Source organism: Chenopodium quinoa, unplaced genomic scaffold (assembly GCF_001683475.1).
Source record: "Chenopodium quinoa cultivar QQ74 unplaced genomic scaffold, ASM168347v1, whole genome shotgun sequence".
NCBI classification, from domain to species: Eukaryota; Viridiplantae; Streptophyta; class Magnoliopsida; order Caryophyllales; family Amaranthaceae; genus Chenopodium; species Chenopodium quinoa.
In genome coordinates, this window is record NW_018742441.1 from 78,652 (window position 1) to 146,425 (window position 67,774).

Below are 67,774 nucleotides of genomic sequence, written 5' to 3' on the forward strand. Positions count from 1 at the left end.
AGAGGAGAGAGAAAGAGATGGCGAGAGATAGCTGCTTGGCTAGAGTTGGCGCTGGTGTTGCCGTCGGCGGTGCTGTCGGAGGCGCCGTCGGTAAGCCTTCCTTCTCTATCTTTCTTCCACTTCGTTAAACCCTAGGCTTTACTCTGCATTTTTTTTTTCTGTTTAATTTATGTTTCCTGTTTAATGTCTGATTTTTGAAGTTTAATTGGATGTAATCAGGTGGTTGATTGATGAATGAATTAACCTTGAGTGTAGAAAATCTGATTTTGGGGTGATTTTTATTGGTCAATTTTTTCAACATGGGTTCGTTTTTTATGTGTATTTGTTAAATTCAATTTGTATTTTAGATGTCGTATTTATAAATTAATTAATTTTAGTTTGAAAAAAAAAAAAATACAATTAGTGCAACATGGGTTAATTTATTGAAAAGGGTTTAAATTTTCTTTTATTTGAGATGTTTATTTATCTGTAGTTTTTGGATTAGTTAGAGGAAGGATGTATGGGTGCATTGTCGCTAAGATTATGAAGGTTTTTGGAATTGTTTTGTAGCACAGTGTGAAATTGTGAATTAGACTTTTCTTGGCCTAAGTATTGTCTTTTGGAAACCACCTTTGATGGTTGCTAGCAAGAAATAATTGTTCTATGACTTTATTTGATTTCTCGGTTATTATTGGTATCTGAGCATGTTGAAACGGATATTGTATTGTGTGAAGGTGAAGAGGAAGGCACGCCTTCTAAACTGTGCAGATTTTAGGGTGGTTGAGGATTCTTCTAGTATTGGTTTGCTATCAATAGTGTTTAGAAACTTAGGCCTAAACATACCTGAAAATGACATCTGGTTGCCACACTCTTGGATTGTAGGATCATGCATTAAATTAGTTGAAATGCAAAGAATTATCATTGCTGGTATGTAACTGATTTTTTTTAGAAGGGCTCAAAGATTTGAAGGGCATTATATGTATTTGTAATCCATTCATGAATTTGGAGTCATTCAATCATTTTCACTAAGTAGAATGTATTATGTGCAGGTGCTGTTTATGGAACATTTGATGCCGTCCGAAACAAGGTATATTCTGATTTCTGGCTCTATGCTTTAACGTGTTTTGTTATGAGAGAGGACTATTGCATATTATAAAAACTTAGTATGGCTAATTTGAGTCGGATGCTTCATTGAATAGAAGTTCTCTTTCTGCTAACAATATACTGCACATGCAAAATCACATAATTTTGGATCTTTATACAATTTTGTTATGGTTGTTTCATTACTCTGTACTTAAGAAATACTGTCAAGTATTGGATTTTTTTTTCTATGGATCATCCTTTGACTAGATTTCATGATTTGTTTTATGATAAAGGGCTGTTTTATTCTTTTGTTACATTCTTCTTGATAATTTTTTGTTTAGTTTCCTCTGAAATTTTATGACTGCCCTTGATTCCCCTCTAGTATTGGTATAATCAATTTGCCCTTAGTTCTTGAGTGTTTCCTGTTTGGTTGGTTGGGTTTTTCATTGTTGCCACCTGTTATATGGTGGTTAGACTTGTGACCTTATTTCAACTCTCCACTCTTCGTGTAACTTATATTATCATTGTTAGTCACCATAGTCTTGTCACCTGTTTAATAAGTTAGGCACGTAACTATCCATGGTAATTTTCTTTACATCATATCCTTCTAACCATTGTATTTGATTTTTATTTTTGATTATTGATAAGATTGTATGCTTTTAAGGAAATAGTTGACAGACGGTGTTTTAGGTCGTTACTAAGACACCTCTATCAAATGATATTTGTAGTCCTAAACATGCAACTAAAAGAGCATAAAGGCAAGTTAAGGGTCGAACACAGGGAAACGATTAAGCACCGCTATTTATCTCCTAATGTTAATCTAATTCGATCAAGAAGTATGGTGGGTAAAGTAATGACTAAAGGGGATAGAATAACATTTAAAACAAGCACTAGGGGGAAGGATCAAACATGCTATGAATTCAACGGAATTAGGCATCGGAAAATAGGTTTACATGTAACCCAAGCAACTCATACAAGGCAATATCAAGAATACTCTCTAATCACCTATCGGGATCAAGAACTTTCCTAGCTAGCATACACTCACACTATCGTCGTAAGGCATACAAGCTAAGGTCATGCAATAATCAATCACCTAATGACTATTCCTAAGTCGCACTATCGTCACGATTTAGTTCACGTCATTCAACCACAACATGCATATGACCATAAACATGGAGTGGCTAATAAGTATAAGCACAAGGAAGATTTAATCACAAATATTCCAAATTAACCTAGCCTAGCATACATCAAATTCAAAGCATATCTTCACCAAACCCCTAGCAACAAGAAACTACTCACTAGTCATAACTACAACTACAATCATACTAAGCAACATTATAACCAATGGAATAGTAAGAAAGACAAAGTTTTTATCAACTAAACTAACAAAGGTAGAAACTTTAATCATAAAAACAAGAGAAAATAGAGAAATGTACCAAAACCTTCATTGAAATCCAAATAAAGAGCCATACATCATTCAATCTCCAAGCTTGACCATACATCAATGTTGCAAAATTACTTCTTCAAAAACTAAGAGTAAAACTAATGTTGATAGGCAATGAAAATTACACTAAAAACTATCAAGATTGTTCAATACAAAAGTGGCTAAAACAAAAAACCTAGAAAAATTCCTTAAAAGCTCTCCTCTAAGGTTTCTATGCTCAAATAATATCTCTATGATAGAATGTTGTCCCTAGTTAGCCGTTTTGCCTCCCCTTTTGTTAATTTGGGCTGAAACCGGGATTTGAATCAGCAGCAGACAGGCGCGCCCGCGCCTAACAATGGCGCGCCCGCGCTTTAAATGATGGCGCGGCCGCTCCTAGAAATGCGCGCCCGCTCCAAAGTGGGTATTTAATGGTTGGTCCAGCTCATCAACGCGCCCGCGCTCAAGGGATGCGCGCCCGCGCCTAAAGGTGGCGCGCCCGCTCCTCTGGTGGCGCGCCCGCGCCATTTGCCTGGTCTGGATTTCTTCCTGTTTTGCCCTTGTTCCTTCCATCTCCGAATCAACGGCATACACCTGCAATCATGGAACAGGAAATCAAGGCGTAATACAACGAAAGGGGAGGGGAGCATAGACTACCTAAACCATATGAGTACACATTACGCGCCACAAAGGTAGAATACTCGAACTAGGCGGATCATAGCAAAAACATACTAAAATGGACCGAATTATTACTAAAACTACTAGAAAAGACTGTCCTAAGAGCGACATAAATGTCACTCATCAATAGTTAGCAATTGAAGAATGATGGTCTGACTTAGACTCTTTTGGTTTATCTGTTTCGGTGCAATTTAGCTTTTAAACATAAAAAAAAGTTGGTTTAAGTCATCTAATTTGCCATACGGGAAGTCTCTGACCTTTGGAGGTTGGGGCCACTCTTCACGTGTTATTTACCTTGCTTATTACAATTTGCTGTATAGATCCCAAACTAAGGAGATAAAGCCACTATTTGTGTAACTATTAACCAATTGACTAGGATATATATATTGTCCCATGAAATAATAAAAAGATAAATAGATGGTGGACAGATTGCTTGTCTACCCTCTCTTTTTGTGAATTGGACTACATTTGTCTGGTGTAGCTCAAGTAGTGTTCAAAAGTTTCCTCTTTTTTTGCTAATGTGCTGTCAGCTGTGTAAATGAAGAAGCCGGGGAGGAGCAAGAAGAAAAGATTGTACCTGAGGACTGAGGAGTGATATTATTGGAGATTCATGAAGAGAACTTTTGTTGAGGGTATAATTGTCCATTAGATTTTAATTGCAAGATACGATGTATATCATTAGTAAAATTAATCAGAAACCTAACTTGCTGGCTTGCTCAACTCCTCAACATATATCTTAACAATTTACTTCCATGGCAAATTGGCAATTTAACTTCCCATAAAACCAAACTGGACCTCGGTGGATTTATAAAGGTGGAGTTGTTGATATCTATAGAGAGAGAGAGAGAGAGAGAGAGAGAGAGAGAGAGAGAGAGAGAGAGAGAGAGAGTGTTCTAATATTTTTTTTTTTGTGTCCAGTTGAGATTATTGGTGGGAATCTGAGTCTATGTCTTGGAACAAATAGGAGTAGTTCTAATGAGGTCTTGTTGTGAGGGTTGAATTCTGATTGAATTGTGTGATTGTCCACTGTAAATAACTAATTACTAACTTAAGAAATTAGTCAATTATGTTATGAAACAAGACAACTGAAAATTTGTTGCAGTGAGTTGATAGCCTTTTTTTAGGATTTTGGTTGTTAATTACAATGGTAAAGAATTCATAGTGATTATTATGAAACAGGCCAAACGTTATAATGGTCGATTGCTACTTGTAAATCCCTGGTGAAAGCATTATGTCTGGATCCTGGTTTTGTTTAATGTCAGAATTCATAGCCTATATTTCATATTGACGAAGAAACATAATCAGACTTTGGCTCGTCTTGTTATCTATAATTTGCAGTATTGCTTATTTCTAAGCCAGACTGATATCGAGTATTGATTTTGCTGTGAAGTTTTTCGCTTTGAAGTTTTTTTTTTTTACTGTTTATTGAATTCTTGATCTTGTTTCACAAGCTCAGTTAGAATTGATTGAATTATGCAGATTCCAGGACTACTAAAGATCAGGCACATTGGCCAAACAACTGTTGGTAGTGCTGCAATATTCGGCCTCTTCCTTGGTTGTGGAAGCTTAATACATTGTGGGAAGTCATATTGATCGTCTATCTAGTAATCTTCTAGATTTTGTTCCCATATGGAATTTCCTGTAACTTTCAAGGACAGTGTCATGACTGATACTGCACCAAGAATGTGGTTTTGTTTTGTGACCTATGGCTACGGTGATGTCTGTTGAATCGATGAATTAAGTTAAGGGGTAGTACAAAGTTGCGTTCTGAATAATGTCAGTTATATTCCAATTTTTACATTGTGGGAAAATATGAGGCATCTTTTTTCATGTTATCAGATTCCAGATTAGATTTGTCATTCGTAAATACATGTCAAAATATGTTGAAGAGTAGTATAGTACCAAACAAATATTTTTACCCTTGTCAAATCTTGAGATGACCATATATATGAAAAAAGGGAATCAAAACCTGAAGTCGCTCACTAAAAACTCAATTTGTCTTGACAAAATCTTAGGCCTTGTTTGGATACACTTTACTAATGGTGGAAATAGAAATTCATGGAAAGTATATGGGAATTTAATTCCCCCATTATACAAAAAGTAGTTAAGGTAGTTATTAATTTATTATATACTTGTATGAGAAATATATAAGGTTATAACCAAACAAAACATAGGAATTAATTTCCCATGAATTATAATTTTTCATGTATTTCTATTTGTCAAATGCAACCAAACGAGGCCTTAGATGACCGACAGTATGGATAAAACTTGAACTCAAAATAAATTACTATTCTTTTTTAGGTATTCCAAAAATTTATGCTAATTTGCAAATCTTTCTATTAATTTTCATGTGATTTAGGATAGTATTGGCCTCATCAGTATATTATAATACTGAAATCTATGCCATAATTATAAGAGGTGTTGAGTTGTTCACGGCAAAACCGCTACTTGAGATAATGGTTTTACCCCCTCCAAGCCGCTGCCTAAAGTGGCGGTTTTGGGGCAAGTAACGGGTTCACATGGAATATTACGATTTTTTCCTTTGATAAAAAATTATGTTCATTAAGAAGATAAACTAGAATCCCTCCTAAAAATCAAAAATACTAAATTTTACTACTTTAGAAAAAAATAAAAGGCACCTGATAAAGACATAAGGGTATATGTGTTGACTTGAATGAACAATACAAGAGGGGGGGGGGGGGGAATTGTATTGTAGAGGAACTAGGGTAATTTTCGCGGAATTTATAAAGGAACTCGAATAAAAACTAAAAGTGCAAAGAGAGATTTTACGTGGAAAACTTCTTGGCCCTAATCAAGAAGAAAAACCACGTCCACAAGAGATTTTAAACTCAATTCTTAATAATAATAGGGCAAACAACCTATTACAAATTAAGACTCTAAACTCAAGTTCCTCTATGAACTTAAGCTCCCTTCAACTGATCCCTCAACCAGTCGAACTCTCAAACACTCTCTCTTTCTCCTTGCTTCACTCAAAGCAATCAAACACTCTTAGAGTTTCCCCAAACTCTAACCCAATACAACTCAAAGATTAAACTCTAAATTGCTAAGTACAAATACACTCAAGGACTTAAGTGGATTATAACTCTTTTTAAAAGCTAAAAGACTGTAATGCTCAAGTGTGTTTTTCCAACTGAAAAACCAAGGCTATTTATAAAAGAGTTTGGCAGTTAAATCGTAGTTTCCTTCATCACCACTTAACCACAACTCCCTTAAAACAAGGAAGTGTAATTCGTGGGTGGGTGCTTAGGCAGAGCACTTTACAAGGAAGTGGTTTACTGCTTCCTATTTTCTCTCAACTTCCTTGACCAAGTAAAACAACCATTTATAAAGAATATTTTCCAAATCAGATTTTCCAAAATAATAGGATAGAATTAAAAAAAAAAAAAATCTTTTTAACTAACAAGATATTTTAACTCAAAAGATACTTTTCAAAATAAAATTGAAACAAGTTAAAATATGGAAAATAAAATCTTTATCAAATAAAATTAAATCCACTTAAATCCTATCAATTGTACTTAACACAAATACAAGTTGCCTAAAGTAAAGATAAAATACATTAGACTCCTTGATACTCTGAGAAGCTTCGACTCTGAAGCTGCAGTTCCTCACTCAAGGAACTTTCCTTTGAAGCTTCAACTCTTGAGCTTCAGTTCCCTCCAAGGAACACGACTTGATTGATTTCTTTATTCTTCCATAGCTAGCTCTGATCTTCTTCCATGCTCCCTTCTCACTCAAGAATTTCCTAGCACAAACCTGTCATAAATCAAAGCTAAAACCGAAAGTTAAACTTGTTATAGGTTTTCTTAGGTTCCTTGAGTCATCATCAAAACATATAAGGTCAACAATATTCCCCCTTTTTGATGAATGACAAACCTAAGCAAACTCAGTAAAATAAAGAAGTAACAATCAAGTAAATCAGAACTAAAAATATTTAACTAGAATATATCAATGACGAGGAACTGTATTGAAATTATATACCTTATATACCTTGGCATACAGATGGATGGAGAAGCTTGTCAACAATTGAGTTTGCCTCAGCTGATTCTTCTTCAACAACAATATCTTCTAGCTTCTTCAACAAATCAGCCTGGCCTTGAGAGAGAGTTGAAGTGCTTTCCTTCATTACTGAGGTGAGTTCCTTAGAAGCATGCACCAGGTCTCCTACCAGTTTCTCAAGAGCCCCAATCCTCAGGAGTAATGCTAGTTGAGCATCAGACAGCAGCTTGACAACATCTTTGAGTGCCTTCAGTTCCAAAGTGGAACTCACATAACTAAAGGCAGCAAGTCCTGAACCTGCACTTACTGGAGCAGAACGAGCGACAATTTCTTGCATAAACATGCCCTGTTCCCCCTGAACAAAAGCTTTCTCCTCACTGAGATCCACGAAAGCAGCTGGAGCCTCAACTTTCATTTTTGGCTTAACAGCCAACCGAATGCTCTTCCTTTTCCCAGTACCAGAAGTACTACCTTTCCTGCCCTTCTTTTCAGAACTTTCTTCTTTGTCTTTCATTTTTTTTTCTTTTCTTCCTCTCCCTCATTATCCTCTCCTTCCAGCCAATTGTCCAACTCCTCTTCCTCAGTCAAAACCTTAACTCCTTCCTTAGCCTTAGGAGTTTGTTTTGGAAGAAATTGGGTAACACCATCAACAACATGCAAGTTTCTTCTTTCAAGGGTTTTGGGTTGTACAAAATGATTGGTTTGTAGTTTGATATGTTCACAGTTCTCCACTGAAATACCAAAACTCTCAATGAGAGTAATGATCAGATTTGCATATCCTACTTTCAAATGGTTTGCAAGACAGTGGGTGAGGTGTTTTATCATGATGGAAGGGAAATTGATTTGTATTTTGTTTTCAAGGTAGTACATCAGCATAGCATCAAGGTGGTTAGCCTCATTCCTGTGCTAAGTTCTTGGAACTATGGCTAAGTGCACAAAGATAAACAACAATTTCTGAATGGGAGAAAGCAGGTTATGATTAGTTTGGACTTTAGACACCTTTCCACCAATTGATTCCACAATTTCTTTTATAGGCACATTTCCTACACTTTTATCAGTAGCTCCTTTAAAATACTCATCAAACCCCTCACTTGGAGTTCCAAAGATAGCACATAGATAATCAGCATCAAAACTAATTTTCTTATTTTTAACTCTTGACACACAAACACCATCATAATTCTTAAAATTTGCACAGAATTCTTTCAAAGGAGCATGAGCAAGCACATTATTGTAACTTTCACTAAACAATTGCACCCAATTTTGAGCCTCTAAGATTTCAAGTAATTCGGAATACTTACTTACTTCACACCACGGTAAGTTGATGCAGAAACCATGAATGAAGCGTTCAGAGCCTGCTTCGGTTTTCTTGAGAGATGGAGACTTTTCCAACTGAATCTTTTCTCCTAATTCCTCCCAGCCCTGATCCTCAAGTTCCTCCAGTTTTCGTTTCTTGACTCAGCAGGCAAGTTCTTTGGTTTTTCAATAGAGGGTTTTGTTTGATTCTCTTGCTCGTTATCCATGGGTGAATCTTTTTGAGGGGTAACTTGAGGTTTTGGTGAAACATCCATGGGTGAATTCGCTGAATCGGTAAAATGTAGGGTGTACTTTACGGAGTGAGGAGGTGAGGAACAGTGTGTAGGGTTTGGTGTCATTTTATAGGGATGATATTTCAAGGGGTAAAAGTGTCGGTGGAAGAGTGTGGAAGTTTAATTGAATAGTGCAGGTGTCGATTGATGAATGATAGAGAAATTACTTTTAACTTGGTCAGTTTGAAATTTAATGTGATTTGACATGAAGGGTCTAGGTTAATTGAAGATAATCTTTGATCAGAAACTCTGAATTGAATTCGAAGAATCTTGGGTATTTAAATAAAATTTTGATTTGAATTCTAAGGATAAATACTCGAAAATAATTCAAAATCGGAATAGAAGGATAAGATTTTCAAAAGGATAAAATTAATTAACTGACTAGCTAATTAATTCATAAACGGATAAAAAAAATCTGATAGAATATTTGGGAGGAACTTGGAACAAATCAACATAGTTTGTTATAACATGGACATGCCTAATGCAATTTGATTTCATCACATACATCCACAATCCCATATGCAATGCCATACATTCTAATGCTTAGGACTATGTTTATACATATTCAGATTGTGTAAGACATACATTGCATACATAGTTGACTTATACCTTTGCGGGAACTTGAGGTCTTCTTAACTCAATTGTATCATACCAAGTTCCATGCGCATCTTTTCAAATTTATCCCTGCTCAAAGGCTTTTTAAGAATGTCATCAATTTTGATTTTCAGTATCACAAAAATCCAATTTAATTAAGCCTTTTCCAACATTATCCTTGAGAAAATGATGCCTTATGTGAATATGCTTCACTCAAGAATGATGAACTGGATCTTTTGAAATTCATATGGCACTTGTATTGTCACAATAAATGGGAATACAGTTATATTTCATACCATAATCTCTTAATTGTTGTTTAATCCAAAGAACTTGTGAACAACAAGCTGCAACATCCACATACTCAGCTTCAGCAGTTAATAGGGCCACTGTATTTTGTTTCTTGGAGCCCCAAGAAACTAGACATGGTCCGAGGAGCTGGACCATTCCAGAAGTGTTTTTCCTGTTCACCAAATCTCTTGCATAATCAGCATCTGCAAAACCTTTTAAATCAAAAGTATCAATTCTAGGATAGAAGAGACAGAGATTGTCAGTTCCTTTGAGGTATCTTAGAATCCTTTTAACTGTCGTAAGATGAGATTCTTTAGGATTTGATTGAAATCTAGCACATAAACCAACACTAAACGCAATGTCAGGTCTACTAGCAGTTAAATAAAGAAGGGATCCGATCATACCTCTATATTTGGTTTGATCTACACTAGCTCCTTGTAGATCTTCATCCAATCTTGTGCCAGTTCCCATTGGTGTATGATTAGTTTTTGCTTGATCAAGGTTATACTTTTTCAGAAGTTCCTTGACATATTTTTGTTGGTGAATTGCAATTCCTTCTTCAATTTGTTTGATTTGAAGACCAAGGAAGAAGTTGAGTTCTCCCATCATACTCATTTCAAATTCTCCACTCATTAAATCAGCAAAATACTTGCACAAGGTTTCATTAGTTGCACCAAAGATAATATCATCAACATATATTTGAACAACTAATAAGTCAATTCCTTCAGATTTCAAAAACAAAGTTTTATCAATTTTTCCTCTTTTAAAATTATTTTGAAGAAGGAACTTGGAGAGCCTTTCATACCAGGCTCTTGGTGCCTGCTTCAGCCCATAAAGAGCTTTATCAAGCTTAAAGACATGATTAGGAAATTGGGGATTTTCAAAACCAGGAGGCTGTTCCACAAAAACATTTTCTTCAAGAAAACCATTCAAGAAAGCACACTTAACATCCATTTGGTATAATTTAAAACCCATAAATGAAACAAAAGCAATTAATATTCTTATAGCTTCTAACCTTGCAACAGGAGCAAAAGTTTCTTCAAAGTCAATACCTTCTTGTTTGTTATACCCTTTCACAACAAGTCTAGCCTTGTTCCTCACTATAGTTCCATACTCATCCAGCTTGTTTCTGAAAACCCATTTGAGCCTTATAACTTTTTTATTTTTGGGTTTATCTTCTAGATGTCAGACCTTGTTTCTTTCAAATTCATTGAGTTCATCTTGCATGGCAATTATCCAGTCAGCATCTTTGAGAGCTTCTTCATGATTTCTTGGCTCAATTATGGATAGAAAGGCTTGGAAGGCACATAAGTTCCTCATCTGTGATCTGGTTGGAGTTCCTCTGACAATGTCACTTATGATGAGGTCATTAGGTTGAGAGCCTTGATATTTGAAGGGCTTTGGATGAAACTCTCTGGAAGGAACTCCTATTTGAGGCACTTCTTCTTCTACTTCCTCAGGTTCCTCTATGTTGCATGTTTCTTCATGATCTTGTTTCTCCTGAACTTCAGGTGGAGGAACTTCAGCATTTTCCTGATGACCTTGTTCAGGTTCAACTTGTTTTTCCTTGGGATGACTGGTTTCCTCTTCATCATCCTCCCTGTCTCTAACCATACCAATTTCATAATCATTAGAGTCTTGTTCATGCACATTCATAAACATATTAGATTCATCAAATATCACATGAATGCTTTCTTCGACACACATAGTATTTTTATTGTAAACTTTGTAAGCCTTGCTATTTGATGCATAGCCAAGAAACGCAGCTTCATCACTTCTTTCATCAAATTTTCCTATGTTCCTTTTTCCATTATTATGGACAAAGCACCTGCATACAAAAGCTCTAAAGTGAGAAATATTGGGTTTTCTGCCCTTAAACAGTTCATATGGAGTTTTATTGATGATTGGTCTCATCATAACCCGATTTATAATATAGCAAGCAGTGTTGATAGCTTCAGCCCAGAAGTTCCTTGGAAGTCCAATAGCTATGAGCATTGTTCTTGCCATGTCTTCTAGGGTCCCGTTCTTCCTTTCCACAACTCCATTTTGTTGAGGAGTTCTTGGGGCTGAGAAGTTATGATCCATGCCATTTTCTTTGCAGAACTCATCAGATCTTGAATTTTCTTCAGTTCCATGATCTGACCGAATGTGGATAATTTGATTTCCACTAGTCTTCTGCACTTTCTTGGCAAATGACACAAATTCATCAAAGGTTTCATCCTTTATAGACAGAAAAATCACCCAGGTAAATCTAGAAAAATCATCAATAATAACTAGAACATATTTCTTTCCACTTCTACTTTGAACACGCATGGGGCCACACAAATCCATGTGTATGAGTTCCAAAGGCTTGGTGGTGCTTACCATGTTTTTACTTTTAAAAGATGACCTGACTTTCTTGCCTCTCATACATGCATCACAGATATGTTGTACGAGGAACTTGACTGAGGAAGCCCTATGGCCAAGTTCCTTGCTCTAAGTTTATCTATGAGTGAGAAACTAGCATATCCAAAACGTTTATGCCATAATAAAGGATCATCATTAATGGCACTCAGGCATGTAAGGTTGTTCCTTGGGACAGAATTGAGATGCACAATATAAGTGTTCCCTTTCCTAGTTCCTTCAAGAACAACCCTTCCTGTTTTGTCATTAATGATGTTGCATGAATTAGAAGTAAAACTTACAGAGTTTCCTTTGTCACAAAATTGTGATATGCTCAGCAAATTGTGCATCAAACCCTCGACCAAAAGTACATTTTCAATTGAATGGGAACTTGACCTTCCAACTTTTCCTTTTCCAATAACTTCTCCTTTCTTGTTGTCTCCAAAGGTCACAGTTCCTCCAGAATAGGTCTCAAGTGAGAGGGATTTTGATTTGTCTCCTGTCATATGCTTTGAACAACCGCTGTCGAGGTACCAAGTGTTGTTCCCCCTCACTAGGACCTGCAAAAGAACTCATTGATTAGTTCAGGAACCCAGGTTTCCTTGGGTTCCTTGGACGTTGAAGCAATATCAGATTTTTTAACCCAAACTTGCTTAACATTATTACTAACGGATTGTTCCTTCTTATAACAAGTATTCACTAAGTGACCTGTTTTCCCACAAAAGGAACAAACTTTATAGCTAGGTAAATCAACATATTTCTTTTTACCTTTATGCTTAGATCGAATGTATCCTAGTCCTTCAGTTCTTTTGGTTTGAGCATTCTCAATCCATTTAGGTACACCAAGCAGACTAGTGCTTCTTTCTTTTCTGATTGCAAGTTCCTTTTCTAAATTAGCCTTTTCAATTCTTAACTCATCAAGATTGTGTTTTAATTTTTCAAAATCTTCATTAAACTTAGGCAATGATTTAGAAGAGGAACTTGACGATTTGAAGTCAGTACTGGCAAGCTTGTATTGAGTCAGTTCTACATTAACCATAATATTTTCATACTTGAGTTTTTCATTCATTTCTTTTAGAAGAAGATTCTTATAAAAAAGATCAAAGAATCTGCCTTGAACATCAGTACGCTGGTTCTCAATCCAGGTAGCGTGTTCCTTGCAGACTTTAAGAGCTTTTTCACATTCATTAAGATTTTTAATATCTATTATCCAATCATCTTCCATTTCTAAAATGTAATCAATAAGTACTTCTTTAGGAAGTGTTCTAAGATAATTAGGATCAGCACGTACCTCTTTAGCCAGTTCATCATTGTAGGCCTTTTCATCACGTTTGGCCATTAGACATAAATTGGTTGTTTCTTCTTCAGGTTGTTCCTCCTCATCATCACTCTCAAAATCTCCCCAAGCAGCAATCATAGCCTTCCTAATGTCTGTTTTGTTGTAAGGAGTTTTGTTGCTCTTGTTCTGTTCCTTGGCCTTCCCTTTACCTTTCTCAGTCTCCCACAAGGGACATTCACGAATAAAGTGATCTAGGGATCTACATTTGTGACATCAAGAATCGGCCTTTGAGTTAGAGGACTTTTTGGTGAAGTTCCTTGTTCTATTATTTCGATTGAACATTCTTTTGAACCTTCTCACCAACATAGCCGCTTCTTTTTCATCTACCTTAGATTCTTCTTGATCACCAGCTTTGAGAGCTAAGCCTTTTCCTTTGTTCCCTTCACTATTGCTTGTTCCTAAGTGAAACTCATGAGTCATGAGGGAACCGACAAGTTTCTCAATGTTGAATTTCGTGAAGTCCTTAGTTTCTTGTAGGGCAGTCACCTTGGCTCTCCATCTTTGATCTTGAGGGAGGCTCCTTAGAACTTTCCTGACCTGCTCATCAATAGGTATTTGATTTCCAAGAGAAACAAGCTCATTAATAATGTTAGTGAACCTTGTTAACATTTCCTGGATAGTTTCTTTAGATTGCATTTCAAAACGTTCATATTTAGACATAAACATATCAATTTTAGAGCATTTCACTTCATTAGTTCCTTCATGTGTTACTTGTAGTAAATCCCAAATTTCTTTAGCATTTTTACATCCCATAACACGATTGTGTTCATGGGGACCAAGACCACAATGAAATAATTTAACAGCAAGTGCATTAATTTTCATTTTTTCAAAATCTTCCTTATGTAACTCAGACATGGGTTTAGGTACTACCTCATTTTCACCAACTGTTTTGGTGATTTCGAAATCACCAACTTCAATAACTCTCCAAACTTGGTAGTTGTCAGCTTTGATAAAAATTTCTATCCTGTTCTTCCAATAGGTGTAGAACTTCCCATTGAACATAGGAGGACGCTGCGTAGAGTAACCTTCTTCCAGTTTCTCGTGATTGTTCATGTTGCTTCCAGGAACTTAACTCGTCAGGGTTTCCTGATTTCTTCGAGGAACAGGCTCTGATACCAATTGTTGACTCGAATGAACAATACAAGAGGGGGGTGAATTGTATTGTAGAGGAACTAGGGTAATTTTCGCGGAATTTATAAAGGAACTCGAATAAAAACTAAAAGTGCAAAGAGAGATTTTACGTGGAAAACTTCTTGGCCCTAACCAAGAAGAAAAACCACGTCCACAAGAGATTTTAAACTCAATTCTTAATAATAATAGGGCAAACAACCTATTACAAATTAAGACTCTAAACTCAAGTTCCTCTATGAACTTAAGCTCCCTTCAACTGATCCCTCAACCAGTCGAACTCTCAAACACTCTCTCTTTCTCCTTGCTTCACTCAAAGCAATCAAACACTCTTAGAGTTTCCCCAAACTCTAACCCAATACAACTCAAAGATTAAACTCTAAATTTCTAAGTACAAAGACACTCAAGGACTTAAGTGGATTATGACTCTTTTTAAAAGCTAAAAGACTGTAATGCTCAAGTGTGTTTTTCCAACTGAAAAACCAAGGCTATTTATAAAAGAGTTTGGCAGTTAAATCGTAGTTGCCTTCATAACCACTTAACCACAACTCCCTTAAAACAAGGAAGTGTAATTCGTGCGTGGGTGCTTGGGCAGCAAGCTGAGCACTTTACAAGGAGGTGGTTTACTGCTTCCTATTTTCTCTCAACTTCCTTGACCAAGTAAAATAGTCGTTTATAAAGAATATTTTCCAAATCAGATTTTCCAAAATAATAGGATAGAATTAAAATAGAAAATCTTTTTAACTAACAAGATATTTTAACTCAAAAGATATTTTTCAAAATAAAATTGAAACAAGTTAAAATATGGAAAATAAAATCTTTATCAAATAAAATTGAATCCACTTAAATCCTATCAATTGTACTTAACACAAATACAAGTTGCCTAAAGTAAAGATAAAATACATTAGACTCCTTGATACTCTGAGAAGCTTCGACTCTGAAGCTGCAGTTCCTCACTCAAGGAACTTTCCTTTGAAGCTTCAACTCTTGAGCTTCAGTTCCCTCCAAGGAACACGACTTGATTGATTTCTTTATTCTTCCATAGCTAGCTCTGATCTTCTTCCATGCTCCCTTCTCACTCAAGAATTTCCTAGCACAAACCTGTCATAAATCAAAGCTAAAACCGAAAGTTAAACTTGTTATAGGTTTGCTTAGGTTCCTTGAGTCATCATCAAAACATATAAGGTCAATAATATGACTTTGAGAATCTTCTCATTCCTTAATCAAAGCGTTTAGCGTGAGACTGGACTCACGTGAGTCCGGGCTCCTTAATTAAAAAGGTGCGGGCCTGATCAACCCGACCAAAGCCCGCGCGCCATTTTATACAGTGTCTGAATATTTCGTTTTCATCATTTTCATAAAATATCGTGCGCCGTCATTCACTGAAAATTTCGAACGCTTTCATTTCATCAAATTTCAACCACTTCATTTCCTCAAGTTTCAGAGAATTCTAATCTTCAAATTCCATAAAAAAATGGAGAAATCAAACAATAGAATGATGATTGAAGGAGATTCTGATTCACCTATAGAATTAATTTCTAGCTCAATTATTGCTGGAAAAGGTACAATTTAGTTCATACTTTTGATTGTATGTAATTTCGAATCATATATAATTAATTTCAAATTACATATAATTTAGTTCATGATTTCAGATTGTATCATAGTGAATTTGAAATATGAATTTCGACTTATAATTCGCATGCAAGCCAAATTGAATTTCAGATCGTATTAAATTTCGATTTAATATCAAATCGTATTTAAATTCAAGTTAATTTCAACTTATTATTTGCAATCAACGCCAATCGAATTTCAGATCGTAGTTAATTTCGACTTATAATTTGAAATCTGGCTTAATTTATATTCCAATCGAATTTGAAATCAGGCTTAATTTATATTTCACGAATTGTATATATTACATGTAGTAGAAAATTAATTTTAATTTGAATCCATTTTTTTTGATAATTTTAGAGTGAAATTCAAATATACTAACACTAATGATGAATGCAGCAGATAATGTAATTTTAGGAGACAATATCAATGAAGAAAGAGATGATGAAGAAAGAGATGAAGATGCTGCAAGTATAATAGGTATACTGATAATTAAATGTTCTGTAAAATTATTAAATGCTCTGTAATTTATTGATGTAGTTGCAGACAATATAATTCCTGACTAATATTATCTTAAACCTGACTGAATTAATTTTATTCCTATGGAAACCTATTTCCTAAAAAAAATTATATGGAAATTAGTGAAAATAATGTAATTCCTGACAATTTCAAAATATTTCTGACTGGATTAAAAATTCTAGTATTCCTGTCTGAATATTATTTTAAACTTGACTATTATTATTTTAAAACTGACTATCATTATTTTAAACCTGACTATCATTATCTATTTCCTGACTAATATTATTTATTTTCTTTCCATTCCTATAATTTCTAATCATCATTATCTATTTCCTGAGTAAGATAATATATTTCCTAACTAATATATTGTAATTTCTGATCAGAAAAATATTTCTGACTTGATAAAAAAATCTTATTTCTGTATGCTATAATATATCTTACTATTATTATCTTAAAATTGACTATCATTATCTGTTTTCTGACCAGCATTATCTAATTCCTGACTAAGATATGCTAATTCCTGAGTATTATAAATTTTAAAAACATTTAATTACTGTATATAATATTGATAATACAATTCCTGACTATTATTATTTGTTTCGTGACTAATATTATCTTAAACCTGACTGAGTTAATTTTATTCCTGACTAGTATATTGTAATACCTGATCTAAAAAATCTAATTCCTGACTAAGATATACTAATTCCTGAGTATTATAAATTTCAAAAAACATTTAATTACTTTATAACGTCTTACAAAACAAAAAATAAAATTCCCCTCAAAAAAAAAAAATAACATCAACTAAATTTACAAAAAAATACATATTACTGAAATGTTATGTTTTTAATTATAATAAATTGCAAAACATTGAAGATAAGCTACTAATAACATCCTCTATTTTAATTCTTTTTGCCTCTTTACCTAGTTGGCTTGCCTATTCTCTTTTTCTCTTTCTCTTCTTAGCTTCTTCTTCCGCAAAAATTAAACGTAATCCATCAAGAAATTCAGCCCAGTCTGACACCATGCCATTGTGAAAACCATAACCATTATGCCTCATAATGTCATATGCAACCCACCATTCATTTGAATTATGATTTCTTCATACTATTTCTGGAATCCAAAATTTATAATACCATAATTCATTATAATATTTACATGTACAATTAATCATCGTCTGGGATTTGAAGGTGCACCTAGGGAAAATATGCATGCATAATATCTCTTCAATTGCTAGTGCTGGATGTGCATCTTCTAAGGCATCAATTGGGTGTGCAATTTGATTAGCCATCTAAACAAAACAAAATAAACACATAAATCATAATAAAACAAAATAAAATAAACTAACAAATGTATGATCATAATAGGAAAAAAAAATATACTTTTTGTAGTAGCAGTAGTTATATTCTTATAAAATTAATTAAAATTCAAACTGAAGCAATTTATAGTTTTATATGTCTTTTTTTTTTTTTCTGAATATAGTTTCTTATATATAATGTTTAGAACGTGAATTGGTGCAGTGTTTTGGAAGAAGGAAGGTCATGCCTTTTCAAATATGTCTTTTTCATTTATAATTAACCTCTATTCTAGTAAATTCAATTCATTTTATTCAATTAATTTTATGTCTGGTAAATGATTTTACGTGTTTTTTGAGTGTTTATGTTTTGGAAGAGGGAAGGTCATGACTTTTCAAATTCTAATTCTTGTATGCAATAATTTTTTTTTTTCTGAATATAGTTTCTTGTACACTGTGGTTTCTTATATATAATGTTTAGAACGTGAATTGGTGCAGTGTTTTGGAAGAGGGATGGTCATGCCTTTCCAAATATGTGTTTTTCATTTATAATTAACCTCTGTTCTAGTAAATTCATTTCATTTTATTCAATTAATTTTATGTCTGGTAAATGATTTTACGTGTTTTTTGAGTGTTTATGTTTTGGAAGAGGGAAAGTCATGACTTTTCAAATTCTAATTCTTGTATGCAATAATCTAACTGACTATTTTTATCTTAAACCTGACTATATCATTTATGTCCTAAGTAATTTGTTATCTATTTTCCTGACTGAGATAATTTTATTCCTGACTATTATAATCTAATTTCTAATTCAAACCATTTTTTGACTATTTTTTGAGTAATATTTTGACTATTTTTTGTGACTGAAATTAGATTAATAAAATTGTTTCAATTTAATTTCTGATTGAAACAATTTTATTCCTGAAATATACAATCTAATTCTTGATATATTCAAATTAATTCCTAATCAAAATATTTTAATACCTGACATACAGAATTTAATTCCTGACAAAACAAATCTAATAAATGACAAAAATAATCTAATTCCTGAAAATAATGAACAATGAACAACATATTATAATAAGATACAAATATTATTATTTCTGAATGATATAATTTTATTACTAACCAATATTACCTATTTCCCGATTAATATAATCCTAAACCAGACTGAGATGATTTATTTCCTGACTAGTATTTAGTAATTCCTGATTTAAATAATCTAATTCCTGACTAAGACATGGTAATTCTTAAGTATTATAAATTTTAAAAAAATTTATTTACTGTGTATAATATTGTAATTCCTGACAAAAATAAATTATGATATGTTTCATATGTATACTTTTGTTGCAGATTATTACAAATATGACAAGGATGAAAACATAAGAAGATGTCTAGCAAGTTATACATCATCAAACTACAATGAGGGATATGTGTTATACAAAGCTCATTCAAGATCTGTTGGTTTCAGTGTCAGAAAATCAACAAAGAGAAGAGATACCAATGATAAATTGTATGAGTTTTATTTTAGATGTTCTAAGGAAGGACATACAAAGGGTAAAATGAAGATAGCAGGTGAACAAAATTCAGTGAAAATACCCATATTGGGTAAAACTGGAGAAAAAAAGAGAAAAGATAGGGAGGTAAATGAGACAAGAACTAGATGCAAAGCCCATATTCGTTTCAAGAAAAACAAAGAAGGAAATTTTGAAGCTGTTACACATGAGTTAAAGCATAATCATGAATTGGTTATAGCAGTTCAACGACATCATCTAAGATCAGAAAGGCAAATATCAGCTCCAATGGGTGAACTAATTGAGAGCATGATTGAGAGTGGTATTAAACCAATGGATGCTTATAATTATATAAGCAATGAAGCTAGAGGAGAAGAATGTGTAGGTCATACTAAGAGAGATCACCTTAATTATGTATCAAGGGTGAAAATGAGTATGGTTGAAGGTGGAGACATGCAAAATGTATTAGACACCCTTCAAGAAAGAGCAGATCAAGATCCTTCATTCTTTTATAGATTGAAATTTGGAGAAGAAAATAATGTTGTGAGCTATTTTTGGCGTGAATCCCAAATGCTTGAAGATTTCAAATCTTATGGTGATGTTTTAATCTTCGATACAACATACAGAACAAACAAATATGGGTTGATATGTGCTCCATTTGTTGGTATAAACAATCACTGAAAAACAACAATGTTTGGATGTGCATTCATAACTGATCAATCTTCAAAAAGTCAATGTGTGGAATTGAACTAAAATCAATCTTCCCTGATCAAGATCTTGCAATGAACAACGCCATACCAGAGGTAAGCAGTTTCAACTTAATATTTGTATTTGTATTTTATATTGGGATATGTTTTGTATCAAATAAAATAATCTTGAATTTTTTATTTAATTCTTAATAATTATAAACTAACTATATAATGTATTACCTGAAAAAAGTATTAAGCCTGACTTAAATCAATCAATGCCTAAGATAAAACACATTATATCTGACTAATATTTTCTAATTCCTGTCTAAGTTAAATGTATTTATGAGTTAAAAATATCAAATAATAAACAAAAATTAAACTCTGAAATATTTAAATCCTGACTGAAATATTGTTATATCTGACTAGAATTATTTTATATCTGACTATAATATACGAATAGATGAATAAAATTTTATATCTAATTTAAACATTTAAATACCTGACTAATAAACTGTTATGCCTCACAAAAATAAATTAAAAACTAATGGAGTTATCTAATATCTGACATTAACTCTTTAATACCTGACAAAAATATGTCAATTACTGCCATAATTTATATAATAGCTGACTGTAAAATGAAATTATTTGATTTCTGTCTAAGTAATGACTATAACTTTACTAATGCCTAATGAATATCATGTAATATCTGATGAAAATAATATAAAAATTGATGAAGAAAATAAATTTTATAATTGACATTATATATTTAATATGTAATTAAAACACTTTAATTCCTGGCTAACAAATTGTTATGCCTGACAAAAATAGATTAATAACTGACATGAGTTATATAATATCTTATTTTGACTTTAAAATACCTGACAAAAATTTATTAATTACTGCAATTACTTATCTAATATCTGACTATAAAATGAAACTATTTGAATATCATGTAATTCCTTATGAATTTCATGTAATTTTTGATCAAAATAATCTAAAAACTGACTAATATATTATTATGCCTGACAAAAATAGATTAATAACTGACGTAAATCAAATAACACTAATTAAAGTCTGAAAATATTTAATTCCTGGCTAAAATATAGTAATATCTGTCTAGAATCATTTTATATTTGACTTTAATATAAGAATAGCTGAATAAAATTTTATCGTTCCTTAGAAAAACACAACAAAAAAAATTTTCTGAGAGATATGATTTATTTCCTGCCCTAAATAATATAATACCTGACTAAAAATATATTAATCATGAAAGAAATAATATTATTTCTGATTTTTAATACAATGGAATAACTTAAATCACCTTAATTCCTATTAAATGATTTTAATCTATTATCTGACTATAATACTTTAAATGCCGACTAATATATTATTATGCCTGACAAAAATAGAAAAATAACTGACGTTAATTATATAATATCTGACTGTTACTCTTTAATTCCTGACTAAAATATTATTATTCTTGAGTAAAATATTATTATGCCTGACATAAATCAACCAATCCAAAAATGAAACAAATGACTAATAAAATCTAATTCCTGTCTAAGTTAAGCTTATTTCTGAGTTAAAAATATTAATTCCAAAACAGTAATTAAAATCTGAATATATTGAAATACTGATTAAAATATAATATTATCTGTCAAAAATTATCTAATTCTGACTATAAAATATGAAAACTGAATTAAATTTTACAATTCCTTACACAAATACAACAAAAATAATTTCTAAGAAATATGATTTGATTCGTGCCATAAATAATATAATAACTGAGTAAAAGAATAATAATCCTGAAAGAAAAAATATTATTCCTGATTAAAAAAGCATGTTAATTCCTGCATAAATTATTATAATTTCAGACTAAAATAAAACTGTTCCTGATGAAATTAATCTAATTTCTTAACGAAAGAATTATATTCCTTATTGAGGTAACATAGTGCAATTATTCAGAAGTGTTTTTTCATTCACAAACATTATGCACATAAAAGAAAATTAACATCTGACTAATAAAATGAAACAACTGGCTAATAAAATCTAATTCCTGTCTAAGTTAAGCTTATTTCTAAGTTAAAAATATTAATTCCAAAACAGTAATTAAAATCTGAATATATTGAAATACTGATTAAAATATAGTATTATCTCTCAAAAATTATCTAATATCTGACTATAAAATATGAAAACTGAATTAAATTTTACAATTCATTACACAAATACAACAAAAATAATTTCTAAGAAATATGATTTGATTCTTGCCATAAATAATATAATAACTGAGTAAAAGAATAATAATCCTGAAAGAAAAAATATTATTCCTGATTAAAAAAGCATGTTAATTCCTGCATAAATTATTATAATTCCAAACTAAAATAAACTGTTCCTGATGAAATTAATCTAATTTTTGAACGAAAAAATTATATTCCTTATTGAGGTAACAATTTAATTATGACAAACATAATTTTATACCTGCTATAAATTATTATTTTTTATTAATATAAACTTATTTATTACAAACTTTATAAACTTATTAATATAATATTTACAAATAAACTTATACATTAATACCATTTTCTGCTTCAGTAGGAACCCTCTCATTACCATCAGGACGAAAAACGCTAATGTAAAAATTTGAATCATTATCATAATAAATATCCAGTCTTTCTCCTTCAACAATATTAATTGATGATACAAAGCTTGTCCAACCATCATCAATTAAACAACCACCACAAGTTCCTGTATTTTGTGGAACGCTTAACACTCTAACCTTCCAAAATCTTCCATTATTTCCACGATAGACTCTAACGGGACCTGTGAATCTTAACAGAAAACTTTTCCAATCTACAGGAAGTGGCTGAAAAAAAAACACAAAACAGAATTAAAACATTAAATATTTACTAAGATACAAAACAAAAAAAAATATAAAGCTAAATATTTTTACCAAACTAAACCGATAAATTGATCTGAACTTAAACATTTTGCCAAATTTTCATTGAAATCAGCCATTGTCTTCAAAAATGTACAAAAAAAAAGTACTCAACCTTATATAGAAACAATAGAGGTTGTTAATTTAAGGTTTTTAATAGAAAAACTTGATTTAAACAACCTTTAAATAGAAAATATGTTATGTATGAACAAAAATAATTGTCATGTAATTTAACAGAAGAAATTATGACTTTTCTCTGTTTTTTATGACTTCTTCATGATGGAATAAATTACTTTAAAATTATATGACTTCTTCAGTTTTATCTGATTAGTATGACTTTTTGATAATGCAATTAAATACTTTTCAGTTTTTTAAAGATATTTTATGACTTTTTGAAGTTGCAATTAAATACTTTTTCAGTTTTATATAACTTTATTTTGACTTTAGTCAAATTTGTATAACTTTTTTATCATAAAATATATTATATTTTGATATTTTATAACTTTTTATGATATATGAACACTTATGATTCAAGGGGAAAACAAAATTGTTTTTACTGAAAACTTTAACATTATTCCTGATATTTAGATTCTTATTTATGATTATACATATCTTATTCATACTTATACGTACCTTATTTCTGATATTTTAATCTTATTCCTGATATTTTAATCTTATTCCTGATATAGATATATTGTTATGACTGACAATAAAGATATTATTCCTGATATAGATATATTTATTCCCGACCTTTATTATTTTATGACAAATGTAATAATTCTTTTTTTAGGAAATGCAACTACGGATCATTCATTAATAAACACTCCTTGGAGGCAATCAATAACAAAGAATTTCTACAACCTTGTAAGTATATGTCAAGGGAATGAAGAAGCAACAAAATTATGTGATGATGCTTTGGAAAAAATGTACAAATCTGTAAAAAAAAGTGTTCCAAACAAATGAAGAAAAAATTTGTGAGCTTGATGAAGAACAAGAGAGAAGGGATGCTGTAAAAGATCCAAAACAACCAAAAACAAAAGGAAGGCCAAAGAAAAACAAAAGAATTAGAGGGCATTTTGAAAGAAGAAGAACAACAACTAGAGATCCAAATGAGTTTGGTACCAAAACTCCAAATCCACAGCTCATTTAATATTGAGACATTCATCAAATAATTTTTATTCATTAAAAATATTTGTAAAAAATATTATTTATAATTCTAGTATATTTTGATTTGATATTTTAGATTTATAATCAAAATTAAGTTTTGATAATTTTAATTATTCCTGACATAATTAATCAAATTTCTGAAGAAAATAATTCTATTCCTGACTAACATGTTTTATTTCCTGATAAACATCACTCATTTCATAAATCTAATTTCTGAATATAGTAATGATATTACTGACTAATATGATTTATTCTTTGATAATATTCACTCATTCCTTGAATATTATCTCCTAACTAAGTTTTGTTTTTCTTGATAAAAATAAACTAACTTATGCAAAAACACACATGTACACCTGATTGATAATATTAAGAAAAAGCAAAATATATACATATATAAATAACTGTATAAAAAAAGTTTATCAACCAAAACAAACCTAATATTTAACTACAAAAAGGTAATATATATACAAAATAAAACTATCTAACTTTGGTTTATATTCTGCTGTTTTTCCATTTCCTGTAGTTTCTTCTGCTCCAACTTGTATCTCCTATCTTTTTCTTTCTGTATAGCTTCTACATCCTTTTTATATTGAGCCTCCAGCTTCTTCCTTGCAGGTTGAGCTTTTAAAATTTTGTCTTTGTTAATAGAAAATTCAATGCAAGAATTCCATAATTGCTTGCGCAAAAAATTGTCTTCTCTATTAACCAAATTATATACTATTCTGCATCTATACAACTTCCAATTTTGTTTCTGCAAATTTATACAAAAATAAAGAAATAAAAACACTAAAAAATAATTAGTTTAAATAACAAAAAATATCAAGACAGAAAAACACTTACACTTTTTAAATCAACTAGTCCTCCATCAAATCCATTGTATTTTTGCATACACATTAATGCAAAAAGCCCACAATCATAATTTTCATTGCTAATCTTCCAACTAAAAACTGGAGTATTCCATTCCAAGTCAGGAACTATTTCCGCTAAAGGATGTTCTTTATTTCGCAAAAAACGATGAACAACTCTGATCTGTAAATATAAATATATATATATATATATATATATATATATATATATATATATATATATATATATATATATTAGGATCCAAAAGTGTAATATTTAAGAAACAAAATGAAATAGTTACTAGACAAAAAACTTACCAAATACTTATCAATTAAATCCAAGTGAGATCGATCAATGTCAGTCCTGTTATTTATCCAATCTATACGTGGATTGTATCAGGAATAAAATTGAAAACCATAAGAGTATAGTGATTTTTGTACCAAATGGAAAAGATTAACTACAACAATAAAACAAAAAAAAAAGTTAAATTATTATAAGTTATAAGACAATACCAGACTTAAATTTTTATATTTTTATCTGTTAATTTTATAAATCATAAGAGTCTAGTTTTATCTGAGTTTTACCATGTCTGACTGAATGATAAATGACATAAATAATCTAATACTTGATAATTCCTGACAAATAATATCTAATTACTGATTATAATAATATAATTTCTGACAAAATATTAAAATCTTTGATAATTCCTGACTAAATATATCTAATTACTAATTATAATAATATAATTTCTGACTAAACATAATAATAATATATTATCTTAAACTTGACAATGTTAAATCCAAAACTTGAACTCTTAGACTATAAATTATTAATATCTGACTAAAATTTAATTTCTAATCAATATATCTTAATTCCTGAATAGAATAACAATATTTAAGACTTAAATTGTTAAATCTGACAAAATACAACAATACATGATCTAAATCATCTAATATCTGACTAAGCATAGTAATTCCTGACTAATAAAATCTTATTCCTGATTATTATAATCAAATTCATGATTAAATATTGTAATGTTAATCCAACACTCTAAAACCTAAAATTGTCTAATTACTACATTAAATATCTTTATACATGAAAAAATTAGATTAATACCTAATTATAAAAGCTAGTATTTGAATTTAAAAATATATTACCTGAGTAAAAACAACAAAATAAATTTAATAACTTACCAACTCTGCTTCTGCTATGTTTAACTTTGAAAAACGATCAACCCATTTTTCAATGGAAGCATAAACATCATTAGCATCATGTTTTTTCAATTCCAGATTGAGCTCTAATTTTTTCAACTTCTCCTTAAAAGTTGCATATTCTTCTAGATTATTTTCCAAAGAATTCAAAATTTTTCCTGTTCTTTTATCATCTTGACATCTTTTTTGTAATTATCTCTCTTTATTAAATATCTCTGTACAGAATCCTACAAAAAAAAAAAATTTGAAACATATATTATGTTATATACATTAAAATTCTAAACATTATAAGTAAAGATAAAAAAAAAAAAAAAAACTTATAGCAACTCCAGTAAAAAAAAAACAAATCTTTTGTACTGAAATATTCCTTTGTTAGCTATTTGGCTATCTTCAAGATTCAAAGCAGAAGCACAAGTATCATGAATAGCACTATTAATCCAGACAGAGGGGCGCACCGAACAAAACTCCTCTTTCACCAAAATAATATCGCTTTGGGAAAGATCTTCAGTTTTAAACTGATTGATAACATCACCTGTATCTTGCACATACAAACTGTTGTTAGGCGCCTTAACTCCCTCATCTTCTTTTGTAGGATCTAACTCATACAACTCATCGTATTTTCTAAAAAAGAGGAAGTCACACATATATCTTTCATGCTCAGTTAAATTTTTCAGATACAAAGGCTTATTTTCTTGCAAACTCCTAGAGACAATCATTTCTCGATTTTGAATCGGAATCTTATCAATAGGGGGGTCTACCCAATCTGAATCCAAACTAGATGCTTCCAAATTAGCCTTCAATTCCAACAGCTGTTTATCTCTTAGATATTGCAATCTCTCAACCTTTTTTTTCAGCATATGCATCAGCAGCAATAAATTTAATTTCAGGAGGGACATTTTTATCAGTAGGAAATTTGTCCACATCAATTAACTGAATGTGAGTTTTAGGAGTCTGAGGTCAAACTCATCTTGAGATAATTCAGCAGCAGTAGGAGTATGACTTTTATCTGTAACAATAAGGGTAGGATGAGGAGCACTAGGAGATTTTACAACTTCAGTTGGAACAGATTCATTGGCAACCGTTTCCGTTTCAACATATTTATTTCTCAATAAATCTAAAACTTCAGTTGTATCTCTAGGCTGAGCTTCCTATAGAAAAAATAATATGTATTAAAATAAAAAACAAATAACTTAAATGCAAACAATAATAACCTATATTAATTAATGAACTCAAATTTCTAATTCCTGATAGGAATATTCTTATTACTGACAAAATTAATCTAATAGCTGATTGAATAAATCTTTTTCTTGATTAAGAATGTATTATTTTGAAAAAAATAAGTAAATTTCTGATCAAAAAATTATTATTCCTGATTAAAATATTCTTACTACAGATAAAGGTAATCTAATAACTGAAAATGACAGCTTTATTCCTGATGAACAACTAGAGTTATAATTTACATCTGAACAAAATTTTATCATTTCCTACACAAATCATCTAATAACTGACTGAAATATAATTATTCCTGATACAGTAAATCTAATTAAAAACCTAACAACTATATTTTAAATCCTGACAAAAATATTTCAATTACTGACAAAACTTATATAATATCTGACAAAATAAATCTAATTCGTGACCAGAATAATTTAATTTGTGAAAAAAATAACAAAAAAAATTACCTTATTCACAACATCAATAGGTGATTGATGTTCTACTGTAACTTTACTCTGACCAACATCATCAGATTTAGTAAAAACCTGAAAACATATGTATAACATAAATAAAAAATAAATAAATTTATTTGTATAAAATATTCAATTTTAATACAATAATTACTAGTATTTTAATAAATTATTCAAATAAAATACAAATATTAGACCTTAGATGTGCTGTCATCATCTTTATCATCTTTTGTTTCTTCTTCAACAGTTATCGGAATTTCTTTTTCAGTAACTTCTGCAATTTGCTCCTTTGATGGTTGAGGAGAAGGAGGAGTTGGGGTAATTAAATCAAATTTTGGCATAGACTGATCTCCCATTTAAAAACTCCTACCTTCTTGCACAATCCTAGCCTGATTATCATTCAAACCACCAGAATAAACTTCATTGAGTCCCCTAGCTTTCCTTGGTGTCCTAGGAGGTGATGTTGAAGAACCAAGAACACCCTCCTTACCAACTGAACTAACCACATTTTCACCTGGTGCTGTGACAGGTTCAGATTTTACAGCAGTAGTTTCAACATCTGAAACAACAACATCAGTTACTTTGTCAACAGCAGCAACTTCTGCACCAAGTGAAACATCGGCGACAGGTCCTTGGTGAACAGCAGCAGCTTTTGAACCAAGTGAAACATCAGCTTCATCTTCATTTTTCTCTGGTATCTATTCAGGGATACCAGTTAATTCTTTTTCTTCTTCAGATTCTTTTTCTTCATTTCTATCTTCTAATTTATCACTCTTAGGTATATCTTGACTAAAGAATTTTGACAAATCAAGATCACCAATAACATTATTCACCTGTATAAAATAAACATTAATATCAAAAATAAAAATTGAGTTAAATTTCATATAAAAAATAAAGATAAAGGTAATAAAACTTACAATTTCATCAGACTTAAGTTTAAGATCAAAGTTATCCAATTCAGTGGCTAACTCTTTGCTCTTCAAAGCAGCTAACACTGTACTATTTCATCAATTTTAGCTAAGAACTGTGGATTGGAATATATATCATCACCTCCTTGAGATTGAGATTCTTGTGAACTTTTTATTGCCTCATCCTTCAAGTTAGTAGCAAAGTGAATTTGGTTCTCTGATACAATCTTCAAGTCACGACCAAATTTCATCATTTTCTTTTTCACATCCTGATAAAAAAAATTGAGTTTAAAAAATGAATGAGTTAAATATAATAACATATCCAACATAAAATTCACTCAATATTCTAATTCCTGATAAAAATTAAATAATTTCTGAATAAAACAACATTATTCCTGAAACTGATACCTTATTTCCTGACTATAAAAAATTAAATCCTGACAAAAAATAACACATTCCTGACAAAAATAATGTTATTCCTGTTAAAAGTAATATAATTTCTAATTTAAACAATGTTTTACCTAATTGAGATATATTTTTTAACCATTCTAATTCCTGACTAATAATATATAATTCCTGATCATACTAATCTTATTTCTGACTTGAACTTGCTAATTCCTGAAATTTAGAATGTTAAAATAAACCAAGAACTTAATTAAATTATCTAATATATGAAGAAAACAAACTAAATCCTGATTATAATAATCTTATTTCTGGACTAAAATTGTTAAATAGAAAATAGTTACTATTGACATCATCAATTGGGTATTTAATTTTTTTATTACTGATAAACATATATCAGTTCCTGATATAAATATTCTTATATCTGACTTTATAATTTCTAACTTTTAGAATTATATGTAAGACTTGAATGCAATTGAGATATAAGTTATTTTCTGACTAAAATTATTCCATTCCTGAAAAAAAACTATGATATTCCTGATCAACATCTCATATTAATATTGATATCAAATTTCTTACTCCTAATAAAACTAAACCAAACTAAACTAAATGACAGGTTATAATAAAAAAAGCTTTCAGAATTTAGTGCATAATAACAGATAATAAATAATGAACTCTTGAATTAAAAGCTTTAATAAATTAATATATATATAAAAAAAAGATTTTAAACTTACATCAATATCCATTTTATCAATCTCATCATCAGTTGGGTATTCTTTAGGAATTTTGTACATGACATATCTAGCTTTGTCATCATCAGCTTTGAACTCAATTGGGGCAGATTAAAAACCCTGACCATCCTTATTTTTACCAGAATCAATTAGGGCAGATGGTACACATTGACCTTCCATATTTCCACCAGAATCTTCATCATCATCAGTATATTCAAGTTTAAACTCAATGTTATCCAGCTGAAAAGATTTAAGAATCTCATGTTCACTTTTGCCAGCATACTGTAATGGTAATGTCTAAGGATACAATTTCACAAAACCATAATCAATATTTTCAGCAACCGCTTTAATCCGCTCATTCAGAGATTCACATGACCAATTCATTACAAATGGCTTCCTATCTAAAGTGGTCACAAACTCAAACTTTTGCAAAAAAGCAATTATAAAGGCAACCAAACAGTCATTTACTTGTTTTGATTTACTTTTCAATTCTTGTCCTTCCTTCTTCTTCAAAACAAAGGACTGAAACTCTGCTATAGATGTACATAACCAATCCATCACATAACCAGCCGAGTTGTAAGTCTTTATGAAACGTACATCTTCTAAAGACTTAATGATGTTAAAATTAGGGGACTTATCACCAATTTGAGCCAAAAAATTAGAAACAGCAAACATAACAAAGAGTCTCTTAAATTCATAACCTCCACCCCTATATTTCTCAAGCAATGATTGATAAGTAAGAAAATTAACATACGTCTTTTTCTTCTTACTTTGAACTGGTCTTTTAGATTCCTTCTTCTTGCTTTCAATACCTTTTTCAAATTCATCTGCAATTTTCCTCTTCTTTTTTTTGTTACTTTCAAATTCATTTTATTTTTCCAAATCTTCTTCTCCATCCAAACCTAAAAATTTTCTCCACTCTGATTTCAAATAATCATTAGGATTAAAACCTTTTTTTGTTTTTAATCTTTTTTACAGGTATATCAGTAAAAGGAATGCCCAAAACATCAGCAATATCAGAACTGTCAATATGAATGGCATGTTCTTTTTTTTACCAACAATCAGATTTCTCGCCTTAGGATTATAATGAGTTACCATATAACCATACAACTGGTGACTAATATTATCCTTCAAGTTCATATTAAACAACCCACCAAACCCAATATCTTTCACATCCTTTTTTTCCTGATCACTTAAATCTTCCATGATTTGACAAAGATGATTAGGACCAGATTTATTACCAAGATCTAAGTCTTCAATATCATCTTCACTAAGAATGATGAAAGTTTGAAAAGTAAAAAATCACATTAAAATTGAGAGAATTTTGAAACATATATTTAAGATAAAAATCTTTAAGCAAATCACAAAGTACTGAGAACCACTCTGAGTAAAATAAAAGACTAATAACTGACAAAATTAATTTAATATCTGACTAAAATGTGCTAAATGCTAACGTTTAAATTGTTATTCCTGAATAAAATTAACCAAAGCATGAGATTTATTTTCTTACCATTCTAATTCCTGACTACTAATATTTAGTTCCTGATTATATTAATCTTATTTCTGTCTTGAACTTGCTAATTCCTGAAATTTAGAATGTTATGCTAGACCAGAATAGACAAAGAACTTAATTAAATTATCTAATATATGAAGAAAGCAAACTAATTCCTGATTATAATAATCTTATTTATGGCTTCAAATTTTTAAATACAAAACTGTAACTATTGACATCATCAATTGAGTATTTTATTTTTTTATTACTGATAAACCTAGATCAATTCCTGATATAAATTTACTAATATCTAACTAAAACATAATAATTTCTAACTTTTAGAAATATATGTCTGACATGAATACACCAATTCTTTAAACACACTATCTAATATCTGACTACACAATCCTAATTCTTGGCTAATAAAATATAATTCTTGAAAATAATAATCTTATTCCTGTCTTAAAAATGCAAAAATCATAAACATTCACATCATAATATAACAATATGACTAATGAAATAACCATTTCCATAACAAAGGGCAAAACAACAAAAGATAATCCTGACAAATATAATCTATTACCAAAATACAATATAATAACCACATATGTGTGTTTATTTCCCAAGAAAATATACAAGTATTCAACATGAAACAACAAATACAAAATGCTATGTCTTTTTCCGAAATAAATAGGATACAATTTCACACCTAACAGGTCGACTTCGTTTAGAGCCAGGTTTAGGACCACGCTTCTTCAATGGTGGTTCTGAATCGACCCTACAAAACGGAATAGTAAATTATAAAAATGATTGTTAAAAAAAAATAACTGAAGTAAAACCTAAAAAATAATTGAAGTATAATAAACCTTTCAGCCATTGCAACTGTATTCTCTTTTTTTCGAGCTTGTTTATTACTTCGTTTATGATAAACTTTTAAGGGAGAAGAATCTTTAATCGACGAAATGGTAGACATTAATTGAGTCAAAAATGAAGAATGTTAGGGTTTATAAAGAAGTAAAAATTAAGTCGATAGTAATGGAGTGAAATTAAAGGTAGAAAATGAAGTAGTTATGCGAATTATACGGAAACGTGAAATTAAGTCGATAGTAATGGAGTGTAACTGTTAAAAATGGAGTGGAAATGCAGAAAACGTGGGTGAGAAGAAGAAGGAAGAAGGCGAAACGATGAAAAAAAAAGAGTTATTTAAGGTTCGGGCCGCGCGCGGGCTAATCTATAATAAACGGGCCGAGCGCGGGCTAGTAAATAGAACGGACTCACATGAGTCCGTTCTACACAATATTTTTCGTTCCTTAATTGCTTAACACAATTTTATGGGATTAAGGGAGCAAACACATTTTTGTAATTCCATATTAATATTATCTAGATTACTACTCAATTTGAACTTGATTTGACTGAATGTGTTAACATATATGAATCAACTAGATTAAACCCCGTGCAATGCACGGTTGTTAAATAATTCTAATGACAATAAATTTTACCAAAAATAATGGATATAAATATTATAAATAGACTTAGTAGTAAAAAGTATGAAGTATTTAAGGACATTTATTTTAGATTTTATACAAGCTAAAAGTCATAATTTAATTACAATAAGCTTTTTTTAGTAAGTGGTTTTGGAGGGAAAACTTTTTATAATATTTTGCCAAGTATTCTCTAAGTTTTGCCTTTAGTATAATGTAATTGATGATTTGAACTTGATCTAAAACTCAACATGAACTAACCCAATCTAAATCTAAATGTGAAACAGGCCACCCTATCAAGTTTTTCAACTTGGCTCAACCGAATGGAAACTCCAAAAATTTGACATAACATCCTTCTTCTTTCTACCAATTATAATTTTCCATATTTCATACTATCACCAAATTTTCACACTTACAAATCAACATATAATAATCCAAGATTTGAATAAACGCATTATTTGATTTGATTGTTATACAAAGGGGACCCAATTTTTGGATAACTCTTAAACATTGAACAAAGTCTTAGCTCAATAAATCCTCCAAATATTATTTTTTTTTTTTAAAAAAAAAGTAAAAAGGGAAAAAATCCCGAAAATTACTCCTCGAAAAAAACGTTCAAATAAGAAAATAATCATTACATTCCCATATTTAAAACCCGACAACCTTTAAAATTAAAATTTTTGCCTTTTTTTACATTGCTCGAAATTTCTTTCCTTCTTTGCATTTCAATATTACCATTAATAATTTAATATATATCTTCAAACAATTAAACCCTAATTTCTTTTACTCGTATTACATTCATCTTTTTTCGTAATCTAGAGTTTTAAGCCAGGTACATACTGAAAATACCCATTAATCTTCATAATTTTTCCTCTAATTATTGTGAAAATACCCATTAATCTTCAGATTTAAATCGTTTTTTAATAATTATTAATATTATTAATTACTTTTTTTTTTCTTAAATTTACTTGTATAGCTGTATCACTTTTATTTTATATTTATTTTAAAGTTTTGTTGATTAATTATTTGTAATAAACAGGGTAAGAAGAATTAATTAGCAGCATCAATGGCGATGAGGTGGGGCATGTCTTTGAGAGTAGCGACATTGGTGTGGGTAGCTTTATGCACTTGTATTTCTGTAATGTTTGCATTTGCGCAAGATATTTCTAGTTCTTTAGATTCATAGAATTATTAAGTTCTTGGAGTTTTCGTCGTGTTGATGGTGTAATTTGAACTAGTATTGTAACGATTTAATCCTTCTAAATCATGTGAATTATTGAATTAATAGGGTAAATTTATTCCAAATAGAGATATATATGTTTAGGTAGAATGAAATTGCATGATTAAACAATAGAAGTACAATGATGTAAATAGTGCTCCAAATTCTTAATTGATTGTTAAAAAATTACAGTACAAGTACTTTTTATTTTCTACCGCTTCCTTTTCATCATTTATGAAAGCTTTCACAATAAAGAATGCTAAATAGGGTGTTAATGGCGAATGGATACATAACCAAGATCTGCCCCTGTTCTATTCACCTGATTTTTACTTATCTGATCTTATCTGAACTTATCTAACCTTATTAGAACTTATTTTAGTTATAAACTAGATGTAAGCCCGTGCGATGCACGGTTTTTAAATATTTCATTTTGTATTTTTTTGTAATTTCTTAATATTTTTTGTTTTTGTTTTCTATTCTCTTATTTTAACATTAATTTAAGGTAAAATATTTTGTTAACTTTTAAATTATTCTTATTCAAATTTTACGTATATATCGAACTTGAATTTATAAATTGAAATAAATATTATCTCATTCGTCAAATAGTTAGATAAAATCATTAAATCAAAATATATATTTTAATTTCTAATTATTTGTTAAAATAATACTTTGTATAAATCCTAATGTAAAAGATAATATAAAAGATAATTTTTGTTATTTTTTTTATATTTTAAATCTTAAATTACTATTTTTTGTTTTCAATTCTCAAATTTCATTTGTCAATTTTTTCTTAAATGGCGATTGAAAATTAAAATTCTAAATTAATATATAAGTCTAATTTTTCATTGGTCGAAATAGTACTTTTGCTTATGTGGCGTGCGATGCACGAATTTTTATATACATTTTGTATATAAATATCTTTTTTTGGTGATCTCTTAATTTTTTTTCTTGCATTATAAGTTTTAAAATTTTGTATGAAAGTATCATATCATCAGATATTTACATAAAACTATTAACATCAAATGATAATTTATATTTTTTAAATATTAAAATATAATTTTTAGTTTTTTAAATAATATAAATCCTAATATCTAAAGATAATTTTTAGTTTTTTTTTTCACAACAAATAATTTTTAGTTTTTGAACAAATAAAAATGATAAAATTTAGTGTTCTTAAATAAATAAAATCCTAATAAATTACTATTCGTCGTTTTTACCTGCGTGGCAAAAATTTAAATTTTCATTCGTCACTTTTGTTTAGGTGGCGAGTGATTTTTTTTAATTCTAAAATAAAATAGAAATCTAATTTTTAATTGGTCGAAAATATACTTTTTCTTATGTGGTGCTCCCAAGATAATTTTTAGTTTTGGAACAAATAAAAATGATAAAATTTAGTGTTCTTAAATAAATAAAATCCTAATAAATTACTATTTGTTGTTTTTACCTACATGGCAAAAATTTAAAATTTCATTCATCACTTTTGTTTAAAAATTTGCATCCATATAGATAATTATTATTTTTTTTTTAAGAGAAGATAATTATTGGTTTTTAAAAATAATTTAAATTTTAAGTATTCTCTATTCATTGTTTTTACGTATGTGTCAAAATTCTTAAATATTATTCGTCACTTTTGCTTAGGTGGCGAGTAAATTTTTTAATTCTAAAATAAATTATTAATCTAATTTTTCATTGGACAAAATAATACCTTTTCTTATGTGGCGCGCCAAATGCTGCCAAAAAAGGCCTACTTTATTTATATATATTAGATTAAACTTGGTAGCTGTGATTAACCTTTATCCCAACTTATGTGAACTTATTTTTCCTGAACTTATCTCATCTAAACTTAATAACCCTAGTCTAAACTTATTAACTCTAATACAAGTGAAAATACGGTGAACAGAGCCTTAATCTATACACGATCTTTAATTCCACCTCACATGCCAAATTAATTCTTAAATTTTACTCAAAACATAAAATACTTATTTAGGTTAATTTTATCATATGGCCTCATATAGAGAATTATGTACTATTACTCCGTAAAACCTATAAAAACAACATTTTAATTTAGAGTAGGTGAGTAATATTATTAGGGGTATAACTTCTTATATTCTGTAAACTATCCATAAACTAATTCTATTTGTAGAAGTTAAGTCATTTGAATTTGTACAATATCTAATGCACATCAGCTATGTCTAAAAAGTTTCTTTAAGCTCATGTATAAAAATCAATGTATTTAGAGATTAATGTTAGGATTCATTTTATGGATTGCTAAACACCGCCAACAAAAATGATCACCACTGCCAACATTTGGTGTGAATGGACAATCATACCCTTACTACTTCACCATCCCTTCATCCTTCCGGCAACCCACAACCCCTTCCAACCGGCGATCACAACCCCTTTTGATCGATGACCCACCACACCCCCTCTATGACAACCCACCACCTTTACTGGTCGGCGTGAAGGTGGTGGTTTTATTTATTTTAGGCAACCGTGGTAACCGGAGCCCAAAACTGATTACTGTGCGTGGTAACCGGAGCCCAAAATCGGTTACCGTGCATGGTAACCGGAGCCCATAACCGATTTTGGGCTCCGGTTACCGTGAACCTTAATCGATTCTATGGTAACCGGAGCCCAAAACCAGTTACCATGCACGGTAACCGATTTTGGGCTCCGGTTACCATGCACGGTAACCGATTTTGGGCTCCGGTTACCATGCACGGTAACCGATTTTGGGCTCCGTTTACCATACACGGTAATTGATTTTGGGCTTTGGTTACCGCGATTGCCTGAAAATCCGAAATTTAAAAATAAAAAAAAGGAGGGAAGGTGGTGGGTCGCTAGTGCAGTGGTGATAGTCGTCGGTCAGTGTGGTGTGGGTGGTGGTGGTGTCAAGGTGTTAGTGATTGATGGCAAGAGGAAAGATAGTGGTGAAGTACTAAGGACATGATTGCCCATTCACACTAAATGTTGGCGGTTTTGATAATTTTGGATGACGGTATTTAACCACATATTCTTAGGTGCACACTCATGCACCTATAAATAGAAGTAATAACAGCATAATATGAACATTAGCTTTTCAGAAAGTGAACATTAGCTTTCTTCTCCTCTATTATTCTCCTTCGTTTTTTATTTTTTCTCTCCTCTGTTTTTTTTTTTGGTAACTTTCCCCCTTTTTTACACTTTTTTTATTGAATTTGTTTCTTACAACATAAATAGTTATTAAGTATGATTTTTGTGTGAATTTCGATTTTGTGCTTTAATTTCGATTGATTAAGATTTGTATGAATCTTTGAATTCACAAATTATACTCTGTTTTTATCCTTCCTTCTTTTACTCGTTTTTCCTCTTTTTTTTTTTTTTTTTTTTTTTTTTTTTTTTTTTTTTTATTTTTCTCGTTTTTTCGATTTAACGATTGAATATGTTCTTTACAATATGAAATTGGTTGTTTATCTGATTTTTTGAATTCATATGAATTGTTTTTTTTTTTTTTTAGCTTCAATCAATTTCATCTATGTATGAATTTCATCTGATTTTCTGCATTTTTTTTATCAATGAACATAATCATGCAAAATATGAACATATGCATAGGTTCCCTTAAATGTGAACATTATATTTTCAAAAAGTGAACATAGGCATAAAACATATGAACATATGCATTTCAGAAAGTAAACATAACAATTCAAAATATGAACGTAAGCATTGGTTTCCTTAAAGTGAATATAACCATTTAAAAGATGAACATATGCGTAAAAAATATGAACATATGCATTTAAAAAAGAGAACATATGCATAAAAAGACTTAATGAGAATATTTATGAACAACAAATATTTACTATGAATATTTACATTATGAACATATAAAATATCATTATGAATATAAGACATGTAATTATGAGCATAAAAAATTGAAGAAATAAAAAATAATATGATTATGAAACATATGCATCATAAGTATTAATAGTATGAACATATGCATTCAAAATATGAACATATGCAATGGTTCATTTTTGAATGCGTATGAACATAATTAAGCATTTTAGAAGGTGAACATATATATCAAAAAATATGAATAAATGGATTTAGAAAGGGAATATAAGCATTTCAGAAAGTTTACAAAAGGATTCAAAATATGAACATAAGAATTCAAAATATGAAAGTATGCATTTCGGAATGTGAACATAAGGTATCCGTTTGATTTTACTAATTTTTTTTTACAATTCCAATAAATAATTTCGAACAATAGAGTATCGGACAATATTCAAACAAAATTAAGTGATAATCATATAAATTCAAACAAAATTAAGTGAAATTTACATAAAAATTGCCTTTTTTAGGAAGGATCCTGTTGATTTTGCATTTCTTTTCTAATGTCCATTGATGTTTTTGCAGTTTTTTAGTGAGAGAAAATGAAATAGAGGAGAGAGAAAGTGAAATAGAGGAGAGAGAAAATCATAAGAAGAAGAATAGCAATTTCTGAGTTTGGAAAGTGATGTTACACTGGGTGTGGGTGGGTGTATTGTAGTTACCGTGTTTTGAAGTTAGTTTTAGGGCTTTTTTTTTGGCTTATGGGCCTTTTTTTTTATTTATGGGCCGCTGTTACACCTATTTAAGGTGCACAAGGGTGCACCTTAGACTAATTGGTATTTAACACCCCTTTGTTTTCATCATCCGCCTTTCTGAATACTAAATGGGCTAAACACCAATAAACTGGAGGAACTTAAAGCATCTCCAAAAGTTCCATTATAAGGACTTGCTTGCAATTTAAATAAAATTTCTAGCTACATGCTTACCATTGGAGAACAAAAAATTAAGCAACATGCAAGCAACTATAGCCCAACCAAGCTACATGCTTGATTGAAAAAGAGACAAATAATCTCCACTCATATTGTAACATGTGTATAATTATCTATTATTTTTTAAAATTTTTATTTTTTGCAAAGTACAATATGTTGTGGCTTACCATTGGAATAATTTGTTGCTTAAAAAGTGTTGTAGCTTAGAAATTGATGTGGAAAAGCAAGCAATAAAGCATTGTAGCTTGCCATTGGAGATGCTCTGCTGGTAGCTGAATTATCTCTTTATACTTTCTCGTGGGACCAATTAATTGGATAAGAATTTTAGTGAAATTTGATCAAAGCCCAATCCTCTAGATAAAGGAAACAATTCATAAAAAAAGTAATTCAATAAATACATACGTATATATATATATATAAAAAAAAAAAATTAAAATCGTCATTACATTATTACATATTAAACCGAACAACTTTTTTTCTTTTTTCTTTTTCCTTTTTTTGCACTGTGCTCCAAATTTCCAACTTCTTCCCTTAATCTTCCAACTTTCTGTTCGTAATACAGGTACACTTTGAAAAACCAAGATCAAATTTTTATTTTGATTAGTTTCATGAATTGTTTGATTGTTTTTCTTTAATTTATGATTATCGATATAATTGTGTTTTATTTAGTTTTAATAACAGGGCAATTAAGGAGCAGAAAAGCAGCATCAATGGCGATGAGATTGAGCATGTCGTTGCGAGTGGCGGCATTCGTGTGGGCAGCTTTATGCAGTTTTCTTTCTGTCATGTTTACATATGCTCAAGATATTGCTAATTCTTAGGTACCTATAACTATTTTCTGTGCCCGGAATTAGGTTATCCTTCATCCTTTTTCATTGATTATGAACCGCAGTGTTGTAATTGGGTATAATAAAGTGAGTTTAATCGAAATTAGGATTTTTTTTAAAAAAAGATATTTCTTATGATAGGGTTTTTATTTTTATTTTTAGGGGGGACCTTAATTATGTAAAAATTTGATAGGGATGTAAATACTTATAGTGAATGATTGGAATTATTGAGTTTAGAGACTATTTTTGATACTCCTATTGTGTCCAATTTTTATTTTTTTTTTGTAATTTTGGTACTTTTTTTTAAGGTATAATTTTGGTATTTTTGGTTGTATATAATGAATGTGTGTAATTGATTGAATAATTAATTAAGAGAGATGGTGGGAAACTCACCTATGTTTTACCCCAATACTCTGAAGTTGAGGTCATTCTCTTCAAACAAAAAAAAAAGGTCATTGATTATGGCCCGCCCGAATTGTCACAGTCCAATAAAATGCATACTTCTTCCGTTCTTTTTTACTTGACTCGTTTTGACTTTTGCACTATTCACCACCTCTCCTTTGACCGTCTTTTGTGAATGATATGTAAGAAAAAATATATATTCATATGATATTTTTTTAATTCATCTCAATAAGTACTATCGTAATATACAACTTTTATAATTGTTACTTATGAAGAATTAAAGTTATTGATTGTTAAAGTTTTGCATTGGCAAGCGTGATAAAAAAAACAGGTCAAGTAAAAAAGAACAGAGGAAGTATTATATAAGCCTAATTTCGAAAAGTCCAATTTTGACCTGATAAGCCTGCCACTATTAAGCGAGATTAGGCATGAAATTTGATGCTAAAGCCCGGTCTAGCTCGGATCTTTTTCACCTCTACTTTGAGCCATAAATTGTGTAGGTTTAGTTGGATCACACCCTTTACCAAAGAATAAAAATAAAAAATAATCAAACGAATGGGTATAGTTATACGAAACATATTGAGGATAAAAATGGTGCAACTAAAAAACCAATAGAGGAAGTGCTAGTCGTTGTCATAAATTATCTTAATTATCATATCCATGCTAAAATGGACAATTGTACTTTGCAAATTTTGATAGAGAATTTGAAGCTATTGAAATTTGATGGCAAATACTTATCATAACCTTAACCATTTTGTTTCATGATGTGAATGGAAGTTAGTTCTTTGATTGATTAAGTCAATAATTTTAGGGTAATGGTATATGCAACCATTTAATATTAATCCTTTTTAGTGTACATTGAGAATTTATCAACAATTTATATGTAAATCGGTGTAATAAATGTTTATGTAATGTCTATTTTTTTCACTCTTAGCTTCTTATATGCATCAATGGATGCATATAGCCTTTTCCATAATTTTATTAAATAATGATGAAATAAGAAATTTGGTGGCTAATGTATTTCTTACCCTAGCCAAATTGTTTCATGATCAATTAAGTCAATTAAAAATGTGGCTTCAAAAATAAAGTCAATTAAAAATGTCATGCTTAGGCCCTGTCACTTCACCCAAAAAAAATAAAATAATGTATAGTAAAAATTATTTCAGTTCAGTAAAAATAAGTTCAATTCAGCAAAAATAATTTCAGTTCAAAAATATTTTCAGTTCAGTTAAAATAATTTTAGTTCTGTAAAAATCAATAATCTTAAAGAAGAAATATAACTAAACATTAATAAAAACAATTTCAGTTCAGTAAAATCTAATAGCATGTAGAGTACTTTTTTTTTTTTTTGAAGGGTAGCATGTAGAGTACTTGTTTGTACGGAAACACATCCCTTATGTTTGTCGCTTAAACATGAAATTGTCTTATTCATACACTTATATCATCCATACAACACCCCTTTTAAATGATTATGCACGACATTGATTATCAATTATTATTATTTTTTAGAAAAATTAAATTATAAAAATTGATACTTACAAAATATACTACCTCCTTTAATTATAATCTAATTTTCTAAATCATCTCACAAATAATATTAAAGGGAACCAAAAAACACGTAATTTTCTAACAAAATTAAGGTGGATAAGACAATTACAAAGTACGGAGTAGTTATATTTTTTTAATCGTAGGAATATGTTATATAAGTAAGATAGGGCAATTGTAATACGAAGTAGTATGAAACAAAACACTCCTCTAATTCCATGTAATTCTACTGTCTATGTGGTCAAAGATTTTTAACTACTGCCATATTAGTAAAGTAGGGATATATTAACTTCTGGGATATAAATAAAATAAGTTCTTGTGTATATCCAAATATGGAGTATTAAATTTTAACATTTACTATATACACGGATACACCTTCTATTAAAGGACATGATCTAGTAGATGGACGGATGGTTAGTCCCCCATTCCCCCCTCCTCCTTCCCCGTGTGGCGGGAGTTTGAACCTTGTCCCCCCCCCCTCCCTCTGATAGGAGGGGGCTTCCCGTACACCTTATTTGTAAATTTAAAAGAAAAAGGGTTTTTCTAAGCTATGCCCCAAGGTTATTGAGTTTTTAAGGTGTACCCATGCTTTTTTAAAATTACAAGATATACCCTCCAACTTAAGGTGTTTATTCAACCGTATCCTATAACGTTAATCCAATGTTAGTAGTTGTGTTAGTGGTTCATTACTACACTTTGGAGAGAAATTTCACGCCCAAATTGAGTTAGAGTTATATAAGTAGGTTAACATTTAACATTTTTTTCCAAAATTTCTCATCTGCCTTTTCTTCTTTCTTCTAAAAGCAACCATTGATATGTCAAGCTCTTGGCGTATTTCTTATTCTTTTTTCTCATCCGCTTCTTATTACTTCCTATTTATTTACAATTCTAACGTCGAGTTTACGTCATAGGGTACGGTTAATTAAACAACTTAAGTTGGAGGGCACAACTTGTAATTTTGAAAAAGTATGGACACACCTTAGAAACTCTACAACCTTGAGGGCATAGCTTAGAAAAAATCAAAGAAAAAAAAGACAGTAGACAGGATATTATAAGATGAGAACAATTTACAAACCACGAGTCTACTACGGCCCTGCTAACCTTTCTGGTATTTTATTTACAGTTTATCTACCAAATGTTGGATTAGTTTTACTGCTTAATGATTCACTTTTACTTGTTATAATAATATTACCTAGATTTTTTCTGAACTTATTACTTACTATAGGCCTTAGCTTAGCTATCAACTCTTATTTTTATCATATGAAGTACAGTATTATCTTATTAGACCAATTGTATTAAGCCTTAAGGGTTTGGTATCAAACGGTTTGAATGCGATCGCTTTGAATTGCTGTAGTGAGTGATTTCATAACAAAATGAAAAGATAAAAAAGGGTAAATTGGCAGAATTACACTTCAAACAACAATTTCAGAATACTTGCTTTTTCTTTGAAAAAATAAACACTAATTTCTGCCAATCTAAAGAGCTCAAATAAGAAAGGGCTTTCTACAACTAAGGGATGGATATTCCCTAGGTACAAGTACAGATGAAAAAGGCACCATAAATATTTGAAGACCAAAACTTGTTTAACAGCCATCTCATCCATATACAATCAGTTGTATCCGCCGACTAAATACAAGTCAAAAGGTTCATGGTGAATCAACTACCACTGGTTGCTCTTCACCCATCTGCCCGAGATTATGCAGAGGCGGGTCAACCTCCATGAATCCGCAACTGCATGCTTCCCAAGTCCTCAGGTATGATTAACAATGCTAATTTAGGTGCGTACCAATATGCCTATTGTTGTGTTTGCTGTGGAGGTGGACCAGGTGGTAGAGGAGGCTGTGGCATACCACTTTGATTAGAAGGCTGCCATTCATAGTGAGAACAGTTTAGTTTACGAAATTAAATGAAGGAAATAAACAAACATTTTTAATTGTAAATTCGTCAATTTGCTGCATTTCACAGCAAGGAATAGGAAGATTGAGTCTTGGTATAATTTCACTAGGCCATACAGTTTGTTCTTTCTTTTTTTTTTTTTCGCAATTAAAGCAACACAATTTTGTTCTACCCCTTAAGTTTTATTAGAAGAGTATTTGTCAGTTACAAAAATAAACATCTTAATCATATAACATATCAGTCGCAGAAGAAAATTTTGCACTTGGCAGCAACAAGGTTTGTAAGCTTCCTATTATTTCAGATAACCACAATTACATTTCCCATTTTAATACATATCCTTTAGCAAAAAATGGGAATTTATAATATGCCAATTTAATTGAGTATTAAAACAACAATCTAAATGATATAATGCGGTAATGCTGACAGATAAACAGCATCTCAAACACGTACCTGATAAGGACCAAGCCCAGGCATCATCGGCATTTGTCCACCTTGAGGACGGTTGAATGCTCCTGCAGGAGGATACATTTGTGGCCCACTCGTACTTGGTGGGCCCTGCATATTTGGCATGCCATTTGAGAAACCTCCAGAGGAAGGCATTCCACCACTAGGCATGGGACCTGACTGCATAGGGTTCATGCCCATGTAATGCCCTTGCTGCATTTGTGGCACCATTTGATTTGTAGCATTCTGCATTCCCTGTAACAAAACACAAGATCAACAGAGGTCACCAAAAGAACATTTCAAGCAATCCCCGTCAAGAAGAAATGTGGGAGAGGAAGAATGATATAGTCAAAACATATAATGAGATCCCCATTAAAAGTAGGAACGAGATAACCATGTAAACCCTATTCCCTTTAAGAAATCAGCAAAAGATTGGATAAACAAAAGCCCATAAAAAAAACCAAGAGGAAACTAGGAATGAAACACACTTGACTGAACTTAATAAAAGCATAAATCCTAGTGGATACAAAAACAATGAAGTCAACAACCCAAGTACACAATAGTTAAGTCCATGAAATTTTACCATAGGACCAGGAATTGGCATTTGAGCTGATGTAGGTGGCATCGGCATGGATCCAGGCATTGAAGAAGGGATGTTAGAGGGCATATTATGTGGTGGCATTTGGGGAGGGGGCCGATGAATATGATGATGTGGATGGAGCGGCATATGAGATGGAGGCTGTAACTGAGGCATATTTGGAGGTGGCTGTGGAAAATTAGGCATTTGTTGGGGGATTCCTTGTTGTGGAATTTGTTGAGGATTATGTTGATATGATTGAGGTTGATTGGGAGGCATCATAGAAGGATGGGGGCCTGGTGGCAAAGGAGGTGGATGAGCCTGCTTCTGCTCTCCCTGGGAATTATCAACTGACGGAATGGAAAGTGGCATCACAGCTCCTACACCAGGAATTGTACCCTCATTTCGTGACAGTCCAGGAGGAAATGGTCCCGGTGTTGTCGGCTGTTCCTGCATAGTAAAATTCCCAGCTGCACGATTTGCAAAAGCTGGATTTTGTTCACTGTAGCCTGCAGAAGAAAGGAAAGAAATTAGACAATGCAGCACGCAGGTCAAGAATGCTGATATATCCATGCTTATACATAAAATTAAAACTAATTGCACTGATGACATTAAATTAAATATGTGTCGACCAACTTCACCCTCCCTCCCCAAAGGAGGCCAGCTGAAATCACCAAGTCAAACCCGTGTGCACATGTTCTCTTAATCTTACAAAAATAATACAGTAAAAATAAATTTTATTCACTAAATAACAGTTTTGAGCTTTTGTTCAATAAACTCAAGTTGCAATCAGTAAAATCAACAACTTAGTATTATAAACTATTCTAATGATTCGATTAAAATCTACACTAAAAATCAGCTTGATCATTAGGAAAAAAAGAAAAAAAAAAACTTCAACACAAATCAGGTGAAGAGAACAGGCCTGAGTGACGACATCATGTTCCCCAAAAATTTAGAATCGTCTTGGTAATAAAAAGCACTAAAGAACGTGCAGAACAAAAATCCAAGTAAAAACCTTGGTTGTAGCCAGCATTAAACTTATCCCGACCAGTATCTCCCGGCCTATTTCTGCACCAAAATTTTGTCGTGTGATCATTGCTCCCACTGCAAAGAAATGGAAACAATGGTTAGAGATGTTAAGCACATTAATATTGCCTGCAGCAAACATTACATAATTTGAATCAGCTATATAATCCCTTAAAGCATAAATAAGTTTCACATGAGTGATTTTTTCCCAACAAACAAATGCAACTCAAGTGAGCGAAACTAGAAATACAGAAGTTCAATTTTGGACCTATTGCCATTACATTAACCCTGATAAAAAATGATCTAATATTCTAAATTTGAAGGTATTCCTTTCTGAGTCCGCTCAAAAAGTGATACTGCATACTATACAAGAGATGAAGAATATAAATCATTTGGCGAAGCTGCTGCCTTTTTTTACCTATCTGTTCCTGTTTTCTTCGGTGTCTTTTGATTCTGGGCATTTGTTATCTTGTAAGGCCTATTACCTATTATTTGCATTGCTGCTTTGTAATGTAATAAAGTTCTTATTTAATGGTGGGAAAAAGCCTTCTTTTGTTAAGCTACTGTTTTAATATAGATATCCAATGATAGGTAAATTGAATGTTGCAGTCATTTTTCGAAATTTTTTTAATTGTCTTAAGAATTGTGTACCCCAGCTTTAAGTGACACCAATTGTAACGATTGGGATACTGCGTCGTTTATTTGCCTTCCCTAATAAGGTCCAGTTTCTTTGTACCTCTGAGTAGTCATTAATCATTTTCAAAGGATATTAGAACTTTCTATAGGGTACCCCATGCTTATGTATACATTTACATACCCCATGGTTTTATATATGTTTACATACTAACACTATAACAGGCAATGGAGTAGAGGGAGTATGAAAGCAGGAAAACCAAAGACTATTGGCTTAGTACCATCAACCATGTAGCTTGAAAATAGACAAAGGTAAAAATGGAAAGAATCACTTCCCCCCCCCCCCTCTTCCACCAATATGAATGTTTGGTCACCACTGTGTCAAAAAAAAAAAAAAAAAGAAACAGAAATATTCTGTCATCATCCTCCAATTGGGGTCTCCATCATACTATTCTTGAATGTACAAGGTGTCAATTCATTTGCGTTCTTGGAAAACAAAAGATATAAAAATTTGGTCAGATATACATATTTCTTTCAGTCTTTCTTGAGGTATTCAGCTACATCTATCCACATACGCAAACTGTAAATGTTTAGAAGATTATGAAATCGAGGTAGCATCTCATAATCAAAAGTAAGAAAGCAAGGTGCATGGACTTATGCATGCAGTTTCACCAAGTCTTTTACTTGCAGATGGTCACTAGAGAGGAGAGTAAAGGACTAATGAACAGAGGCAGCCAACAAGTTAGAATCCGCTCCACCACCATGTCTTCATTTTGATTCCCTCAAGAGAGAGAGGATACAGCAAGAGAGTAGGTGAAGGCCTCAAACCATTTCATGGTTAGAGTTGACCACTTGGTTCCAAACCTACAGCCTTAATGCAATTCAAGTTGCGGATATTGGTGAGAGAAGCAGGTTCAATGTAAAGAGGGGGAGAGGGGATGATAGAGCATTGGGACAGGCGAGGGAGATGGTAGTGGTGACGTATAAAGGAGTGGGTTCCACATTGAGAGATAAAGAGAGCCTTTGCAACAATTGCTATCTAGGTGGTGGCGGCTACACAAGGGAAACAACTGAAAGTGCTTGTGAGGGTGGAAGTGGCCAGATAGGGGAGTATGTCTTCTAGGTGATGGTGGTTGCCCTGGTTGGGCAAGAGACATGAGATAATGAGAGTTGAAGACTTAGCATTAATTCAAGTCAAAATAATCCCACAGTCTCCACCCTCACTTGATAAATGCATCTTATTTGCCTTTTATTGAGTTATAATCAACCTGAAGGAATCTACACTTTATTTTATGTTTTGAAGCTCTTTAAACCATGCTTGTTGGGAATGTGCGTGGATTCTTGAGCATGGACAAGTTCATATTTTAAAGTTGTATGCATATTGTGTGCTGGCAATGTTTTTTCGTGAGCAATTTTTAAGAAGTCAAATAAGCCTCACTATGCGGGTATTTACACTCATAATCCTTTTACACCAAATTCAAATAAAAAAAAAGGGTTCAATATTGATCAGGTGGTGCTAATCAACACGTATCTCTTCTAAATTAAGACAATGTATTCAATTTATTTCAATCTCCAATTAAAGTGCCATCCAAATACCCCTTTCATGTTCTTGTTGGTACCCTCTAGGCACTCTCAAAACCTATGTTACTCGGACTCTTCCGAGTAACATAACTCAAAACCACATTTCTTGTACACGACTAGCAGCCCAGCACTCGTCACTAAGAAATAAGAATATAACACACACTTTAAGTTTCTGACCCTCAACAGGTGGATTGTCCCAACAGTCTATTTAGCTCATAGTTTTTATAATGAGAAAGTGAACGAAGAAAGAGAAAAAAATATCAATTCTCTTTCAATTAGTTTAGTTTCTTCGCTATACCCACCCATTTTCCATCATCACTGCCACTTTCCCACTTCTGCCATGAAAAGGAAATCACATTCTCTCTTAACAAATCAGAATCCCAATGGAATTGCATAAATGTTTTTATGTTAGTTGAATATTATCTCCCAAAAAAAAAAAAAAAAAAAAAAAAAAGAAAAATCTAAAAATTGAAACTCAAAACCATCTTATAGTTCATAACCAAGGAGACATCATTTTCTTCCTTTGTTTTTCCTCAGCTACTGCCTCTCCTTCATATCTTATCTTTCTCTCTTTGAAGATGGATGGGTGTTGGAGAAAGAGGAGGTTGGGAGGTGGTGAAAGTAATTATTGACTATGATCTGGATTTAAGGATGAAGTCTTCCCGCAGAAATGGGGGGAAGAAAACTAAGAACGGCTACCATGGATAGCTTTGGCAGCAGTGTGGCAAATCCGCAAATTGCTTTAATGTGGTTATGCTTTGGGGGTGATGTTGAAGGTGGATTGGGGGTGATGTTTAAGGTGGATTGGGGGTGGTGAGGATGTTAAGGAATTGCAAGTATAGAACCATTTGGAATGATTCCATCCTGGAAAAAAAAATTTAACAAACCAATAACACATACGTGATAAAGGTCCCTGATTCTCTTTCCCGTTTTTTGTCCCCCCTTTAAACTTACAGCACTATAGCTGCGTGCATTCACACCACATCCCCCACCCACATTCTTATCTGTTACTCCCCTCATCCAATATATATTGTATAACATATAACATAGGAAAATGTCATGGAGATTAAAGAGGTAAAAAAAAAAGTAGAGATAATACGGGGATATGGGCAGCAAGCCATGAACTTTATTGAAAAAAAGAAACTAATAAAATAAGGTATGATTCAATTAATGTAGGACATCCTAGAGAGATAAAGGTTTCAATTTATCTGGGATAGATGGAGTAATAATAACTAATCAACATACAGATATTCCACAATCATGTAATCCTGTTCATCTAGGAGATTAAACTAACCTGCACAAAATATATCCAGCAGGATGCCAAGCGAGGTCCCACACAGCATTATCATGGGCATTTGGAACTTCAATTTGTGGAGTCTCATGCCTGCACTCAGCATGTCATAGCAGAGAATGAGATTAATTTATCATTAGCAATAAGAATTTGACCTGCTAAATACATATCACTTAGTCAAAAATATTTTTAAAATAATTTACTTATTGTATGACTAATATTCAATCACCAGAATAAAATCCTTTGGATTGTATCGTAGGGAAGTTTATCAGATCCCAATTACAGGAAAATTTCCACCTAGTAGATTGCCAATAACAATAAAGCGGCAGTCCTTAATTTCAAAATGGAATTCCATCATCAGATAGAAAAGCAGCCTTTTAGCAAAGCCACACACAAAATAGAGCCCTTGGCTAATGCTTTTAGGAACAAAAAAGAGCCTTTGGCTGATTCTTATAGGAACAAAAAACTACATAAATTAAAATTTAAAAACACATTGTTCAAGATATTTGAACAATTTTGAGATTTAATCCTTTTTTTTTAAAAAAAAAAAAAAAAAAAAAAAACAAAGCTGGGGAACAACAGAACAAAACCCTCGTTCATTAGCTATAAGCCTATAATCACTGTTATGTGCTGTACTAAAACTATTATTGTCCCCTTTCTTTCTTTTCCATATAATTTTAACTCTTCTCCTTCCTCCATTGTTTAAATTTTCTTTGATGGTTCCCTTATGTTATTTTTTTTTTTTTTACGGTTCTCTTATTTAATTATGCTTTTATGAATAAAATTGATCCTAATCTCAGTTGGCTGTTTGAAATTGGCCAACTTTCCTCTAAATTTAGCCTAAGAAGCTGTTGTCTCTCCCCCCCCCCCCCCCCCCTCTCTCTCTCTCTCTCTCTCTCCAACTAATCAAGTGAAGGTGAAAGTAGCAAAATTATTATTTAAGAGAAAAAGATATTACCCAACAAGCCAATGGAAAATGGAGCCATCATAACTTCCACTGACAAAGTAATCTTCATGAAATGGATGCCACGCCAATGCTGGTAAGAGGAAGAGGAGAAACAAAGAGGAATAAACCTTCAATAACATTAGTTTTGCAATCAATTCAAAGAACAAGGACCATGCAAGTGAAAGTAGAGAGAAAAAAATAATGGGTGGGTGACTAAGCTTTTCATGAGAGGTCTTCCTAAATTTGTTTAAACATAAATGGGTGGTTGACATGTAGGCTTTTTATTGAAAGGCTGACTCCAACCAAGCCAAGCAGCAGAACCAGAATTATTTCAGTTGTGTGTGGGAGATGAACTACTTGTACATTCAATTTTTTAAAAAGTAAAATAAAATTTTCAAAAGCTACCAAGGCATAATAGATAAATTAAAAAATATAAGGAAATCAATCTTCACAAGATTTGAGCTCCTGACTACATGTCTGATTTGGGTTGCCTACCAACTAGCTAGAATACTTTTCTAGGAGGATGTTTATGGCTTATACAAATACTCCCTTGATTATTTATTTTACTCGTTTACTTTTTCCAGGATAAATGAACAGGGTGTACAAAAGATGTGGATAAAATGTAAGCGATAGGATGTGAAAAGGTGGATGGAGTAGGCGAGAGTAAAAAGGAGTAAATGTTGTGAGGAAAAAGAGTCAGATGGTAAACTGTACTTGCCAAAAATAGTAAATAGTAGAAGAGTTTTTTTTTTCCAACTGATATTTCTTTTAACCGTTAACACAAATACAGAAACTTGGGTTTGATCCTCAAAATATAACAGAACGCAAACAGACATGTCAAATGAGGCCAACACTTTTGAAGAGTTAGAAAAAAATCACATAGCAGTTATTCTATTCTTCCATGACATTGATTTTTAAAAGTATTCCACAGGTAGTGAGTATTAATGAAAAAGAATACTACTTCCAATCCCGAAAGTTCTTTACAGTTACTATTTGCACACAAATTAATGTAATTAGTGAGAGTGTGTTGATGTAGCGAGTGGGTGCAAGAAAAAGGAGGACAGAGTAGGGAGAGTGTGTAAAAAGGTGAGTGTAAGAAAAAGTGGAAAAGTAAGAGAGTGTAAAGAAGTGGGTGATTTAATAAATTGTTGGAAAAAGTATGACAGAACGAATCAAAAGATGTTTCCAAAACTGGAATAAAGTAAAAGAGTAGAGAACTTTCAGGAATGGACTAAAGTGGAAAGCGTAAAGAACTTTCAGAAGCAAAGCCTCGAATGTAGTACATAGTTGGTACTATTGTTTTCCTATTCCCCAAGTTGGAAATTATTGCACATAACATATCTATAATATCAGCATACTAATCTCCTACAAGAATAATACTTCCTCCCGTTTTACAGGGTATGATTTCCATATTGGGATGTTCCAAGTCATATGACAAAGGCCTGATATTCCAGAAAATAAACAAGGTGAATGTAAAATTCAAACCATATCTTTTAAGTATATAAAAGCATATTTTAGAAAGATTGTTCTATGAAATTAAGTCATTTTAACTTCTAAAGAGATATCCTGAATCATTTTGCAGCTGTATGAGTCCATTACAAATACTTCCTTGGTTCTCCATTTTTCTTCCTATCTACTGTAGCAATGGAAACCATGGGAAGGAGGGAATTCGTGGAAAGTAGGTCCCTTGTTTGAATTTTTTGTAGGAAAGAGAAAGTTGTAACTTGTGCAAAACATGAATATAACTAAACAGTATGAGTGAACCCATTTGGTGGGTAAGGCAAGATGACGGAGAGATAATATTTACCATGTCTATATATTAATAAAAATGATGATTTCCCAACTTTTCACAATAGCCTTTAAAAAAATCAATAAACAAATTATGTGCAATCAATTTTACCTTGTTCTTTTAATTTTTTCAAATAATATGTGTATCACTAAATTTATAATTACTTTTTTGGGAACCCAAAATTCCTTAACAACATTACCTTCCTGTATAAGTATCAATCCCATTAACTTTCCTCATTAGCTTCCTAAATTGTATTTTCATAAAATTTATATCCCGTGCATACGTTTAAGTCAGTAATAAAAAGCGAAAGTAGAAAGATCTATGGAAAGCAAACCTAAATGGAAAGTAGGAAGATCAATGGGCAACAAAGGGAATAGTCGTTTTTTATAGGGGGTAATCATTTATTTTCACGAGATATCATTATCCCTACCAGTGACGTCCTTCCTGTGGCCACGAAATGATTCAAGCTCCTTCATAGCCCTTATGTCATACAGCTGCAAGAAAAATGACAATATTCAAGGTCAATCTATACACAAGAATTTGATAGCATATTACGGAAAGGCTATATTACTGATTTCTTCACATATCCTTCACCCTAACCACCCTGCCTCCAAATGCTTCAGGAAGAAAAATGTAGACGATAACAAAAATGAATAGTGTATACCTTGATAATTTGATCCTTGGAAGCAGTTAGTACCCAGTTGCCATTGTCATTCCATTTGACACAAAGCACAGTGTTCTTGTGACCATGACTGAATAATACAAGCAAAGTTAAAAGCAAGACACCTTAATTTATTTAATTTGAATAGTTACAGAATCAAATAGTGTGCACATTTACATACAATGAGCTCAGCTCCTTCCCAGTCTTAGCGTCCCAAAGTTTCACAAGGTTATCTTTACCACCTGAGCAGAAAACTATGTAAACATCTTGTATGCATAGGCAAATTTGCAGTAAAGAGCTAACAGCCTTACACACCTGAGACTAATAAAGACTTTGTGGGGTGCCAGTCAACACTCTTCACATCCCAACCATGGCCTGCCTGAGTTCAAGCCACAAGTGCAACAGTCTTAGGTTACAATAAGCACAATGTACAATATTGAAGAGAGGAGAGGAGAAAAAGGAAAAAGATATGCTAAAGGCAATTTCAACTAAACAATTTAGGCAGCCAAACTGAATAATATATCATGTTCATGGCATAGTTGGCAAATTATTTTCCAGCTACAAATACACAAAGCACATTACCTATTAATGAAGTCTCCTCTTGACACCTGGCAAAATCCCAAACTTTTACAGTAGTATCATCAGAGCAAGAGCAAAATTTCAGGTCTGTTCTGCAGAAGCTGTTACACAACCATAATCCAAATTACAGACATTAATCAAAACTCCAACCTCCAACTCTGTAAAAGAAATATTAAAATAATTACCTCAGATCCCGCACTGATTCTTTATGACCAGATTTGTTGGCCTTGACATTGTTCATATTGTTCTGCCAATACCTAGCAAAAGCGCAGTTAGGAGCATCATGTCAACAATCAAATGCATTAAATAGACTCATTCCAGTACAAAGAGTGAATTTGCAAGATTGCTAAAAGATTCTGTGAGAAATATCAATTAAATTTTAAACAATCCATTAAAAATACATTACTTTATTGCGCCTCCATCATCCCCGGTGACCATCCAATTCTCATTATGACTCCATACCATAGACCTGACAGCTTGTTCATGAGCCTCCACAAAGTAAACCATTACAGGGTCAGAATTGTCTTCTAAATCACAAAACAAAAAGATTTGCAACTTCAATCAAACATACCTGAAGGATCATCTCAAAGTTGAATGACTGACCATTCCAGAGAGTAAATTCACCACTTTGTGAGCCGGTAATCAGACGCCTTCCATTGGGTGTCCACTATTATCATAAGCCAGTCACAGCGCAGTGCCGCAGTGTAAAAGTAAGTAAGATGGATAATAATTCACATTGAACAAAAATGGGCAGCCACTTCATCACCAAAAATGACACAATTGCAAGAAGCATATATTGAAAAACTCTACTTCAACTACTTCCCAAGTCCTTTGAAACCTAAAACTTCCAATCGTTTTGAGATAAAAGGTAGCAAGAAGCATAGCAAACCCTCAACAACAATAGTATATGACACAGCCAACAACAATAGTTCCAAACTTACCAGAACACGATTAATAGAGCATCGGTTTTTGTTCAAAGATGTGTGAACAAATTTTGCTGCAAAGCTTGTTGATGGATTATCAGAATAAGCAGCTGGTGGCAACAACTGCACCAACAGTTACAAGAAAACAACAATGTGAACAAACAAAAAAAAATAATCCTGCGCCTAAGAATTTGACAAAATGAAACCCTTTCATACTTCTAGAAAGCATTCCCAATATGCAATTTCTAGCAGGTTAACAATTTAGAAATTAATAGAAACCGAACAATATTTTGAAAATTCAGATTGTTTATGAACAAGGCATAATTTCTTCTATTTTTCAAAGCTCACAACAGTTCAACTTAAGCACATATATACAAATTTTATGCTTTATTCATAAACAAACTTACAATTAGACTAAGTAATAAAAAAAATTGTTGGTTTTGTCTGAATGTTTAGTTTTTAATTTAATTTATTGTGTATATTGTTGAAAGACAATTAAAGATAGTAACAGTCAAAAATCTCAAATTTGTGCATTGAGAATTGAAAAAGTCAAAAGTTGCGAGCTTTAAACAGTGGAGGATGTATACTATAAATTCATTTTTAGGGGGAAAAAAATTGCAAAGAGGCCACTCACATCAACAGCAGCAGCAGGAGTAGGTTGCAATATCGTTCGGTCTCTTGAATCCCGCTGCCACATACGAACCTGTAAATAACAGGTATAAAAAGAATTTTCGTTCAGAAAATCTACACTAGTAACCATAAGTATAAGAAACTTTAAGACAGGGCAAGAAGTATCAAAATTTTCAGCTTAAAACACTTCAATGAGTGATCAGTAATTCAAACCAGGAAAAAATTCCACAAATATACTGCAGTTCAATGCACATCCAACAATAACATAAAGAGGAAGTCCTATATACAAATCAAAATGTCATAGCCTAGGTGACAGCCTACATATAAACACAGATACGTGATATAACCTACTGCAAAACATACATGTAATCATGCTTGCATAGCTAATGACATAAGATATTGCAGTAATTCAAAACCTGCATAAACGAGTATCAAAACCCAAAAAAAAAAGAAAAAACATTTTAATCTACGTCATTATCTTTTGCTTCACCTTCATCATTATATTCTCCTAACTCTTCAATCTCTCCAGGTGTAGAACACACCTTGATATGTCACTGCAAGCACCGTCACAAGACTCACAAGTCACAACTAAGACAAGAAGCAACGAAGCATAGTTTGAGGACAGAAATATGCAAGCAGAGAATTATGTTTTAATCTTATTATATTCCTTGGGAAATCTATTACATTCTTTGAGAAGAACAATTTAAGAGCTTAAAAAATAAGCGATGGAAAAACCTATCAAATTCCTAAAGAAAGATCTAGTCTCCATTCTTCAAGAGAAAATCTTTTAAAATAAACCAAATAAAAATAAATAAATAAATTTAAAAATAAAAATAAAAAAAGCCTAATCTTTCTTCAGAAATCAATTGACAAGTTGTAAGAAACAGCTCAAATAGAGGCAGAAAGAAACAATTTCATTCCATTGGTATTATTTTGGTGTAATGCTGTAAGGGCTGTAAATGAGAGATTCTGAATTAGATACCACTTCTGTGATTTGGTAGCAAAGATAGTAGATGCATGTATATCACTATCAAGTATACATTTGCCTCCAGTGTTGATTAATCAAATAATTTCACTAGCAGTTGTTTTCAATTTCAAAATAAAACTTTTAACTTCTAAACATCATGATATAAGTTGAAAATTCAGGATGTGAAATCTAAAAAGTTCCAAACAGTGCATTTGATACTAATTTTTGAAATTAAGATTCAAGATAGTGAATTTAATAAAATCAATTTATATCCTTGTACCCAAACACTGCCATATGAAAAACCAGGACATTGCCTAGGAGCTCAGATGATATTACGGCTGAAGGTCCAAATAATCAAAATGCAGAAGCTCCTGCCATGTCAATTGGAGATGCATTACTTGAACTATACTCCGTATTCAATACCTGAAGATATCGGACAATTGTACTTGTATAGTCCACAGCTCGTCTTTGTGTAAGCTTTCTCATCCGTTTTGCAGCATAACTATCAGCATGAGCTACACAAAGCAAATCAGAAAAGAAGTGATCACTTCAGCTTTATTCAGTAACACTCTCTGCAGAACAAGTATATCACCAAGACTATCCCTAAAGGTCTCAAATAAAAAAAAGTAATCAGATTTCCTACAATAATAAAATTTTTATACATCATAAGCCTCTTCATGTACTATGTTCATTAAATTAGTTCCCTAAATCTCATCTCATTTATAAATCCCAATCCAAGGACACTAATCCAGAAACTCACAATGTCCGCAAAATTTATCCACCACCTAGCACTGTAATCATAATCTATTATTATAGGTGGGGAAATGCGGTGGTCGGTGGAGACAAATTACCTTCTTAGAGGGTGGGTGAAAATTGCATTTTGCTTTTAAAAGAAAATGGTCAGCAAGCACATGCAGGGTTGTTCCTACATAATCTATTTAAATGCAGGGAAATACTCAATCAAAAAATCAGCAACAATTGAACTAAACTTGACCGTCTGATTCCAAACATAATTTTGAAAAACATAAACTTTATGCCACAACATTTTTGAAACCCTCCAAGGCCTCCATACAGTCATTAACAATTCAATTTATCTAACAATTAACCAAACAACTCAACCAATCCCACAATAAACAATCCCTCAAACCCCCCATTCATAAATTTAATCACTCAAATCTTGAAAATCAAACTGACATTGCTTCCCTACACTACAATTCACCAAAAATAAAACTTGACAGTCTAATTCTAAACATAATGCCCAAAAACATATAACTAATGCCACAACAATTTCGAAAACTCTTCCAAACAGCAAAACTAGATAAACAACTCATTAATCTAACAATTAACCTAACAATTCAACCAATCCCACATCAAACAATCCCCTAACCCCTTAATTCATAAATTTAATCACCCAAATCTCGAAAATCAAACGACATTCTTCCCTACACTACAATTTGCCAAAAATCAAACTTGACAGTCTAATTCTAAACATAATGCCCAGAAACATAAAACTAATGCCACAACAATTTCAAAGACTTTTCCAAACAACAAAACTAGATAAACAACTCATTAATCTAACAATTAACCTAACAATTCAACCAATTCCACATCAAACAATCCCCTAACCCCTTAATTCATAAATTTGATCACCCAAATCTCGAAAATCAAACGACATTGCTACCCTACACTACAATTCGCCAAAAAACAAACTTGACAGTCTAACTCTAAACATAATGCCCAGAAACATAAAACTAATGCCACAATAATTTTGAATGCTCTTTAAAACAATAAAACTAGACAAACAATTCAATTAATCAAACAACTCAACCAATCCCACAATAAACAACCTCTTAAACCCCCAATTCATAATTTAATCACTCAAATCTCAAAAATCTATCGACATTGCTTCCCCACACTACAGTTCACCAAAAATCAAACTTGACAGTCTAATTCTAAACATAATGGCCAAAAACATAAAACTAATGCCACAAAAACTTCAAAAACTCTTCCAAACAACAAAACTGGATAAACAATTCGTCAATCAAACAATTGACAATCCCCTAACCCCCCAATTCATAAATTTGATCACCCAAATCTCGAAAATCAAACAACTTTACTTCCCTTACAGTCTAACTCTAAAAATAATGCCCAGAAACATAAAACTAATGCCACAACAATTTCGAAAACTCTTCCAAACAATGAAACCAGATAAACAACTCATTAATCTAACAATTGAACAAACAATTCAATCAATCCCTTAAACCCCCAATTCCTAAATTTGATCACCCGAATCTCGAAAATCAAACCACATTGCTACCCTTTATCCTACACTACAATTCACCCCAAAAAACAAAACTAAAGACAAAAAACAAATTGGGAAGAGAGATTACATTCATAAGGAGATTGTTGAGGGTGAGGAAAATCGGGAGGAGGAGGGAGATTAGTAGAAGAAGCAGAAGACTGTCGCATCATAGTAGGAGGAGGAGGAGGTGGTGGGCCCCGGTGAAAGTCCATTCCAGGAGGCTGTTGGTGCTGCGGAGGAAGCGGCGGGTGCTGCTGGTACTGCGGCGGAGGATGCTGCATGTATGGCGGTGGTGGGTGTTGCATGTGATGCGGCGGTGGTTGGTGCTGGTGTTGATGCTGGTGCTGGTGCTGGTGCTGGTGCTGGTGTTGTTGCTGTTGTTGTTGGGGTTGTTGTTGTTGTTGCTGCGGTGGTGGTGGGGGTGGAGGTTCACCGTACATCATGGTTGTGGACTTGTGGAGGAGAGAGAAAGAGGTGGGAAATTGAGAGATGGGGTGGTTTAGGGTTTTAGAGAGAGGTGGTTATGTTCACCATTGAAGTGTGGCCGTGTGGGTGTTGCATAGAGTGTGAAGTTTTGGTACGGAGGGGTGATCTTAGGCCCGTTTCGTTTTAACTGAACTGAATTGAAACGACGGGAACTTAATTGAATTAAACTAAAACGAACTGAATAGAATTGAATCAAAATGAACCAAATTGAATTAAATTAGATTAAAACGACTTGAACTGAACTAAACTGAAAATAAGTCCAAAAAACAAAACATTTAGGGTTTGTTTGGCATCATTTTTGGTTTTCAGTTTCCTGTTTTTTTGAAAACCAAAAACCAAAAACAGGAAACAAGAAAAAGGTGTTTCCACTTTTTTGTTGTCAGTTTTTAAAATTATTATGATTTTTATATGTTTAAATAATTTTTGATTCATTATGGGACATATATCATATACTTTTAAAAAACAAAAAACCAAAAAACAGAAAACCAAAGCAATGCCAAACGAACCCTTAATTAGAGAGAGTGAAAGTTGACACAACATAATACGACATGAATCAGACACGAAAAGAGGGGCTAGTGACTTAGTGTCCAGGGTTTACGACCCATTTGATTCAATGGATCAATACAACACATCATGTTTACTCGTATTAAGCAGGTCAGGTTAGTGTTGAGATTTCCAACTCAAATCTTATTTATGGAATACTCCGTAAGTAATACAATAATCTTTTGAAATAAGCTAACCCTTTATAATACGGCATAAACTAAACTTTTTTTAGTAGAAGTAGCTTTTGGTTATTTTTCCTATACTTTGTAAGGTTACATCTACTCAACTGCTACTTTAACAAACACTCGTCCTTAATTCAAGCTAATGTATTTGTATTGACTGCGAATGTAATTGATTCAAGTCATTCTAACTGTGTAATCCATTCACCATATCAGAGGGATAATGAACACAAATCTCCTACTACTGTCGTCTCTTTTAGTGTTCTTCCTCTCCATTTTTCTCCTCCATTCTCTATCACTTATGAATTTAGTTTATTTTGTTGTTGTAGACATCTAAAAATGTCTCCCCAAAACCAAACCCGATGATGAACAACCTTTCACCGCCACTATTGGTCGGGTTTAGTATTTAATCCCGAGGGTGCTTAAAAAAGTGTATTTTATTAAATTCATATTTTTGAACAATCCATGGATTAGTCTTGATGATTGGTAAAAGCATAGTTTTAATTTCAGCCCAAACTTATTAATTAATTTTTAGCCCAAACCTTTTTTATTTTATTGTTTTATTATTTATTTTTGGCCCAAACCCTTTATTTATTTTTATTTAATTATTTTCTTATTTTAGCCCGAATAATAAAAAGTCAGAAAAGGCCCGAAATTATCAATCGGCACTTAAAATGCCGAAGGAAATTAGGGTTAAAAATGTATTTAGACGAAAAAACGGGCTAGAATTTCCCACGCCACGGCAGGTACCTACCGTGTCACGGGAATCCTCCCCGTCTGACGGTAGGATATCCCGTGACACGGGAGGTCTTCCGTGACACGGGACATTCCGTGTCTTTTCCGCGTAAACCCTTAACGCGTTTTTTATCCCGTTTTCTGAAAATTTCCCGCGTCACACCAAAAATGTACCGTGTCACGGGAAAGTGTACCGTCTGACGGTGGAGCTTCCCGTGTCACGGTACAGTTTGACCGTGTCACGGGATACTTTTTTAGGGTTTTTATCATTTTAGGGTTTCGTGTGCTCCCTCAGCACATTTTCCTTATAAATACCCCCTCATTTCTGATGAACGAGGCACCAAATAATTCTCTTATTTTATTTTCTCTTTTCTATGTTTTAGCCTAAACACTAGCCTACTCCTTTTCACTTCAAAATTCCTTCTTCAAGCACTCAAAGGAGTCCATATTTTACTCGTGGTTCTGTCCTTAAGCCAAGGCGTGAAAGGTAGAATTGTTTGAGGGTTTGGCTCCAAAATCAACTTTACCTTATTTAATTTAATTTAATTATTGTTTGTTTATTTCCTTGAAGTTACTAACTCGTTTATTATTTTGTAGTTGCAAACAAACAGAATCAAAGTAAGAGTCATGCTCCTTTTGTTTTTATTATTTTTCTAACGATTTTTTGTTGTTGGAATTGTGATTAAATTGGTTTTAATATTAATGTTATTCTATTATTTTTATTGATCACCATATTACATGTTTAAAGGAAATATGTAATTGAAAATCACGCCTAATAAGATAATTTGGACAACCGGTTTAGGATCCCTCTTAATCTTATTATTAATTGAAATGATCACCAATATTTTAGAATTATGTGTGCAGTAATATTCAACCAATTTAGTTAAATAATAGTTTGGAGCGAATTGAATATTTTGTTTGTATGCCTTTGAGATCACTGGAATGCTTTTCAATATAAGAATCGAGTAGAGGCCAATACGGACGAATGTGACTCCATGACTCACTTTGTACCATCATCCCCGATCCTCCTTTCGTGGTTCCGAACCATATGGAGTTAGTAATCTCATGGATTATGAATGGGGTGTAACCTTCACGGGTCAATCGTTGTTGCCTATCGTTGTCCCTTTTCGTGGTTGCCTTTTATGATCCGTGAACGGTTTACAAGTTCCTTAAAAACTTGTTGGCGGCTCCCTACTTTCCTTGTCCCTAATCGTATTATGTCAATTCCCACTTCCTATGAGTGCCAAGCATATTCACACATGCTTTTAACGTAGGCGCACTTCAAACGACGCCTACAATTTGGCGACTCCACTGGGGAGGATTCTTAATTATTTATCGATTTGCGTGATCGGTATTTAATTAAGATGAGTGGATGAGACTTGAAAGATTCTTGAAAAAATATTCATGTGATTAATTTGGTATTTTTTTGCATCTGCATAGACGTTTTAACGTCACATTCAGGTCTGTCCCGTAAGAAAAATTGGATAACTTGGTTGCACGCGAAGGAAAATAGGGCACCAGTCAGATTTTCTGACTGCCGTGTCATGGTACAGTGCACCGTCTGACGGTGCACGGTACCGTGACACGGGAACTTTTGCCGTGTCACGACAGTCCTAAAATCAGTCCGATGGCTTATTTTCTTTCCTCACATTCGACTTCCTTCGATTTTTCTGAAAAAACGTATGTGTTCTACATGCGTCTTAGCCTCGGGGGATTTAAGCTCTATCGACTTAAAAACGCTCATGGCAATAAGGCTTCATCCGAGTTATTAAATCCACCCAAACCATGGAGTCGAGTTTGATTTCATCACGAACTCGCGGAGCCGCCCGTTGGCATACACCCTCAAGGGAGGCTGCCTTGCTAACGCGTCCAAACTCTTAACCATGGTACCCTTTTGACACCCAAAGCTTGACCAATAGTTGAACATAGATCTTGACCCTAGGTTGCGAACTTTTTTTGTTACATCATCGTGCCTAAATGCTATGTGGTTGTTTGGTACTAACCATCATGTGTTTGCTCTTTTGTTTAACCCATGATCGAGGGTTTTTTTACATGGTAATTAGTACGGACCTAAAATCGGTTAAATTTGGAAATATCACAAAACTGACCTGGAACTGCGCACCGTGTCACGGCATGTTCTTCCGCGCCACAGTGAACAGTGCCGTGACACGGGGCTGTCTACCGTATGACGGTAGACTGCACCGTGTCACGACAGTCTGCACCGTGACACGGTGCCCAGGAAAGTGTCCTGTTAGTCTTTTTTTCGATTTTTGTGCGAATGCTGTGTCCAGTTTTGTGTCGTGTCTAGCTATACGGTCAAAACACGCGTCTATAACCTCACTTAATCACTCACATATCGTGTTCACACACTTTTTTTTTAGTCGTGCACCACTTTTTGACCGTATCGTTTTTGTGTCGTTTTTTTTTTCGGAAAGTAAGTCGGATGGTATCCTCCTATGTATTTTTTTTAAGTAGAGTTTCAAAATTATAGATTTTTCATAAATAAAAAATTTTCTTTTCTTTTTAATTCGGATAGGTTAAGGTTAAGTGTGGTCATTAAAGGTGTGTTTATTTCGGTGTCACAGCACTTGGTCAAGAAGCAGGGGTAGATTGTTACGGTTCAAGTCCATACCTCAACAACCTCTTATACCAAAGAGGCGTACAAGGAAACCACCTCAATCATCTCCACAAGATCCATCTCCGGTCTACTTTCAACCAATGGCCACTAAGGAAGACATTGAGAACCTCAACAGGACAATCGAAAGATTGTCTGACATGATGCAGACACTCACCACTAGAGTCAGCACTGTAGAACAAGAAAACCAGAACAATGTCACTACTGCTGCAATGGACAAGATTAAGGAACAGATGAGCAAGATTTCTGAAGAGTTCACTTATGTGGAACAACCTATCACCTCTTCGTCCATAAGAGACAAGCTTCCTGAGAAGTTTTCCACTGCTGACATTCCCAAATTCAAGCCTATTGTTAATCCGCTGTTCCATTTGAAGGCTTTTTCTGCGACTATGGCTCTTAAGGGAGTAGATGTGACACTCTTCCCTCAGTGTTCCCTCTTTCCTTAGAACATGTCTGTCAACAGTGGTTCTATTCTTTGGAATCCAAGCATGTCGCGACCTGGGAGGATGTTGCTGAAAGCTTTATGAATCGTTACAAATGTAACATCCAGGCCAATACTTCTGAACATGAACTCTTCATTCTCAAACAGAAAGAGAATGAAGGCTTCACCACTTACTTAAGCAGGTGGAGGGAAACAGTTGCGCTCCCGGTGGATCCCCCCAAGGAGAAAGAAATGGTTTGCTTGTTCATTGCCAATCTGACTCATAAGTACAAGCAACACTTGAAGTTTCTGCCTCTGAGTACCTTTGAAGCTGTATACGATATTGGAATCAATATCGAGGATGAACTAATGAATTCTGTTGGTAGCAACAATAATAACAACACTTGGAAAAACAAGAAGAACGACACTCCTTCTTCTTTAACTTCTAAGCCCAATAACGCTACCAATAATATCAATATCAATGATGTGCTGGCCCTTAATGCTCCTCCTCAAAGATTCCAAAGGCAAAGGAGGGTTTACACGCCTTTGGGAATGACTTATGATGCTGCTTATGACCGTTTTCATGGTCAGGGACTGATTATGCCAATCGGACCATTTTCAGAACCTCTACTTGAGAATAGGACCGCTAGATATGACCCCAATGCTTATTGCAAGTATCATCAAGGCAAGGGTCATAACACTGAGAAGTGTTGGAGGCTTAAGGATGCAATCCAAGACTTGATCGATGCTAATCAACTTCCTGTCCCTCCAGGGGGCAAGAAGCCTAACATTCAAACAAGTCCTCTTTCTGATGCTTTGGCTATCATGGGAGATGAAGTCTCCTTTGATCTGTCGATACTCATTCAACCCGTGAATGAACCTCTGCCGGAAGTTGTATTTATCTAAAGTAGTGAATGAAATTTGGGATAGTGATGATGAAGACGTCTATCTCAAGGATATAGCCTGTTCATCTCTTGGCACCAGTGAAGATGTTTGGGGGGACCTTGAGGTCAAGGTTCTCACCAGAAGTGGACGGTTGCAACATCCTAATCCACCTCCACCACAATCACATCCGATAGTTGATCCCATCAACCCTGTGAACAACGATGTGGTCAAACAACTGCAAAAGACCAAGGTGGAGATGAAAGTATGGAAGATTTTGGCCACTTCCCACGAGCATCGAAAGGCTGTGATGAATGCTCTAGTGAAAATAGGAGTTGATGATGACATGACTCCTCGAGGACTGGTCAACTTTCTCACTACTGAGCTGCCAAGTACTAGCAATCTGATTTCGTTTTCTGATAAGGATCTGCCCCCGGAAGGGGACCAACACAACAAGGCCTTACACCTCACTATGGTGTGTAGGCAAATGAATGTTCCTATGAGCCTGGTTGATAATGGCTCTGCAATCAATGTGTGCCCACTCCGTACTGCAAAGAAGTTGGGCATAAAGAATGAAGAACTGACTCCCTCCACTCAAGGGATTCGCTCTTATGATAATACTCGCCGTCAAGCCGTGGGTACTATCATACTGAATATAACTATTGGGGCCATTGAATGTCGCACCAAATTTCAGGTAGTGGACATTAAGGCCTCTTTCAATCTGTTGTTAGGACGCCCTTGGCTTCATGAGCTAAAAGCGATTCCATCATCGCTTCACCAGAAAGTGGAAGCTATAGTTGGAGGGGTTCCGATTACTATCGATGCTTCTCCTATGCGCATTCAAGTTATTGATACTCCTATCGTCCATGTTGAACATGACGAAGAAGATGAAGATCTTTGGGGGGTTTTCACTAGATGATGTTCTCGGGATTGAAGAGGAGGAAAAGTGCCATCTCGACTTCGATCCCTATTCAAACACCAATATTAATGCCATTCTGAAGTAGCAAGGTCATTTCCCTGGAATGACCCTTGGACTCAAGAAGAAAATGGCTGAAACTTGGGGCCATCCTTGTGCACTCAAGAAGGATACTTTTGGCTTGGGATTCAAGCCAACAAAAGAAGATCTGAAACAAGCTTCATTGAAGATGAAGGCTCGCAATAATGCTCGAATTACGAAGACGGAAATGGCCATTGATCCATATCCGTTCACCCTCAATGGCCAGTACATCAAAGAAGGGGAAGACTTCCCATGCTATGAATTCCCTGAGCCATTCGTCCATGATGGGATCCGTGAAACAGGATTCGAAGTGTTCCTCGATTGTGACTTCGTTGATGAAGACGAAGAGCTCTTCACAATCGAGAATCCAGCTAGCCTAAACTCTGATGATCTAGGAATCAACCTTCTTTTTGGAAGGGAGAAAAATGAGTCCAAGCCGGTCCGCAATGATAACTCCGAGCTCGTTCAAGCTGTCATAGCAAAAAAGGATTTTAACCCCTCCGAGTTAATCGTCCAAGCTGACAACATTTCAAGGGGATGGCGCAAGATATTGAGGATCACTACGCCGAGTGGAGAGAAGTTGGAAATAACTGTTGGCAAGGGTCCTATGTTTGATGAGTCTGAGTCGTCTGGGCCCGAGTCCGAGTCTGAGTCTAAGTCTGTAGACGAGTCCTTAGAGTCTGAGGCCGACCCTCTTTCTGCTATAGAGTTCAACCCTGAGTCTCTTGTTGAGTCCTCTCTTTCCAGTCCTAATAATTCTGGTGAGGTCGCAGCCGACCTTGCCTCTCTTGATGTATTAGCCAATGAATTCAATAAAATGAGTACCTTTGCTTACGATGCGTGTCATTCCCCTAGCCCTGATCAATATTGCTTTGCTAATGATAAGAATGACAAAGAAATAATAAAAGCAATGGAAGAACACGAAAATAAAACGGCAGTTATCGAAGATACAGAAACAGTAAACATTTCTAATGATACGACTGTTAAAGAAGTAAAAATTGGATTAACACTAAGTCAAGATGAACGCAAAGAGCTAATTAATTTGCTTAGAGATCAGAATTTGTTTATGTATTTGCTTGGTCATACCAAGACATGCCAGGAATTGACAGGGATATAGCTCAACATACGATACCACTCATTCCAGGTATGAAGCCTGTCAAACAAAAGTTGCGCCGTATGAAACCGGATGTGGCTCTCAAAATCAAGGAAGAAATTAGGAAGCAGTTGGCCGCAGGTTTCATCAGAGTATCCAAATATCCAGAATGGATAGCAAATGTGGTCCCAGTTCCAAAGAAGGATGGGAGGGTCAGAATGTGTGTTGATTACAGGGATCTCAATAAAGCAAGCCCAAAAGATGGGTTCCCTCTACCTCACATTGACATTCTGGTCGATAATACAACAAACCATGCACTCCTGTCATTCATGGATGGTTACGCCGGATATAATCAGGTATTGATGGCTGAAGAAGACATGGAGAAAACCACATTCATCACGCAATGGGGTACATATTGCTATACGGTAATGCCATTCGGGTTGAAAAACGCGGGTGCCACCTACCAAAGAGCAGCTACAGCATTGTTACACGACATGATGCACAAAGAGGTGGAGGTCTATGTCGATAATATGATCGTTAAGTCTAAAGATCGCCTAGGCCATATTATTGCGCTTCGCAAGTTCTTTGAAAGACTCCGTAAGTACAACATGAGATTAAATCCAGCAAAATGTGCATTCGGAGTCACGTCAGGCAAATTACTTGGATACGTGATCAGTTCTCGAGGGATTGAAATAGATCCTATGAAAGTAAAGGCGGTCATGGCCATGCCACCACCCAAAAATGAGAAGGAGATTCGAGGTTTCATTGGAAGGTTGCAGTATATAAGTAGGTTCATATCAAAGCTCACAGCGATATGTGAACCTATATTCAAGAAGCTCAAGAAAAATGTCTCAGTCACATGGGATGACGATTACCAAAAGGCTTTCGACAAAATCAAAGATTATTTGGCAAACCCACCCGTGCTAGCGCTAGCAATACCTGACTTTCCTCTTCGACTCTACCTTACGGTCACAAGAGAAACTATAGGGGCAATGCTAGCACAAGAGATCGAAAGCAAGGAGAATGCAATCTATTACTTGAGCAAGAAACTTCAAGGATATGAGATGCGATACACACCACTTGAGAAGTTGTGTCTCGCACTTGTATGGGCTGCACAGAAACTAAGACATTACATGTTCACTCATACAATGCATGTCGTGTCCAAGATGGATCCTCTCAAATACTTGTTCGAAAAAGCAACACTCAACGGCAGATTATCAAGGTGGATAGTCAATCTTGCTCAGTTTGAATTGAGATTTGTGCCACAAAAAACCATCAAAGGTTCTGCAGTTTCTGACTTCTTAGCAGACTTTCTGCTAGAAGAAGTGAAAAAGAAGAAGATGAGTACGATTTCCCTGACGAAGATTTACTCATGACCGAAGATGATAGCTGGACGCTCTATTTCGATGGAGCTTCAACCAAAAGGGATGTGGTGTAGGAGTCTTGCTCGTATCACCCAATGAAGAACACATCCCAATTTCCATGAAGCTCGACTTTGATGTCACCAACATTGCCGCAGAACATGAAGCATGCATTTTGGGGTTAGAAACAGCTGTCGCCTTGGGAATTAAGAAACTCAGAATCTACGGTGATTCTTCACTAATCATTAACCAAATCTCCAAGAGATGGAAAGTGAGAAGTTAAAGTCTCGCTACGTATCAAGCTCATTTAGAATCTCTCACGGAGCAACTAGATGAAGTGGAGTATACGTATTTTTCAAGAGAAGAAAACCAATTCGCCGACGCACTAGCTAAATTAGCATCAATGGTGCGAATTCCAACTGATATAATCAG

The 67,774-nt window shown here is 33.0% G+C and overlaps 4 protein-coding genes and 1 long non-coding RNA gene across 6 annotated transcripts in view; 3 read left to right on the forward strand and 2 right to left on the reverse strand.

Annotated features, from left to right (window-relative positions):
* Nucleotides 1-4,998, forward strand: part of LOC110716174 (reactive oxygen species modulator 1-like) — a 5,112-nt gene extending 114 nt beyond the window's left edge. Inside the window, exons 1-3 of the mRNA XM_021894804.1 lie at nucleotides 1-90; nucleotides 1,029-1,066; nucleotides 4,643-4,998. The exon at nucleotides 1-90 is cut by the window's left edge and continues 114 nt beyond it. Coding sequence (XP_021750496.1) covers nucleotides 18-90; nucleotides 1,029-1,066; nucleotides 4,643-4,756 — 225 coding nt within the window. The 5' untranslated portion in view covers nucleotides 1-17 and the 3' untranslated portion in view covers nucleotides 4,757-4,998. The remainder of the gene's footprint in view (nucleotides 91-1,028; nucleotides 1,067-4,642) is intronic.
* Nucleotides 4,999-10,833: 5,835 nt separating this feature from the next.
* Nucleotides 10,834-14,422, reverse strand: LOC110716698. The gene is made up of 5 exons (XM_021895342.1): nucleotides 13,662-14,422; nucleotides 12,701-13,568; nucleotides 12,060-12,590; nucleotides 11,477-11,868; nucleotides 10,834-11,386 (listed from the first exon to the last, which is right to left on the reverse strand). Exons 1-5 carry the CDS (start codon nucleotides 14,420-14,422, stop codon nucleotides 10,834-10,836), a joined length of 3,105 nt encoding a protein of 1,034 aa, XP_021751034.1.
* A 2,072-nt stretch (nucleotides 14,423-16,494) lies between these two features.
* On the forward strand, nucleotides 16,495-20,110 carry LOC110716709 (protein FAR1-RELATED SEQUENCE 5-like). Its single transcript, XM_021895347.1, has 2 exons — nucleotides 16,495-16,585; nucleotides 19,269-20,110. Exons 1-2 carry the CDS (start codon nucleotides 16,495-16,497, stop codon nucleotides 20,108-20,110), a joined length of 933 nt encoding a protein of 310 aa, XP_021751039.1.
* A 19,056-nt stretch (nucleotides 20,111-39,166) lies between these two features.
* LOC110716065 lies at nucleotides 39,167-40,070 on the forward strand. The gene is made up of 2 exons (XR_002510376.1): nucleotides 39,167-39,553; nucleotides 39,661-40,070. It is a non-coding gene; the product is annotated as an uncharacterized LOC110716065 (long non-coding RNA).
* Nucleotides 40,071-43,147: 3,077 nt separating this feature from the next.
* Nucleotides 43,148-58,594, reverse strand: LOC110716183 (flowering time control protein FY-like). 2 transcript variants are annotated; one of them, XM_021894810.1, is made up of 18 exons: nucleotides 58,099-58,594; nucleotides 56,132-56,223; nucleotides 54,746-54,814; nucleotides 54,130-54,234; nucleotides 53,760-53,855; nucleotides 53,595-53,677; nucleotides 53,374-53,445; nucleotides 53,192-53,289; nucleotides 52,925-52,984; nucleotides 52,791-52,851; nucleotides 52,613-52,700; nucleotides 52,379-52,442; nucleotides 50,172-50,250; nucleotides 49,217-49,306; nucleotides 45,698-45,786; nucleotides 44,689-45,191; nucleotides 44,112-44,360; nucleotides 43,148-43,631 (listed from the first exon to the last, which is right to left on the reverse strand). In XM_021894810.1, the coding sequence occupies exons 1-18, from the start codon at nucleotides 58,451-58,453 to the stop codon at nucleotides 43,560-43,562; spliced, it is 2,325 nt and encodes a 774-aa protein (XP_021750502.1). In that variant the 5' UTR covers nucleotides 58,454-58,594; the 3' UTR covers nucleotides 43,148-43,559. The 2 variants fall into 2 exon arrangements, with proteins under 2 accessions (XP_021750502.1, XP_021750509.1); XM_021894817.1 differs by lacking the exons at nucleotides 56,132-56,223; nucleotides 58,099-58,594 and adding an exon at nucleotides 55,232-55,253 and having other exon boundaries at nucleotides 43,416-43,631.
* Between the last annotated feature and the right edge of the window lie 9,180 nt (nucleotides 58,595-67,774).

Bases quoted from the DNA above. Each gene is read 5' to 3' on its own strand.
- LOC110716698 (XM_021895342.1), bottom strand. From the start codon at position 14,422: ATGAACAATCACGAGAAACTGGAAGAAGGTTACTCTACGCAGCGTCCT. The intron at 11,869-12,059 runs GTATGAGAGGCA...CTGTCTATAAAG, and splicing joins ACAACATATCTGTGATGCAT to GATGAAACCTTTGATGAATT. The intron at 11,387-11,476 runs GTGCTTTGTCCA...TGCATCAAATAG, and splicing joins TTTAGAGCTTTTGTATGCAG to CAAGGCTTACAAAGTTTACA.
- LOC110716709 (XM_021895347.1), top strand. From the start codon at position 16,495: ATGAATGCAGCAGATAATGTAATTTTAGGAGACAATATCAATGAAGAA. The intron at 16,586-19,268 runs GTATACTGATAA...CTTTTGTTGCAG, and splicing joins AGATGCTGCAAGTATAATAG to ATTATTACAAATATGACAAG.
- LOC110716183 (XM_021894810.1), bottom strand. From the start codon at position 58,453: ATGATGTACGGTGAACCTCCACCCCCACCACCACCGCAGCAACAACAA. The intron at 54,815-56,131 runs GTATTGAATACG...TGTTATTTACAG, and splicing joins CAATTGTCCGATATCTTCAG to GTTCGTATGTGGCAGCGGGA. The intron at 53,290-53,373 runs GTAATTATTTTA...GTTGTGTAACAG, and splicing joins GAATCAGTGCGGGATCTGAG to CTTCTGCAGAACAGACCTGA.